Genomic DNA, 72,089 nt, shown 5'->3' with positions numbered 1-72,089 from the left:
CTCTAACCTGTTGAGATTTATAGTTTGACATTGTCATGAATTATATTATTCACCTTCCACCTTAACATTTTTTGTTATCTACAAACTTGATAAGCATGCTCTCTTTGCTTTTAACCAAACCATTGATAAAAATGCTAACAGCACAAGACCAAGTACAGATTCCTGAGTACTTCACTAGAGACTTCCTTCCAGGTTAACATCAACCAATTAATGAGTACCGTTTGTGTCTAGTCATTCAATCATCTTCATTTATCTAACTGTACTGTTATGTCATTTTAATAATATATTCTAAGATTTTCCCAGGAAACGAAGCCAAAGTTACATGTTTACATTCTGTCAATTCCACTTAGTTTCAAAAACTAGGATAATATTTACTTTTCTCCAGTCCTGGAGAAGTCCTTATCCTATTATCCATGCTTACTAAAAGAGTCCTCACAATAGTTCAACAGTCACATCTGCCAGCTCTTTCAGTATCCATGGGGATTAGGGAAGTCACAAAGGAAATCAGATATATCGCGTGTGTTGCAGACTTCAAAATGGTATATAAGTGTCAATGAAAATCATCTAATTTGTCTTGGCCAAGGAACTTGAAGTCTTCAAGGGCAGCTAAATGTTCCCTTCTCTATCCTTATATATCTTGTGTTTTAACTCCACATTTGCTATTTTTTTCTATCCTCTCTAGTCTAAAGCAAAGTAAAGCCTTCTCTATCATTCAATTATCGCAACAACTCCAGCTTTGTTTCTATGCCTCTTTTGATCCTTCTTTATATATATTTGTAAGACATAGAAAGCATTATATATGTAGATATATCTACCTATAGACATGTATATAAATATGTATAGAGACCATAAACTACCCATAGAAAGTATCTATATGTGTATATGTATAAATCCACATTACATATTAATATCCAAAACCATTTCCTCAAGATAAATAGATTCTTGTGGTACTAGAAATATAACAGGGTAAAACTATGCTAATTCTTTGGTTATATCATATACATGATTAAGTACCCGACTCCTCTTACTTATTGCCAGATTTGAGTCTGGTTGGCTACCCTCAACTTGGTTTAGTCAGTCTGCCAAGATGGCTTCATGTGGCAGTAGCTGCTGAGTATGCTACAACTTTAAGCTCTCTGAAAAGTAGTTGAAGATAAGATAATTAGAGGTCATCAAAGAAGTTGGGGTCTGCAGGATAGGTGGGTTTAAGAACCATAAATGTAGAGATGATCATTCAGTTCATGGAAGCTGATGATATCACCATGTAAAGAATGTTAAGAGAAGAAAAATCTAGATTTCAATGGCTTAGGAAAAGAGAAAGAGGCTGATGCCTTTATGCAACTCGGCCTCACTAAAATCCAATTCATATGCAAGTCAAGACATCACTTAAAATGTCACTGGTCCCCTTTAAAAACAAAGGATGAACAAGATGATTCAGTACCAGGAACCAACATGGTTTTCTGTTCTATCCCAAGCAGCTAAATGTCTCAACAATCTACCCTGTAACACTAAATACTTACTTCTCTTCTAATGTTAATAGTCATCATGGTTTCCAGGAGATACAACTAAGTATTAGATTTTACTTGCACAACATGACAAATACAGAAATATGTTTATAAGGATTGCACATATTTAACGTACATCATGCTTGCCAGCTTGAAGAAGGGGGACATAGGAAGAAAAATTTGGAACAAAATCTTACAAAAATAAATGTTGAAAACTATCTTTGCATATATTTGGATAAATGAAATACTATTGAGAAAAAAGAAAAAAAATTAACTATCAGATATTATATATCACTTGTCTTGTGATCACATAGGGAACCAACATTTCCTTAATTGGGGGAAAGACTTGGAAACAGAGGAATTGTTGCCCCACTCTTTGTTCCTATATATGAGGACTCATTTTTATACACTAACAGAATCAATCAACAAGTATTTATTAAGCATTTATTATGCACGAAGTTTTGGATACAAAGAAAGGTGAAAACAGTCCCTGCATCAAAGTAGGAACATTCTAAAAAAGAGAGTATTTATATAAATTAGTATATTTAAGACACATATGGGAGCAGCTAGGTGGCACAGTAGATAGAGTGCTGGCTCTGGAGTCAGGAGGGCCTGAACTCAAATTTGACACTTAGACTTTTGATACTTACTATCTGTGCAACTCTGGGCAAGTGACTTAATCCCAATTGTCTTCCTCCCTACATCCCCCCATCTCCCCCAAAAATTAAGTAATAATATTGGCAGAAAATTCTAAGATATTCAATGCAACAAAGGGGACTTTCTGATGAAGGAAAAATTGAGTTTGGGATTATTGAAGGGATAAATGAACTCAATCTAGTATATCCAGGAAAGAAAATCCCAAATCACTCTAAATACCTATCTACTTACCCATAAATACATACATGGGAGAGAGGAGGTGAGAAGGATAAAGAATGTGAGATGGTGAGATAAAGGGAGAGAGTGGGGTAAAAGATTCCATTCTCTTGATACAGTGGAACCTTCTGTTCCAAAAAAAGCTGCGGCTGTGGGGAGGCTCATTGGCCAAGCCAGAATGAAAATCTTAGAAAACTCAATTTAGGATTGAGCAATTTCTTTTTATAATGCTTTTAATTACCTTACCCAAACATATTATTTTTGAATTTAGTATATGCTTTTTGCCTTCCCTTGTAAATAAAATAGTAAATGTAATGTCTAGAAAATTTGGAGATAGAGATAAGATGAAAAAAGAAGTGCTAGATGCTACATTCAGGCACACAGGTAAGAGGACCATAGAAGACCAAGGTGGTAAAGATCATTAGGGACTGGATACAACAGACCCTTGAGCCCTAGGAGGCAAGCAGGTTGAAGGAACAAGGAAGCCTTGAAGCTCAGTGCCTCTAATTGCAGGTCAACAATCAGGAGAGATTTAGAAAGTAGTAAGAATTAATGAGTCAAAGGAAAAGCTAAAGTTCAAAAGAACTAATGTCTCTGAGATACTAACAAAAGTTAGCAAAAGTCTAAGGCTCAAAACCCTGTCTATCTTTCACAACAGGGAAGTGAGGCAACCAGTTTTCTTGATAATAACTTCCTTGCTAGAAAGCCCATCTTAGACAATTTGTGAGACCTTGGATATCATGAAATGACAGGTTATCTACTTGAGATCAAGGGAAGTGAGTACTCCTGTGATGAGGGGATATTTGTGAATATTATAACAGTGGAATAAATTGGCATAGAGATTTTACATGGGGGCAGCTAGGTGGTTCAATGGATAAAGGGTCAGACCAGGAAGATTCATCTTCTGAGTTCAAATCTGGCCTCAGACATTTACTAGTTGTCTGACTCTGGGAGACTCATTTAATTCTGTTCCCAATTTCCTCATATGTAAAATGAACTTCAAAATGAAATGGCAAACCACTCCAGTCTCTTTGCCACAAAAATGCCAAATAGGGCTTTTCACAAAGAATGGACACAACAGAAAAAAATAATTCAACAACAGAATTTATAATTATCTGTCCCTAAGATTGAAAGCAGTTGAGATGTTTATGAGGAAGAGGTTTGTAAAGGTTGTTTTAGCTATTTATTGTGTTTACATAGCTGCCATTTATATTTGAAGATTTGCAAGATGCTTTATATAAATTATCTTATTTGATCTTATCAACATATCCTATAACATAGGAACTACTGATAATATTAGCCTAGTTTAACAGATTAGGAAACTGAGTTGAGTAACTTATCTATGGCTCTTGTCAACAATGAATTTGGTTCAGACCAGTTCCTACAGTCTTATGATGAAGAAAGCCATCTATACCCAGAGAGAGGAAAAGTGGGAACTGAATGTGGACCACAACCTAGTATTTTCACTCTTTTTGTTGTTGTTTGCTTGCATTTTGTTTTCTTTCTCATTTTTTCCTTTTAGATCTGATTTTTCTTGTGTAGCATATTTGTGGAAATATCTAGAGAAAAACTGCACATGTTTAACACATATTGGATTACTTGCCATCTAGGAGAGGTGATAGGGAAAGGGAGGGGAAAAAATTAGAAGACAAGTTTTCATATGGTGAATGTTGAAAATTATCCATGTATATATTTTGAAAATAAAAAGCTTTAGTAAAAAAAAGTGATTTGTCTACAGTGGCATAGCTAATGTCCATCAGGATTCAAACCCAAATGTTTTCAAAACCAAGTGCTGAAGTCTTTTTCCTCTATGCCTTTCAGTTTTAGACAGCAAAGCAAAGTCATAATTAGGACAGAAAAATCAGGGCTTTGCCTAAAGGTGCTGACATTCAGAGGCATATTTCCTAGCCAGAGCAATCTCTGATAGTTCCAGGATCGCCATTCCCAGGTTCCCATTGACATGGAAATCTTACACCCAAGCATGGAGTCTGCTTATTTCCTTCTCTAAGTTTTCCCATGCTTTAGGGGTCTATGAAAGTATGGCCCTGACTACTTGAGGTTCAAGATACCTCATTTCCTAGAATATCTGAACCAGACCAGGATTCTATGTCTCCAACTGAACCTTGGGCCTTATACCTTTCACAAAGGATAGTTGGGATCATTAGTAATGATGCTGGAGCACGTAGATGGGATAGGATGGGCTAGCTCTGACCTACTAGCTGTGATGTCCGAGTGTCTTCATAGGATAGCCATCTTGTAGCCTCCCTACCAGCCCTATGTTGACTACCTTGAATATTGGGTTATTACATCATGTGGCAATCAGTGTGGAAATAAAAGTGCTTCAGATGTGAAAAGGGAAAACAAGGCCTCTCACAGGAAGACCCAATCCTGGATTCTTTAAGAACAGTGTCAGTTTCTGGAGAAGTCAAATTGACCGTAAACTTCTATTCCCAGAGCCCTGGAGAAACAGTAGTAAATGCTCTCAACAATTTTGGAACTTGGCCTTCTTTAGTTGCTTTTTCCACTACAGTAAAAACCTCAGGTGGGGTTGCTTGTCTGAATACAGCTGGGATGGTACTAGTAGAATTATCAAATAATGTCAGTATACATCATCATGGTATTTAATTCTTTTCAAGTCAAAAAATGAGTCACTAAACATGTATAAAGCACCTACTATATGCCAGGCACTGTACTAAGTGTTGGGAAAAGGCAGTCCTTGTCCTCAATTACAATTTAATGGGGGAGTCAATAAACAGAGACATATGTACAAATAAGCTAATCAGGATAAATAGGAAATAATTAAGTGAGGGAAGACACGAAATAAGAACTGGGAAGTTTCCTATAGAATAGTGGTATCAAATTCAAATAGAAGTGGGCCATTAAACTGTACATAAGATTGCATTTTAATCTGATTCTGTTACATTGGGGAACATTCTGTTTGAATGTAGAAGATGAGATTTTAGGTGGGACTTAAAGGAAACTAGGAAAGGAGGCCAAGATGAATAGGGAGAATATTCTAGTCATAGGAGACAGTCAGAGAAGATACTCAAGAGCTGACAATTGGAGTATCTTGTCTGTGGAACAAGGAGGCCACTGTCACTGCATCAAAATATATGTGTTGAACAGCAAGATATACGGAGACTGGAAAGGGAGGTGAGGGTTAAATGATAAAGTGCTTTGAACACCAGAGGATTTTGTTTGATCCTGAAGACAATAAGAAGCCACTGGAGTTTACTGAGTTGATCGCTGACAACGGTCAGTTCTGTGCTTTCAGAAAATCCCTTTGGTGCTGACATGGAGGATGGACTGGAATGAGAAGTGATTTGAGGCAGCAGACCCACCGGTGGATTATTTTTTGCAATAGTTCTAGTGTGAGGTGATGGGGCAAAGAGATAAAGTGATGATATGTTAGAGAAGAGAAGGGAGTATATTGGAGAGAGTAAGTGAAGTGGAATCTATAGACTTTGGCAATATCTTAGATATGGGAAGTGAGAGATAGTGAGGACACCTAAGTTGCTTGGAGGGACTTGGAGTGTTAGAATTCTTGCAAGGTGTTAAGTCAGTGGAATTGAAGAGACAATGGTTAAATCTAATTTAGCATTGATTTAATCCTATAAAAAATAATGGTTTCCTAGTGATGTAATGATTGGAGTATACTCAGTATGCAGCATATAAGCAAGAAGCTCTCAGGGCCAAAGAGCACTCTGGGAGATTGAGAAGCCAGGATTCAGTTGGGCAGTACGAAGGAAGCCAGAGAAGTGGTGGCAGATCTGGAAGGCCTAAAGGATTTGGACTTTAACAGCTGGCTGCATTTGGGACTATTACGCAGAACTGAAAGGAAGGCTGCTTCCAGAAGCTCCCCAAGAAACTTGCTCCACAGAGAACAATACAATTTAGAGAAGAGAACATTGCATTGGAGGATTGTGTTGCTTGTTAAAGTAGTAAGGAAATTAGGAGTAAGGGGCAGTTTAAGGGGATAGTGTTTTTGGACCTGCTGAATTTAAAATGCCATTCATTTTAAGCTCTCTGAAAAGTAGTTAAAGATAACATAATTAGAGGTCATCAAAGCAGTTGGGGTCTGCAGGATAGGTGGGTTTAAGAACATAAATATAGAGATGATCATTCAGTTCACGGAAGCTGATGATATCACCATGTAAAGAATGTTAAGAGAAGAAAAAAAGGGTCTAGAACAGAATTCAGAGACATCTATGGTTAAAGAACATAATCTGGCATAGGATCCAGAAAAGGAAAGTGAGAAAAATAGTGAGATAGGAGAAGAACCAAGAGCAAACGGCATCCCAAAATCTAGAAAGAAGGGAGTATTAAGGAAAGTGATTAATAGTCTCAAAATTACAGCATGAGAAGAAAAAAATTGAAAAAAGTTCCTTTCGCAGACATAGATGTTTAAATTGTAGCAGAGTTTGGTAAACACTATATAAATATGAATGAGGACTACTTCACTTGAACCTTATGATATCCATATTGAACAGGGATTAGGCCAGTTATAATGTGACAGCTAAAAATGCTAATTCAATTATTTTAGGCAACAATCTCTCTGTTAGGATCATCTTATTCACCTCTGCCCTGAACAGACAGACCAAATCTCAAGGATTGTGTCTAGTGTTTTAGAAAGGATACAGATAAACCAAAGAGTTTCCAGAGGAAGATAACTAGTGTGGTGGAGGGCCCATAAGTATATTATACATGAAAGTTGGTTGAAGGGACTGGAGAAGCAGGTACTTAAGGGAAGACATGTTTTAAGCATTTGAAGGAATTTTGTGAGGAAAATTAATTAGGTTATATTTTTTGCATGACTTCGCTTATATAATCTATATCTTATTGTTTGCCTTCTCAACAGACAAGGGAAGGCTGGGAGGGAGTTGATTTGAAACTCAAATTAAAAAAAAATTAAAGTTAAAAAATTTTAAATATACTTGGGAAATGTTTAATGAAATAAATAATTTTAAGTTAATAAAAAAAAAGAAAATTAATTAGATTTATTTGGCTTGACTCCCAAAGGAAGAACCTGAAGCAATTGGTGAAAACTGAGAAAAGGCAGATTTTTAGACCTCACAATAAGAGGATATGTTCTATAATCCAAATTCCACAAAACTGAAAATGGTGAGATAAGTTGTTTCTCCCTCACTAGAGGCCTTAAATCCAAGGGTACATTTCAACAGTTAAGAGCAATAACTATAGGAACCAAATCCTTTGCTTCTATCACTTTTTTAAAAAAATGAAAACAAATAGGTTTGAACTTACAAACCTTTTCTACCAGTTAGAAGAAAAATTGGCTGGTAGCAGGAGGGTGATAAATACTGTCTGCAAATAACAAAACACCCACCTAAACGTCATGTCTTTGGAGGCGCCAATTTGACTTTCTTTTGTTTGGGTTCAGTCCTAGCCTTTTTGAGTTTCAGAATAAATTTCTAAAAGGGGCCTTGTTGTCTATCTTATAATCTCCAATACTATTTCTCATTCAAAATAATTTACTTTCTTCTTACATATCTTATGTTTCAATTCCCTGCTCAGACTCATGGTGGCTTGCTTCACAAGAAGGTAAATATCTATTGTTTCTTGAAAAGGTCAGATTATAGGAGCATTTGGCCACTTGGGAGAGTATAAAGAACTCCGGTACTGAGTTATGCATATGACATAACTAAGGCCTTGGGATATATGTTCCTACCTGGAGTGATCTAATTGCTTGAAAACTAGATTTGAGTGTTTTAAAAACATTTTTTAAAAAAAGAAAAAAGTAATGTTACAGAAACAAGCTCAAAGGAGGGAGCCCTGAAAAGGATAGATAAAATGATAATGGACAATTGAGGACAATTTTTATTTGACTTTTTCTTTTTAGAGGGATGATCTTTGGACCGGAAAGGACAAAAGAAAACTACAATTTGAATCATTCTTATATGGGGAAAGTGAACCTAAGGAATTGAAGATGCTGAACCAGTTAATGGTTGAGATGTATTGAAGGAAATGAGAGTCAAGAGTGCTGAGCTGATATAATGATCATAGTGGCTTCTCAGAACAAAGAGAAACAGGTTTTGTTAAGATATGCTAGGTCACAAGAGTATGGATTCAGTGAATAATACATCGGCCAGCTTTGTTTAAAGGCTGCCTTACCTCTCCAGTATTGAACAATGGGCAATTTGTCAATCGGGCATAATCAATTCCCATATTGGCTTCTGAAATCCAATGGATGAGACAAAACATGGTATGTATCATTCAGGCCCTAAACCTATTTTAAAAGGAAAGTTATTCTTTAAATGATTTAGTTAAAAGTAAGAAAAGCAAAATAGGCAGATTTCTCTCTATACCCTCTGAGTAAAAAAATTATCAAAAGGATAGTTTTGTTACTTTACAGAATTGGGAGAAAAAAAGATCAAAGAAGTGACAGGACCTGTGCTTGAAGTGGATTGGGCAATCAACAACAAAAAAATGAGCTCTTCAATTCTCAGTTTTCTCTGCAAAGGACAATGACTTTTACATTGGAAATGATAAGAGAAAAAATGACTAATAGGGGTTGATAGTCAAATTAAGGAGCTAGTAGAAAGCACCTAGGTACAATGATTTCAAATCATATGGCTCACATGAACTATATTTCTGGGTCCTGGAAGGAAATGACAGATATTGAAATCAGATTTCACTATTATCAGTTATATCTAAAAGGTCATGGAAAATAGAAGAGGCACTGCAAGACTGGAGGACAGCAAATAACATCCCAATTTATTTAAGACAAAAAAAAAAAAAAAAAAAAGGAAAAATTAACAGTCTGCAAATTGTAAAATAGTGAGCTTGACTTAGGTTTCTCATTAAAAATTGGAAGAGATCATTAAAGAGATGATTGGCCAACTATATAGATTTGGTTCTTTTTAACAATGAGATGATCCAAGGCAATCAAAAGAGCCATCCACATCCAGAGAAAGAAGTATGGAGACTGAATGTGGATCAAAGCATAGGATTTTCACCTTTTTGTTATTATTTGCTTTTTTTCCTTCTTATGTTTTTTTTTTCCTTTTGATCTGATTTTCTTCTTTTCTTTTTTTGCACAGCATGATGAATACATTCCAGAAGTATGTTTAAAAGAATTGTATGTGCTTAACCTATATCGGATTGCTTGCTGTTTAAGGGAAGAGGAAGGGGGAGGAAAAAAAGGAGAAAAATTTGGAACACAAAGTCTGCAAAGATGAATATTGAAAACTATCTTTTGTACACAGCAACAGCAAGATTATATAATGATCAATTCTGATAGAGGTGATTCAGGTCAGCTCCAATGGTCTTGTGATGGAAAGAGCCATGTGTACCGAGAGAGCTGTGGGGACTGAGTGTGGATCACAACATAATATTTTTACTCTTTTTTGTTGTTTGCTTGCATTTTGTTTTCTTTCTCATTTTTTTCTTTTTGATTTGATTTGTTTGTACAGCATAACTGTGGAAATATGTATAGAAGAATTGCACATATTTTAACATATATTGGATTACTTGACATTTAGGGGAGGGGTTATGGGTAGATTCTTGTTTGAAAGAAATCTGTGAGTTTTAATTGACTGCAAGCTCAGTGTGAGCCAGCAATGTGACAAAGCAGTCAAAAAATGCTAAAAGACTATAATCTTGGGCTGCATTAAGAGGGACATAGCTTCTAAGAAAAGGGAGAAGATAGCCCTCTTGCACTCCGTCTTCTTCTGAAGCTATATATTCCATTCTAGGTATCATGCAGCAAGATGCTAACAAATTGGAGAGTATCTAAAGGAATACAATCAGGATGGTCAAAGGCTGTGAATTTGTATATATGAGAATAAGCTGAAAAACTTGGACATATTTAGCCTGAAGAAAAAAATGGGTCTTGAGCATGGTAGCTGTCTTTGTATTTGGAGGACTTCTGTGGCAAAGAGATTAGACCTTTTCATTTAGGCCTCAGAGAGCAGAATTAGGAGTAATGTATATAAATTATAAAAGCATATTTTGGGCTTGATGCGAGGAAAAATCTCCTAACAATTCAAGGTGTCCAAAAAGTGGAATAGGTTGCCTCAAGAAGTGGTGGCTCTCCTTGTAAATCTTCCAATCAGGGACTGAAGAATGTCTTGTTGTATATATTTTAGTAAGGAGTCTTTTTTTTTTTTTTTGAATAGATGGTTGTTAAGTACCACCCAACTCTCAAATTCTTTGAATTGAATCTAAGAGTATGGTACATAAGTAGAGAAACAGTACAAATTTGAATATACAGCGACAAAAGAACAGAAGGAAAAAAAAAAAATGGGGACATGCCTCAGGCCCTTAACTACAGAACAATAAAGAGAAGTTATCCTAATATTTACAATTTTTAACTTACCTTTTCCTCAAAGAACCTTAAGAATAAATCTATTGTTTCTGAATGAGGCTATTTCTTTTGAATAGATTAGATTTGATAATGCGTCATCACAGAGTAGTATCCTTGGCATAAGCCCCAAATCCACCCTAAAGCTTTAGCACACAACTGTGATAGACCACTGAGCCCATCTCAGTTTCAAAGAATAATTGAGCTCATCTGACCAGTTTGGCAAGTAGGAAACAGCATAGAAGTGTGAGCAGAAGCCATGACAACAGATGAATCCTCTAAAGGAGACAGCCTTAGAGAGAAAGAGAGAAAAAATCAAGTCTCAAGACCAAGCTTCTCTATTTTTCAAATAAAATAGTCCTGATTCCCTTAGACCTAGGATTTGTAAAAAATTTTTGTGTCCCAATACCATTTGGAAGATCCTTTTGGAATAGCATAAAATTTGAAAATACATAAAATACACATGACAAAGGAAACCTAGCATACTGAAACAACAATTATATTTAAAAAGTTAAAAAATAAAGTTCACAGATCTCAGATCCCTGCTAAACTTTGGCTTCAGACATTTTTTTGGTTTGTTTCCAGTTTTTAGTTCTTTAATTATCTTTAAAGTTCTATCCTAGACCAATGGTGGAAAATTCAAATAGAAATGGTCCTGATCCAACATAAGACCTACTGCAGTGCGTTTGGACTTTGGTTTAAAACATAATGTTATCTATGTTTTATTGTATTCTTATTTATTTTGTTAAATATTTCTCAATTATATTTTAATCTGGTTCAGGCTGCACTTAGGAATATTTGGGCAGTAGCTGGCAGGCTGCATGTCTGACATCTCTGTTCTAGACAAACTCATAGTTTTCTCATTCTTAGCAAAGTAGAGGAACTGGAACACAGTGTTCCCAAGAGAAAGTATATAGTTCCAAGACAATGAAAGCCTTTTGGTTCCTACATGACCTATTTAAAAATGATATAAAATACAATGACTACAGCAATGGAAATGAAAAGACCATTAAAGGGAAGCCAAGCTCTGAGCAAGTGTAAACCAACGATATTGTAGGAGAGCAAATGAAGAAATAAAATCGTCTTCGTGCTCTGAAGTGGGAGTCTATGAAAGCAGAACATTTGATACATTGTCCGTCGTAGTCATTGTTCTTGCCATTGTTTTTGCTTACCATGTCTTCTTTGTTAAAATTAAGGCTTCAACTGATTTAGGGAGGAAGGAAGGACACAATACACAAAAATGACTGCTGTAAAACAAAAGGTATTAATGACACTTATTTTTAATTATGTGGAAATGTTATGGATATTATATAAGAAAGCTAGCATGTACTGGGGGGCAAAAGCTCAAAAAAAATGCTTGGGCTGAACCAACTACTGAAATAAATAAAAAATGTTTTATTACATTTTCCTTGTCAAATACTTGGGGCAAACCCAAAATGTGCTAGTATTTAATTTAGCTGAAAATGTCAAACTTCTAAAAAAGCAAATAAAGAAAAATCTTAAATTATATGAAAACCAAACATTCTTTCCAAGGCACAATACTGGCATTTTCAGATTGACAACAATATGAATGTTTCCTGGAAACAAAATCTTGAGTCCAAAGTCTGCCTTTGAAAAAGTTCCAAGCTTCCCCTCAGAAATTTCCCCAGACCTAGGGAACTATGCTTGTGGCCTTTCTCAGGGCCAGGTAGCCAGTAACTACATCTGAAGGGAGCATCCGAATGTAAGCAAATTCTTCAATTGTGCTGAATCTTAACTTGCTCTGTGGGTCTGTATAGTTTGCCTGGAAGAGAAACATTAATGATGAATATAAATCAAAGAAATATCTATGCAAAAAAATTTAAAGTGCAAATTATCTTTAAATTATAAATTATTTTAAAAGTTGAATGTATATACATAAATGTTTTATGTTGCCACTGAGAAAGAACTAAATTGTTCACTTAAGTAGAGATTCATTAATCTACCCAAGTCTACTTAATCATTTAGAGCTCTGCAACAGGCTTCCAGCAGTGTTTCTCATTAGCAGAATAGGAAGCCGTTATGACCAAGATCTTTATTCCCCATCCATATACATCATGTTCCTCCTCTCTTTCTGTTTTTGCTTCACTATGCAAGACTGAGATAATGCCCACTTCCTACATAGCTCAAAGGAAGCTAGCTGCTCCTAATGATTTCAAGAAAAAGCGTGTCATCCAGAACTCAGTTTAGAAAATTATAAAAAAGTGTTAATATTTAATTTGTTAACTTCCCATGCATAGAATATCTGCTCCAACATAGATTATCTGTGTGTGAACAAAGGATAAGAATGATTTAGCTGAAAAAAGGAATAACTGAGGTGAAACCAAAAAAGATTTGTGGTCTCCAATCAATGAAAAGTCTATTTTTTTCCCCTGAGAATTTTTCTCAAATTGCTTGAATTACTTGACTTCTCTGTATCACCATATCTTATCTAGAAAATGTAGTAGTAGTATAAAAAAAAAAAAAAAAAAAACTTAGCATTTCTTTTTTTTACCAAAAATAAATTGTTCTATAAATACTTTATATGAAAAAATATGGGTTTAAGATTTTGTTGGGTCCAGGTTTCTTTTTTCATCATAATCTAATATCCTTTAATGGAACTGATATTAAGTAGAGGTTAACTGAAGAAATATTAACTATTAATAAGTTTCACTAGCTTATTAGAATTTATTTTCCCCAAAATGTTAGGATCCAAGATGTGGACACAGACTTTTGTATCTGATAATTATTATTTTACATGCATGTATTTCTAATTCTTGACTCCAGACATACTGCTATTTCCCTTGTGATATTATATCAGTTTGGACAGCTATATGATCATGTAATAATTAAGACAAAAACTATTGATAAGAGTTGAATTAGCAACACCCTACACATTGAAATACTGGAAAACTACATCTGCCCAATTTCTGTCCATATGTCAAGTACAGTTTAACTGTCACTTCTATTGTTTTCTAAATCCCCTGACTTTTTTTGAACAAAGCATTTCATCTATTTCATAATGCATTTACAATTCAATACATAATGTATTGAAATGATAAGCATATATAATATCTCCCCTACCAAACTATAAGCTTCATGAGGATAGGACTTGTGTCTTTTTCCTTCTAATTCTCAACGTGTTTAGTAATATACATTTGTTGAAATCAACATAAATCCTTAGCTTAAATGTTAATAACAAAGATTTCAACTACCATTTCCTTAGGATAACCTAGGAGTCATTATTTGAGACTCCCTTTTGAATCTGCTCTACCCAGAATGTAAAACTCTGATGCAAAAGCCCAAACTTCATAACTTGTCACTTTTTAAATACTTAAGACATTTTTGTAAAGCATTCTGCTTTCTAGAGACAACTATAAGAATAATAGCTATAAAAAGTAAGTGGTTCTAAAGTTTTAATAAACATTTTTATAAGCAAAATTAGTGCCACAAATATAGTATCACATATGAAGCTTTTATCTATATGTTGGTCAGTTTCTATGAACAGGACTCCTATACTTTGATGGGAGACATAAAATTTAAAACTTATAAATAATTTTTATCCATACAACAAATTGGATGATTTTATTTTCTTTAATAATAGCAAAGTTGAAAAAGTCAAATTTCAAAAAGATTTGGAAAGAAGCCTTACAAATAGTCTATTCTCTTCCTTTTATAGATGAGGGCATCAAGGACCAGAAAAATTATGAGGCTTGCTTGAGATAACAGAGGTAATTAGTGGCAGAGACAGGATTAAAATCTGGGTCTCCTATCTCCAAGAGGCAATGTTCTTATTACAATATTACATGCCCTCTCCATTAGGGAACTTAACTATCTAATCACAAACACTCAAAAGATAAGGGCTTTTTAAAAATTTCAACAGTAACATGTATGCATTTCAAAAGCAAATGGTCCAAATCTTTCTTCTACGTTTCATCTTTTGCATAACTGAAATATTGATTTAATACTCAATACAAGCCAGATAATATCCTCAATAAGCAATGCCAATGCAATAATGCACTTGTTTTCCTAATAAGAAAAAAAATCACTAAATGTGCAGCAATGACCAAGATAATAGTTTTATAAAAGCCAGGTAAAAAACAAAAGGTGACACTATTACTAAATTACTAAAATTAAAGCATAATTCCTTTTTGTTTATAAACAGTAATCTACCAAAGTAGAAGATGAAGGAAACTGGCCAGCAGTTTGTGATTTTTCCTAAGGTTCCTAGTCCCCCACAACTACAAGTGTCTTTTCCTATGTGTATCTCATATATATTTATGTATCCTCTTTCCCATTAAAATGGAAGCTCCCTAAGGACATACTTTTTTTTGTTTTATTTTTAAATTTTCCTTTGTAATCCTACTACTTAGTACTCAGTGCTTGGTGCATAGCAAGTACTTAGTAAATGCTTATTGAGTGGGGAAGGGGGAAAGTTCTAATTAATATTTTCAAACAATTATTTTTAGGTAATACAATTTGTGGGATATTTTCATATTAGCTGAGATATATCTCCTTTGTCAAAATAAAATATATCAATAAATCAAAAGGCAAATTATCTTGAATGTAATGCACAGGGAAGTTGAATGATCTTTTGGTGTAGCTGCCCTCTTTACAAATAATCATAAATTTAAAATTAAAAAGCACCTTAAAAGATAATCTGATTCAAGTCTGTTTTATGTGACTAAGGTATTCTTATTCCCATTTTATAGTTGAAGTAATAAAAACCCAAAAGTGTTCACAGATTTGTCCACAATCACACAGAGATCAGTGAAAGGGCTGGGATAAATCCTCAGATCTCATAGGAAAACAGACTTAAAGCCAAGTCATTTAGTTAATTCTCCTCATTTTACAGAAGAGGAAACTGAGGCTCGAAAATGTTTAGGTATCCTTCCTCAAGTCCCCGACTACCAAGTATCAGGAGCAGGATTTGAACCTGTGAGCCAGGCCCTCCGCCACCCTGTCCCAAGTCACTGCACTGACTGGTCCAGGGATTCACAGTGGGTCAGGAAGTGAAGAGGATACTAGCAACAGGTTTCCCATCTCTCAGAGCAATGCTCTTTGCATCTGATTGGACTGCCTTTCCTAGTCAAAACAATCTTATAAACAAGTAGTTTGTGAACAACAACAACAAAAAAAAGCTTTCAGGAGAAATGGTTCAGTTTTCCATCCGTCTTTAATATTTCAAGGATCTGTTATTTCAGTTATGTGACTATATCCCTCCAAAGATGCAAAAAACAATGCCGCCTGTGCCTGAGTAGGCTGTTTCATGAATTGCTGTGGCTGAAAAAAAATTCATCACCTAGTTAGTGGTCAGTCTTGTTGGTGTCTGAGCTCTCTAAATTTAGCTTAGCTGGTCCTCCTCACAAAGGCTGGACTCAAATCCTTTCCAGACTCTGCTTCTAGGGGACAATCTTCAAAAGCTGATCCTTACCTCTACTTCATGGCAAGGCACTACAGCAGAACATCACCACCAGAAAAACTACTCAAAGGAAATATCCTTTGGCAAAGTCAACAATATCATTTTCACACATGAAGGATGGATTGTCCAAGCAAATACTTATTAGGGAGTTTGCCAATTTTAGATATAGACATCAAGTAATACTCACAACAAGTCCTGAAATATCAGAATACTTCCTGGCTGGTTTAAAGGAAGGAGGAGCATCTATATTGAAGTCTAAAAGGGGGGGAAAAAAGACGTAAGTGCTTTTCAAAAAATTAACAAGACTCATAAAATTTAGTTCAATTATTACATACTTACAGAATTCTCTAGGGACTAAGAAAAATGTGAAGGAAGCACACCAGCCATGAAATTTTCTCCGTTATTATCCACTGATTCACTAAAAGCCAATTCAAAGCTGGTTTGCTCTTCTACATTGCATTCCTATATCCCTATAAAACTACTATATTCAGGAGATGAGGAAAGATTTGCTACTCTATCTCTTTTCCCATTCTCTTCAGCTAAACTAGCCCAAAGAAAGATTTTTTTTTTAATGAAAGATTCTATCCATCTTTAAAATGCTTTAAAAAAGAAGAATGCTCAACAGCACTAGAAATCAACATTCAATGACTGACTGTTTTCATTTTTATTCGGATATCTGGTGTCATAGGCTGCTTCATTTTCATTTTTAAAGATACTTTAAATAGTATTTTATTTTCATGTAATGATAGTTTACAACATTCACTTCTGTAATACTTTATTTCAAACTTTTCTCCCTCCCTTATTTTTCCTCTACCCAAGTAATCTGATATGGGTTAAATATGTCCAATTCTTTTAAATATATTTCCATATTTGTCATGTTATGCAAGAAAAATCAGACCAAAAGGGGAAAATCCATGGGAAAGAAAAATAAATAAACAAAAATTTAAAACACGAGGCTTTGATCTATATTCAGTCTTCATATTCACTCTCCCTGATGCAGATGGCATTTTCCATCCCAAATCTATTGGAACTGCCTTGAATCATTGCATAGAGTTTGTTGGAAGAAATGCCCTATCAGCTAGAGACAGAGTGAAACATAATATAAGCTTATTGTCTATACTATATTTCCAAAAGTTGTGGAAGAAGGGCCTCATAATACATCTTATTACTTAGACTTGATATATACACAATTTATATATTAATATAATTTAAATCATATCTCTAGGACAAACCCACTAGATACAGCCTCTGCCTGACACAACATGGTTTGTTATTTTATAAGGTGGTCAATCAGTGCTCTAAAATATCCATTAATGTTGAGCTCCATTCCATTTTGGGGCAAAATAGAAGAGCAAAATATATTTTTAAAATAAACTCATGTAAAATAGAGCTACATTATGTCAGCACATGTTAGTCTAGGATGTAATGAAATGTTAAGTCTGACAAAAACCAAAAAAACCAGAACTACAAAGTCAGAAGAGAGCTTGGATTTTATCTACCAGAGCATAGAATGAGCCATCTCTCAAACATATAAAGCTTTCTAGTAAAAAAGAACTTTCTAGTCACTATAGAAAGGCAGGTAATCTCTGTGATCAGCTTTTTGGGGACCAAACTATGTACAAATGTAAGTACATGCTTAGGTGACACAAATTTAGTATTTTTATGTTTTTTACCATACACTTTACATACATTCCATGTGAATATATGCACTCTCTATAGATTACTACTATAAAATACTAAAGAGATCTATTTGCCAGTTGCACTGTTTTAAAACTGAAATGTGTTTATCAATGATGGTACAGATACACAAAAATAATTTGGTTTTGTTTTAAAGCAGTTAACTTATGGGCATATTATTTATAAACACATGTAAAGTATCTAAACCACATACAGCTAGGATCGTTGAGTTGCCATGGCAATGCCCTTTCAGAAGCAAGAATCTGTTTTAGGTTCTTCCAGGTCCTGTTCTTCTTGCCTGCTACTGCTCCCCCAATGCCTGAGTGCTGGAATGACAAATGGGGTGTTAGAAGTATCACATTCTCAAAGTGCCATCTTCATTGATTTTTTTTCAAACTTCCAAATACTGGAAGACATTCTTCATGCTGCCAACCAATAGTTGTTACCCAGGTTAACTTAAGAAATAATATATTGTATGCTTTAATCTTAGTTGCAAAAACCATACTGTGGTGATGCCAAAACTATTTTGCTGGAAATTCTGAGGAAATAAAAGTGCACAGAAAGACAAGAAGACAATGCTTAGTCCAATACTGCTAAATTCCATACCACAGGAATTTCCATCACTTTAAAATTATTTACCACAGAGCTAGAGCTAAAAGAGCAAGCAAAGTTTTTGAGTGTAAGTATCTCACTTACAAATTATTACAAATTCTGAAAATATACATGAGCCTACAAAATGTCACTGATGGCACTTTTCTTTTGTGAATTACAATAAAAACTGGAAAAGAGTAATTGGACACAATACTGGCACACACAAAAAAAAATTGTTTTGCATTTTCAAAGCTTTCCAGTGTTGAAATCTAGTACCAACGATAAAACTAACATGAATGATCAAACATGATTGTTATGGATTCATTTATTACATCGCTCAAGAATCACAGAAAGAAAAACATTTCTATTTAATGAGCCATATTCTCAATAGCCTGGCAATCCTTATTAGTGGACCTTTAGTCAAATAAATACCAAAAGTAAAAGGAGCCAGGGGTTCCAAGAAACATCATTCATTGTTAGCAATTATTTCATGCCACTTGTCAAAACGCATATAAAAATGACACAAGCTGGAACAAAATATGTGCCTAATGATTAGTTAAGGCAATTATTTTATTCTACTCTTAACAATTGTCTATCCCAACTACCACAACAACTGGTTCCAAACTTCTCTTCTTTCCTTAAACTTCCCACAGCTCATAACTCAGGCCTTTCAGCTAAGGACCCCACCTCATATATTTCGAAGGAAATGGAGTATTCTCCAAGAGCTGCTTCTTCCCTCCCACTCATAGCACTATTCTTTGCATTCATACTATTTCTTCCTTTATGCCCATCACCAGTTGAAGACATAGTCCTTTCCAGCAAGGCCAATTCCTCTTCATTCAGGAAGGATCTCAACCCTTCCAGTTTTCTCCTGCTCTCCTTACTGCACCACTACTTGTCCTCCACATTTGGAATGCTTTCTCCTTCCCTTTTCCTCTCAGAATCCCTGGCTTTCTTTACAACTTGGCTCCAAGTGCCATCTACTGTGGCAAGCTTTTCCTCGTTCCCCAGCTGCTAGTATCTTCATCTCCTAGTTTGCCTTATATGTGAGTTGTATGTCTTGTAAATACTTATATGGACGTGCACTGTCTCTTTCCTGAAAGCCAGGCTTGTTTCACTTTTGTTGTTGGATCCCCCATGCCCAACATTTAGTAGGTACTCAATAAATGCCTCCAATTGATTGAGAAATGGCTCAACAAACTAAAGCACTGTCATCTAATATAATGTTAATCTATAGGGTTTTAAAATTTATAAAGCAGACTGTATGCAGTATCTCATATGATTTTGCAGCAACCCTGTTTAAGACAACAACAATATTGCAAGGCAACCTTGTTAAAAACAACAACAAAAAAGCCTCCGAGTTTAGGAGCGGGATTGAGAGTTTAAGTGATTTTACCATTATCATACATCTAATAAGTGTCACAGGCAGGATCTGAATTCAGATCTTCCTGACTTCAAGTATATCACTATCTACCACTCCACATTGCCTCAACTATTAATGTTAAAGCACAGATTTTTTTCTTTTAACAATCCATAAACTGCAAAAGTAAAAAGTGACAAGAACCATCAAACATGCACAACAGCACTTATTAAGCAATTTTGCAGAACTGTTTCCAGGGGATTTGTTTTGGCATTCAGTGGGAAACATCTGTAGGGTCATTAAAAAATATAAGCAATAATTTCTTTTTAAAATTTATGCAAAAAATTATCTTGCTAACTAACTATTTCAAGGAGGGCAAGGCAGTGATAATAAATTAGGATCTCCATACAAAATCCTCCACTAACTTGTTATCTCACATATTGGAGAAACAAATAATGGGTCACTTAAAATTCTGATTAACAGAAACTTGTTGATTTGTCCCAAGGGTCATTATTTAATTTGCATTTCATGCAATCCTATATGATAATTTCTATTATGACAAGGCCCTCTTCTACTTAAAAGGTCAGCATAGAGAAAAAGCTTATGGGTCACAGCATCTTTTGACTTTGTTCTAGTTCACTTGTTCCAAGTGCTGCTCTGAAGCTTAGTTTTTTTTATTGTTTCTTTTCCTTGTCTGCTTTTCCTCCAAATTTCCTCTCTTGATCCTCTGCTGCAGTGATTGGCTTTTCCTGGGCCCCCTGTTGCCCTCCACTTCAATCTTCCTCTCCCTATTCTGGAGAGGAGTAACATCTCTTGGTTGCCTGAATGATGATTCCTCCTGGGGAGGATGTCCAAGATACCATTCTCTTCAGCCTTTCCCTTTATCAACTGGCCAGATAACAGGACTTTTACTATATTATTATTGCAGATAAAGATATACCTAAGCAGTAGACTTTTTTTCTCTTTTTTTAACATGGACTGTCTAAACTATAAAATAAATTAAACACCAGCATGGGTAATATTCTTCCTAATTTAGGAATGACTAAGAGGCATAGCTTTTTGACACACATTTTTCACTGCACATATTTCCTTTCTTCAACCCCAGCCCTCACAAAGATTTGTAAAAGATCGTCCATTTTCTCTATCTGCCCCTATCCTAAATCTTCTACTTTTTTGGGCACAGAAAAGAGAAGTTTTTGTTTGACTTCAAAAATTTACTAGCTTAGCCATACAAAGCAAAACCCTTTTCTTAGAAAGGGATAAATAATAAATCTGACGTGGATATTCTTGAGACCTTAGAGTCCTATAAGCTAAAATAAGTTATATACTCACAACAAAAAGTTAAAGCAAACAACAATGACCACATTGTAAGAAAAAGTTTTGAAAAATTCTCTGTCATGGTTTCTGCATATCTAGAACAAAAGCATGAGAGATAGAGCAAACCAAAGGAGGCCAAAACAAGATAGATTAAAGCATGGCAGCATCGATGGCAAAGCATGCAAGTAAGAGGGGCCAAGTCAAGATAGAAGCTGGTAAAAAAGAGGGCACCCAGATACCAAGAATCCAAAAGCTCAAGCTGAGGTCAAATAGGCTAGATACACAGGTTAAATAGATAGGTCAGTTAGCATTCAGAACTCCTGACTACATAGTATGGCACAAGAAGAAGCAGAATTTGTCTATATAGGCAGGGGTCAGAATACAGGGTTCAAGGTGAGCATAAAATAGGTAGAAACCAAATATGTAGGTTGAGAAATTGAGACAGTTAAATGGGGTCTAGTAGAGGCCAATAAGAGCCAAATCAATTTGTAATTAATGACCCTAAAATAGAGGCTGTCTACTCAGTCTTTGACTTTAGAAGTTCTTGTCATTGTAGACACAGGTGCTAACAGGTCTGTGTTGCTGCCAGAACAAAGTGCATGTTGTTGGGAGCTGAAGCATCGATAAAAGATTTAAGTCATCTGGAGAGTCTTCCTGTGCCTATCATAATGCTTTGCACATAACAGATGCTTAACGATTTGTTGTTGTTGCTGCCATCTTCCTAGTGTGATTGGTTTTACCAAAATTCTCACTTACTAGTGGGCCTCTGTTCACACACAAGCATACAGCACCTGACCTAATCAATGCAATGTGTAGATATTTAAAGTTGTTTTTCCACTAGTGGGAATGAATTTATACTGATCCTAATTAACAGTCTTTTGCCTGGTCCCTGTTTTGACCAAAAGCACAGATTCCTGATTGCAGCTGTAGTTTCAGGCAATGAAACAGAGCCAAGCCAACTGCCACATATGGGAAATGAACATCAGTTGTCACCAGCCCCATGAACTAACCAACTGAGCTAAGGCAGAACTTCCATCTTCAAGGCTGACAAAGTGATTGCTGTATACATGATTTCCAGCTATGGGTAAAATCCTATTTCAAGGAATATCATTGTAACCTTCAGTGCTATAAAAATGAGTCCGCTTCCAAGCCCCAGCCCATGCTGCTTTACTGATGAGGATATATGGAATTCTATTAAATGGAAAACCCTGTATAATACATTCTCAAGTTTCTGTCAATATATTTAATAAAATTGTTCTACTTTCCCCTCATATTATCCAGTTTATTACATGTGGGTGGACAGATAGTACATTCAGCTAGTTCAACAGTACACATATATCTTGGCCAAACATGTCATATGGACAATAAGCTGAGCCTAGATATGAAAAGGAGATTGAATCTAGGAACCTGCAAAACCCTTTCAATGATCCCAAGTGCTTCCCTGTTGCAAAAGCCTTTACTTTTAAACACCGACAATCTCTTCACAATGCTATAAGATCACAAAGCATAGAATCAATTTAACAACTAATATTTATTAAGCATCAGTAGGCACTGTGCCTAGCACTAGAGACATAAAAACAAAACTGAAACTGTTTCTATTCACATAGAGCTTATATTCTACTGGGAAATCAAAGTCACAGAAGAACTGAAGTTGTTGGTGACTATTCCAGTAACAGAGGCATTAAAAACAGCTAAGTTCTTCTGAGTTCAAGTACACTGCTCTTTTACCTAAATCTTTCTACCTTTTTGATCCCAACAATATTTAGGAAAAGTTGTTAGAGGGATATAAACATTAAATTGGTGAGCAATAAACATAGAGAGATAAGTGAAGGAAAGATGGAAATAAGACTTCCAGATGGAAGTTACAGAAAGTTTGTCATGGAGACCAGGTCCATCAGCCAGACTGAGGATGTAAGATGACAGGATAACACTCTGAAGCAGAGGCAAAGACTGCAGTAATTGGGAGGAAAAATAATCATAATTATAATGTGGAATTTACATGGAGTATATTCCCTTAGTATCAGTCTAAAGTGCTCAAAAAAAGCAGGATTTGAAAAATAACATTGTTCCAACCTAGTTGAGACTCAATAGACACCAAGCACTTCTCTATTTCCAACATCTTTCCATCAGGATAACTTTCCAAACCTGACACCTCTGTTTTTTCTACACTGAACTATCAAAGATCTCTCACCTAAGATACCCAAGAGCTTACTTGATTAAAGTCTGTTTCCTGCCTTCACTAGTCAATTTCACCATGATGATTGCCTAAGACTCTGCTCCGCTCACTTTATCCTGCTCCATCCTATCCTGGGATCTGACTCAGAAAAGACTTTTGATGTCCTCAAACCTCCAAAAGCTCAACATATTTTCAAAACCTTTCAATTGTTATTAAGCACATATTATATTATACACAAGGATAGTAACAAGAGAAGGGACAAATATAAGCATAAATACAAAGCATAGTTGCTCAGGCACTATCAAAAACTCTTGCCCTACCCAATCAAATTACTACTGTTACTGGCAAATTTGTTATATGCTAAATATTTAATGACAAAAGACATTCTTTTTAACAAGACTTCCTATACAAATCAGCAGAGTGTTTCTTTGTTTCTAAGCTTGAATAAATAGTTCACTAAATCTGAGGCATTATTAAGATAATGAAAAATCATAAAATTTGAGATGTATTTTTCCTTTGATATCTGTGGAAAATCCTCTATTTTAACAGAAAAAAGAAAAATACTATAAGCAGCTAATGCCTATGTATACCTTAGAACGTAAGCTCCTTAAAGGCAAGGGATGTTTTCTTTTTCTCCTGGCACTAAATGCTTATTGACATTTGACACATGACTGATAGGCTGAGGATTCTCATATTATTAAAAACCAAAACTGTAAAACTGTGGACACCATTAGATGTGATACACCTTTCTATTTCACTTCTTTAAAGAGATACACAAATGAGCTATGTTGCATATATTTTTAGATTTTTTTTTCTGTATTGATCAGTTTTTCTGATTTTTTTTTCCCACCTTAAAATTTACTAGTTATATAAGATGACTCTCTGGGTGGAGAGCAGAGGTCTACTGGAAGGATTCTGGTGATGTAAAAAACAAAACAAAAAAAAAAAATTTAAGACTTTTAACGAACTATGATTTCAGATTCAACTTAATTGGAATCCTTAAAACTATCCTCCAGTGAGTATTAATTTTTGGCAAGGGTTTCTATGATAATTTCCCATAAGATATTCACAAACTTCTTGTCAAATTAACATTTATTTTCCAATGAAGTAACTTTGGATCATTATAAAATAGAAAACACTTTTTCCTTATCTACAACTAAAATATGCAACATATGTTTATTATAAAAACCTTCAAGGAAATCACAGTTCTACTTAAATATCCATTTCAATGAATCTCTAAAATATCTTAAAAATTAAACAACTGACACTTACCACAAAGTTGGGATCCTTAAATGGTAAAGGCTTGGGAGTGGCTTCCACAGGTCCTGTGCTAAAGTCAGGGGTCACTACCTTATTCTCACTCACAGTCTCCATGCTGACACCCTGGAAACAGAATAATAACAATTACACTTTATAGTAAGTGTCTTTTGGATAAGGCCCCCAAACTTAACCCACAAATACAGAAAAGGGAAAGGGAGAAAATCCTGGTGGTATTGGGCAGAGTAGTCCATAGGCAGAAGGAATTACAGGTTTGGAGTTAGAAGGGACCTTAAAAACCATCTAGACCAACCCCCTCATTTCATAAGTGAGTAAAAAGAGATTAAATGACTTCCATTGGTACCCAACATAAGTGGGAAGACCTGAACCCAGCTCCTCGGACTCCAGATTCAATAACCTTCTGACAGCACCATGCTGCTTCCACAGTGGAAGCTGTCTGCCAGTGAGCAAACTGGAAAAACCAATGCTTGATGATTCCAAATGCTTACTAAGTTTAAAAAAGAAAAAAAGATGAACCTCTCCCAAAGTCGTCAGCATGTGAAGTTGGGCTAGGGTCAGAGAGGTGAAGAGGAGGTTGGGAAATGCAAATGAAACCTTGCAGAGGCAGAAGGGAAAGAGGCAGTTGAGGAAATAGCCTGGAGCAGCAGCTGGTTGCTGTGGCAACTGAGCAGTGTCACCCGAGCATATTAGGAACAGCTAGTAAACAAGCTACCCTGGGTGATCAGGCATCTTTCAGTCTGCACCTGTGCTGAGTATGCAGGCAAAAACACTCCCAGGGTAGCACTCCCAAACTTGGGAGCACTGAGGAAGTCGCTGTCCTGTTGACATGTTCAGTGGTGAAGGCGAGATGACGCGATTCTGCTCCTAACTGGAGACCCTCTGCTCTGCAGATGGCCCCCAATGCTTAGACATTACCAGGTAGTTCACAGATAGCTTTTAACAGTGACATGGAAAATGCATACCAGACATAGATCATCCAAACATGGATTTAACAAAAATATTTTGTCTTCTCCCTAGGGGATGGGCGAGGATGGAGGAACTCATCTCTTGTTCTTCAAAGTGGCCACCTCCTAAGCCCTGGAGTAAATTATACACTCAATCATGAAGGGCAGGATTAATTAGGCTGGTAATAGAACCCTGAATACCTCAATTATTCCTCACCATTCTATAACCAGTCAGGTCCCAGAACTACACTGACCTTTGCCTTGGCCACCAGGCAAGACCAGAAAATAACTACCTGAGCTCAGCACAGTGTTTGGTATAGTAAGTCTTTAATAAATACTTGCTTATTGAATAATTACATACTCCACTCCCTTCTACTGCTTGCTCAGAGATTAAAAATTAAATCCACATTATAAATGCGGAGGCAGACTTGTCCCTTCCTGGATATCATTTCCTCATATCCCTCTCTGGCAGACCTATTTTTCCATGTTTCTATTACATTTTACTCTCTATCATATTTGAAACCATTTTTTTAGCTTTTTATTTTCAAAATATATGCATAGTTTTCAACATTCACCCTTGCAAAACCTCATGTTCCAAGTTTTTTATCCCTCCCTTCCCCCTTCCCTTAGAAATGACCATGAACCACTACATAGAATTCCCAATGCCTCTATTTTTGTCCGCCTGCACTTTTAATTTTCTTCACAGGCTAATTGTACACTATTTCAAAGTCCAATTCTTTTTGTACAGCAAAATAACTGTTTGGACATGTATACATATATTATATTTAACTTATACTTCAACATATTTAACATGTATTGGTCAACCTGCTATTTGGGGGAAGGGGTGAGGGGAAGGCAGGGGAAAGTTGGAACAAAAGGTCTTGCAATTGTCAATGCTGAAAAACTACCCATGTAGGTCTTGTAAATAAAAAAGCTATAATGAAAAAAAAATAAACTGCCCATAATATTAGACATGTGCCTTCTACCCCACCCCCACTCCCATCTCCTGGAAATTACTTTATCTATGTGATAGTTATTTAATTTTGTACATATGTGTTTTATCACCAAATATAAACCTTTCAAAAGCAGCGCTTTCATTTTTGTCTTTGTATCTTAGTACCTGGCAATTATAATATTTATTAAATGATTGTTGAATAGAAGGTCATATCACCAGAATCTATGCTCAGATTCATTCTAAGCTGAAAAGGTTTCCAATATAGAACCAGTAATGTACCCTATGATAACATCTGTCTAACAAAGTTCTGAGAGATTCACAATCAGTTTGACCTCAGGAAAATGACTTTTTTTAATCCACAAAAGTTATATGAGATCTACTAAGTGGTAGAAGAATGGCTATAGATTGAATAACTGAATTAACAGAAAAGCATTTATTAAGTACTCTGCTAAACTGGATATTTAAAAAGATAAAAAAAAAAAAAACAACAAAAATTAGAACTTGATCTCAAGGAACTCAAAATGTAATTAGGGTAGATGGATGGAAAGGCTCAAAAGGCTTAAGGTTATAGGAGCAGGATAGAGGGAAAGGCCTGGGGATCCCTAAAACATTCCAGCAAGTGAGATTAGTATCAGAAGTCTGGAAGGCAGAGCAGCAACACAGATGATAAGACCCAGAGGACTTCAGGATGCTGTAGCAGGATGTAGAGATTAAAAGTTAGTGGTCCTCTATCTCACCAGAAAGACTGTAGTTGATGATGACCCAAAAGTCCCAAAGTCGATGGATGGAGTTGGGATTGCCCAAGAGTCTTCAGGGAAAGCAAGAGAGAAGGCTAGCTTTCCCACTTCATTCCCCTGACAGTGCTTCCTACCCAGCTAGCCTGGACAGGGCTATCTCAGGAGACAGAGTACCAGAGAATCCACAGCAATAGAATCACATTATTAAAATAAACATTCTGTCATTTAGATATTTTTTCTCTTAGAATAAAAGACATGATAAAAGATCTAACAAACTGTGATATTCTTTTTAAAATCTGCTGTTTTAAATGTATTATCTTAATCTAAAGGTGGAATGCTTATTCAAAAGCTGTTTTTAAAAATCATCAGAAACCCAAATAACAAAACTGCATCCCCAGTACAGATTTACAGAACTTTGAAAAGCAATAATCAAAATTATACGTAATTAGGTATTTTACAGAAATCAAATTCATACCATCTTTAGAGGAATATAAACTTTGTGATGGCTGAGACTTTTCTATCTGTGGTACTATACTTGATACATAATCTAGATGCTTGGCAAACCTTAAATCACTGTATAAATGCTAGCCTGAAGACTGCCTATTTCTAAGGCCTAGCCGATAGAAATTATTCCATGTTTGATCCCTCATTAACTTGTCTATGTACCATGAAGTTCCCACACACTCTATACCAGAGGGCTTCCTCAGCTTCATTTAGACAAAAAATTCAATGTTTTTCTTACCATAATTGACTTAGCAAACTATCTAATCCATGTACACAATGTTATTAAATTATCCTAATCACAATGTTCTTCTGATTGAAGGAAGGGGTATGAGATTGCAGTCTGGGCTACCTTCTGACTACCCCTAAGGTCTCCCTCCCACTTAATTCTTAAGCCCAACCAGAATAAGCAGCTATGAGGGCAGAACATCAGCGTTCTGTGCTCTCAGCTGGAATGTGCATCACCATTCTATACCCACATCACTACCAGTCCTTGTCTGTGGAAGGGATGGGGAGCCATATTCTTTCACGCCTGTGTGTAATATACTGACTTGTGGTCCTTTGAGTATTTATGTTCCTTCTTGGTACCTCACTCACAAACTCCACACAGCTGTCCCTGCTGTTGGTGTGGTTGTAATAATAGTATTATTACTGTTGATTGACTGAATCCATATAAGAATAAGTAAAGAAAGGAGCTGTTAAATATGCCAGAATGCAAAGTGAAAACACACCAGCCAAAGGACAAAGAAAGAGAAGCAGCTACAATCACAGAGGTGCTGAGTTTTAGAGTGAATGCTTCCCCTTCTTTTAAAGGCAGTACTCTAAGAATCAGCAGGCTAGGTAGTTACTGAATGAAAATATTACTGTTCTCCATAGCTGGAATAAACAAAGAATAGCATGAACCACAACTCTGGGTCATTATGCTTCATTATCCAGTTGTTCGAATTGGTATATGTCCTCACAATTCACCTATTCAGGGCCTTGTGTTACTAGAATGAAGAAATGGACTCATTGTTCTGTGGGCAGTATGTGATTAAGTCAGTCAAATTATAATGGGCAACCATTGGAGATAGATCTAAATGCCAAGACTAGGCCAGACTGATTTCTGACTGAGAAGTACCATGTCTGTATATGTAAAAGGCAGCACAGTGAACTTGATGAGGGCTAGATTTGGAATTAGAAACACCCGAATTCAAATACCATTTCAGACAAATTTGATTTGTGTGAACCTGAGCAAGTCACTTAACTTCTCTTAGCCTCAGTTTCATCATCTGTAAAATGGGATTAATAATAGCATCCACCAGAGCTGTTGTAAAAATCACATGAAAACATTTAAAGTTCTTTTTAAACTTGAAGGTACTCAATAAATATGAGATATTATTATGATGTACAATACTGCTAAGGACAGACAGTACTTTCACAAGATGCTATCATCACTGGTTCTTTATATCTTTCATGTTCATTATGTTTTAACATAAGTTTGTTTTTTTTTTTTTTTAATCACCATCTCCCTTGTAAAATGTAAGGTCTAAGGAGGGCATAAAAAGTTCTTTGTTCTTAGAAACTTTCATAAAAACCCGAATTATTTTCGAGGTGCTACCATCTAACAGATTCTTCCAGAAAGGAGGTTAGGCTGTGCATTCTTAGGGTGCCACACCAACAAGTAATAAAGAGCTCATGAGGAAGTTTTCCTGATTAAAGGGTAGGTGAAGTTGGGGTCCAATGCACAAAAGCATCACGAAGAAAGGAAAAGAAACACAATAAAACTGCATACACCAGGCACAAATGCTTCTTTGCTTGGCCTGACCTTTTGGTCAGGGTGCTTTTGGCAGCAGGGGGAACATTGGAAATAATACTAAAGTAGGAAGCATAAGACCACAGTTGTAGTGTTCCTTCTGAAACTTATTCTCCATAATCTCTCAGAAGCCACTTCACTTCTCAAAATTCACTTTCTTCATCAGTGAAGTGAGGATAGTAATTACTTACTAACTTTGGCGTTATTACTTCACAGGGGTGAGGATTAAATGATACATAATGTATGTACACTTGGAAACTGTAAAATCAAATTCACATGTAAGGTATTCTGACTACTTTCATAATTTTTGTGATCACTGCTATTACTAACACAATAATGGGAAGCTCTGGAAATTATGAGAAAAGGAGTCTCCTCCTTGGAGCTCATGAATGCAGCTACTGAGATGGCCATGCAGGCTAACCAGACTTTACTGGTAGGTGGTGGTGGTACCACTCCTGTGCTGTGAGCCAGCCAAGTGACTATGCATTCACTCCAAGCCACTCCTCTAGGCAATCATGCCGGAGTGGCAGCTGGATGGGCGGTCACTGTCTGGTATCCTGGGAGGAAAATATCTCTGCCTGTGAGTCAAGGGCCTCACCAATGATTACAGGAAACTTTTGGCAAATTCAGGAGAGTCTGCAACCTTACTGTCATAGGCAAGGAGGAATTCATTTGGAAACTGGAGAAATTACCAAAGAAAGATAAGTGAAACACTGTGAAAGTTTCCTGATATTAATATTCAATCTATTTTTTTTTGAGCATCTTACATATACCCAAGATGGTGCTAGATCCTTCAATGGATTTTGTCTTCCTGAAGTTATAATCTTGTTAAAGAGATAAGACTAAGAAGTATGAAAGAGGTAAATGACAAGGAGCTAATAATCATAATTAAATCATAAAATGGGACCAAAAGTGTAACAGGAGTTGAAAAGAAGAACTGACCATCTCTCAAACTGTAGAATATAAGCTACTTTCATTTGGTTCATCCAATAAATATTTATTAAGTCTGTACTATGTGCTATGTGGCAGGCACTGTGCCAAGCACTGAGGATACAAGGAAGCAAAAGATGGTCTCTTGCCTTCAAGGAGTTTACAATCAATCTAATGTTTGTGAGGAAAGGGGTGACTTTGCTTTTGTCTTTGTAATCTGGGCATCTAACATGGTACCTGGTATATACTAACCTCTTAACAAATGCTTGTTAGATAAAAATGTTACAGATAAAGAAAAGAAAATGCAGGGAGTTAAATGACTTGCCTGAGATAACCTGAATATTAGAAGACAAAGTGGGAATTTGAATCCAGGTCTTCTACCTTCAAATACAGTGTTATTTTCACTAACCTGTGCCATGGGAGCTAAAGAAGCAGGGCAAGCCCAAATTGGCAGGGTTTCTAGCCAAGAAGGAGCAGAAGTCCTCAAGCAACTGTCAGCGCAGCTGCACATCAAGGATGGAACTTTCTTGGATGTTATACAAAAGACTACCAAATCACTGCAAATTTCCCTTCTGCTCCTGACTACTCTGGGAATTGCCTTGGATTATTCAAATTACATACCTATGCCTTTGTCTCACCACCTGGTTTCATCATGAGTGACACAGATTGCCTGAATGTGATTGCTTCAGCCCTCAGGACTCAAAACTGCAGAGCCTAAGATTGACTAATATTTCCAGATGATCACTCTAGACAGAAAAAAAAAAAAAAAGAAGCTAAGCATTGAGAAAAGGCTGAATGGACAGCATGAAGTTAGATTGTGGAGTCTTGGATGTCAACCCGAGGAATCTGGACTTTGTGCTGTTGGCAGAAGGGAACTAGAGATTTCTGAGCAAAGGAAAGACATAAGCTGGTTTTCTAAAATTAGTCTGACAATTACATTTGGGCTCTACTGAAGGGAAAGAATAGTGTCAGGGAAATTAGCAGGCTGTTGCAAAACTCTAGATGTGAAGTAATGAGGGCCAGGATTAGGATGATGGCAGTGGAAATGAAAAAAGGGATAATTATTTAGAAGGAATTTAGAAGGAATAATTGTCAGCACTTGTTGGCTAAATGGCTCTAAAGCTGGGGTTCTTAAATTGAGGTCCACAGATTTTAGGAGGAATCCATGAAACTAGATAAGAAAAATACATCTTTATTTTCATTAACCTCTAACTGAAATTTTGTATTTCCTTCAATTATTTAAAAAGTTTATTACCCTGCTAAAGAGGTCCATGACACACAAAAGAAGGCTAAGACATCCTGACTTAGTGGATTAACAGAAAGAAGAGTTAAAGATCGTTATAGTTCTGAACCTACTCTCTATAAGAATGGTGGTACAGTGCTGGAAAGAGCAAATTTGGGAGAAGTCATCTCTGGAAGTAGCCAGAAGCACAAAAATGTGAATTTAAGGTGATGGAAGAGGCCATATAAGCAACTAGGAGATATGATACTGGGACTTTAGTGAAATACCAGTGCTAAAGATAATTACCTGATTTGAAAATCATTAGAATAGAGATGATAATTATGTGGTAAAACTGGCTTAGCTCACAATAGGGGAGAATACTGAGAAAATTACAGGATCTGAATTTTTGAGAAACTCCACAGCAAGGATACAGAAGGAAAGGAATGGACAAAGGTAAGAGAAACAGTGACTTCAGAAGGAAGAGAAGCAAAAAATGTCAGGAAAAAGCAAGGAAGGAGAATTTGAAAAAGGAAAAGGCACCCTACAGAGTCGAAAGCTGCTAATAAATCAAGTAAAAAGAAGCCTTAGAAAGACCTTTGTCTTTGGCCAAAAGGGTTCCATCAGTACAGAGAATCTTAATTTGGGATCTGTGAACTTGTTTTTAAAAATGTTTAAAATAGCAAAAATCTGGAAATTGAGAGGATAGCCATTAATTGGGGAATGGTTGAAAAAGCTCTGGTATCTGAACATAAAAGAATACTACTGTGCAATAAGAAACGATGAACAGAACAGGAAAGACTTATAGGAACTGATGCAAAGTGAAATGAACAGAATAAGGAAAGCATTATACACAATATCAGCAACACTGATGTGATGATCAACTATGACTGATTCAGCTTTTCTCTGCAACACGATGATCCATCACAAATACAAAGGATTTATGGAACAAAATGCTATACATAACCAGATAAAGAACAGATCGAAGCATGTTTTTTCCCACTTACTTTATTCCTTCTCATTTTTTTGTTTCCTTTTGATCTGTTTCTTCTTTCATAACTATGATTAACACTAAAGTGTATATTACTTACTCTCTGATAGCACATGTATAAATGAAATCCAACTGTCCACCATCTTCTGAAGAAAGGAGGGAAAAAACTTTTGAACTCAGAATCTTATAAAATTGCGCACTAAAAATTTTTCTTATCAGGTATTTGGGGAAAAAATACTATTATATTAAAATAAATGAATGAATAAATTTTGCAGACTGTATTTCTTCTCTCACTCTTTTACAATTACATGTAAAACCAATTTTTTTTATCATTTGGGTTTTTTTTTTTTTTTTTTTTTGAGTTCTAAAATCTATCCCTTTCTCTCCATCACTCTTGCCTAGGATAGTAAGCAATCTAATTTAGGTTATACACAGGCCACCATGTAAAACATATTTCCATATTAGTCATTTTGTGGAAGAAAATTCAAACTAAAAAGAAAAGTGAAAAATAGTATGCTTGAACTGTAGGTGGATAGCATTTTTATCACTAGTCCTTTGGAACTGTTTTGGATCACCGTGTGGCCGAGAATAGCCAAGTCATTCACAGTTGTTCACTGTACAATACTGCTGTTGTTCTGTATAATATTCTCCCAGTTCTGCTCACTTCTTTCTATATCAATTTATGTGAGTACTTTCAGGTTTTTCTGAAATCATCCTGCCCATTATTTCTTATAGCACAATAATATTCCATTGCAATCTTTTACTACAACTTATTCAGTCTTCCCCCAGTTGATGGACACCCCTCCCATTTCCAATTCTTAGTCATCATGAAAAAAAAAAAAGGTATACTAATAGGTCCTTTTCCTCTTCTTCTTTTTTAATCTCTTTAGGATACTGACCTAGTAATGGTATTGCTGGGTATGCATAATTTTATGGCCCTTTGGGCAGTTTCAAATTGCTGTCTCTCCAGAATGCTTGTATCAGTGTATTAGTGCCTTAGTTTTCCATATCCCCTCCAACATTCATCATTTTCCTTTTCTATCACATTAGCCAATCTGACAAGTATGAGGTGGTATCTCAGAATTATTTTAATTGGCATTCCTCCAATTAACATTTTTTCATGGTTATGGATTTCTTTGTCCAAAAAGTACCTGTTCATATCCTTTGTTCATTTATCAACTGGGGATTAATTTGTATTCTTATAAATTTGACTCAGTTCTCTTATGTATTTGAGAAATGAGGCCTTTTTCAAAGATAGCTATTGTAAAAGAAACTTTTTTCCCTATTTCTCTGCTTTCCTTTCTAATTTTGTTTGCATAAGTTTTGTTTGTGCAAAATCTTTTAAATTTAATATAATCAAAATTATGCATTTTATACTTCACAGTTTGGTTCTAAATTCTTCCCTTATAAATATGTATGTATACATACATATGTGTGTATGTATGTATATATGTGTATACACACACACACACACACACACACACACACACACACACACACGAGATTCCATTCTTTCCCTAATTTTTTTATGGTATCAGCCTGTATGTATAAATCATGTATCCATTTTGACGTTACTTGGTATACAGTATGAGATGTTGATCTATAGCTAATTTGTACCATATCATTAGCAAAGAATTAGAAAAGGAGTGAGATGCCCATCAATTGGGGAATGGCTTGACAACTAATAATAATGATAATTTCTGCCATACCACTTTACAGTTTTTCCAACAGTTTTTGAAAAATAAGTTTTTGTCCCAAAAGCTTAGATCTTTGGGTTTATTAAACACTACATTACTATGGTCATTTAGTACAATATACTGTGTATCTGATCTATTCCATTGATCTACCACTCTATTTTGATAAATATTTCAATATAATTGGTTTCTTTTGTAATTGTGTTTTATATTATGCATTTCAAAATAGTCTGAGAAATGGTCCATTAAGTTTCATCAAATTGATTATGATTGTAACACAAAAGAAGTTTAGAACTTTTGTATTAATGAGATCTCTAAGACTGGTTTCAAGAGAAGAGTCCAAAACTACTAACAGGGGATTAAGAAGGAAAACAGAGACAATGGGCAGAGAATAAATAAATGTTCATGAAATCCATCTAGCAGTGAGAGCAAAAACAGGAGAGCTATTATATCAAAGAGAAGATTTTTCAAAATGAGGGAGACTTGAATATATATGAAAACAAAGGAGAAGGAGACAATAAATTGAAGATACTAGTAAAGTAACATGAAATAAATATAGAAGCAAATAATTGATAAGGTATGGAATCTACAGTATAAGTGGAGAGGAAGGACAAATTATTTCTGAGATGAAAAAGAAAAATAAAATTGTTGTAGAAATAGAAATCTGTTGAAGTGAAGAAGAGATATGTTATTTTATACCAGATGGATTCATTAGTAAAGTCAGAAAATAAGCGATAAAGTGTAGCTAAAGATCAGCTTTCCCTTTGGTAGAAGTGACCTGTTTTTCTGTGTTGATGAATACTTAATAATACACTACAGTTAAAAATGTAATAAAGGAGCTTTTGAAAGAATTATAATATAAACTACACAGGCAAGCCAAAAAAAAAGGAATGAAGGAGAGTCAATTCTACAGAAGAAAGTAATCAATTTATGAAGTGTCAAGTAGGCTTAGCAGACCAGAAGAGGAACTGGGAAGGAAGTTTTAGATTTAGAGAGTCATCTCCATCAGCTGATAGCAAGAAGAAACAAGTCTGGGTGGAGTACTTCATGGATCAAAGCACTACTTTTGCTCACAATCATCCTGCTAGACAACTTACTTGGCCTTTCTTGGCTTCAGCTTTTTCACTTTTTGATGAGATGACCAGATCTGAATAATTTTTCTATGACTAGAATGTATTATTCCAAGGAGATATAGAAGCTCAAAACAAAACAAAACCCAAATCCAAGATAAAATCAAATAGGGTTCAAGTAGGACAAGACTCATGAATGAGTTTTCTATTCATGAATTTTCTATTCAATTAGGGTGCTGGCTTCAGACTGGGTTGATGGAAAGCTTAAGAAATCAGGATCAAACATATTTCATAACAGAGATTAGATTTGGAGACTAAAAAAAAATCTAAATTTTCAAATTAATATTTTTATTAAGAGCAGATAAAGACCAATAGAACAAGCTATATCCACCTGCTTCCCTACTTTTACAAATATGTCTATCTCTATCCCATCTTTAAAAAAATCTGATTAGCTTCAGGCACCTTTGCTAATTATCTATCATTCTTCTCTGGCTAAATTCCTAAAGAAGTCTGCACTTTTTTTTTTTTTTTTTACAACTGATGCCTCCATTTTTCTTAATAATCTTTGGTCTAGCTTCTAACTTCATCATTTGCCTGAAATAGCTCTCTCCAAAGTTACCAATGATCATTTAATCATCAAAACCTAATGGCCTTTTCTCAATCTTCACCTTTCTTGACCCCTTTGCAGCCTCTGACACTGCCAATCTTCTGAATACTTTCCTCTCTCTCCAGGGTTTTCTTCTGGTTCTCCTCCTACCTGTCAGACTGCTCCTTCTAAGTGAACTTTGTCAGATCTTCATCCAGCTCAAACTTTATTACTGTAAATTACCCCTGAGGTTCTGTCTTCCCAACTTTGTCTCCTGGATTTCTTCAAATCTTAAATTTCTTAAAATGCTATCTTCTGTAACAAGCCTTTCCCAGTCTGCTTAATGCTAATGTCTTCCAGTAAATTATCTCTAATTTATGTTCCCTATATCTTGTTTGTGTATACATAGAGGTTTGAATGTTATCTCCTCCATTCAACTGTAATTTTGAAAAGAGGAACTCTTTTACTGGTCTTTTAATTCCAATCACTTAGCATAGTGCCTGATACAGAGTAAGCACTTTAAAAATACTTCCTGACAGAGTTTCTTTGCTCCTGTGTATATATGCATCTTGCCCCCAAAAAGAAAGTTTCTTGAGAGCTATTCTCACTTTTATCTTTGTATCCCTATTGCCGGCACACAGTAGATAATTAATAAATGATTGCTGAATTGAACAAAATCCTTAAAGGCCTCCCAGAATATCCCCACAATAAGCATTAAAAATAATCTTGAAAATAGTCATTCCTAAATTAAGAATAGCAACATGACATCAGTAATTTCTTTTCAGACTTTCCTCTGATATTACTGAAATGCTACAGTACTACATTTGAGCTTTTCCTCTTTCTCTTCTTTATTAACCAGCACTCCCAGCACCCTAGTTATCTGGTCTGTTACAATAGTCTTGTCATCTGTGTCTCTAGTTCTGGTCTCTCTCCTTACCATTTCATACTTTAGACAATTTCTAAATATTCCAAGTCTACAAATATTACTACATGATATAGCCATAGACTGAGAATGGAAGGGACTTTCGAAGTCACCTTTCTAACTAAATTATATAAAGATAAGGAAACCAAGGCTCAGAGAGGCATGCTAGTAGTCAAAGGACTAAGATATGGACCATTCTGAACCCTTCCTATGAAACCAGGCTACCATCCATTAGCCTTCTCAAAAAGCAATTCATGATGGCCTACTATCTCTCTCAGGAGAAAAATGGGCACAAGATATTTTTAAGCTTAATCTGAATCATTAATATTTTCTTAAATCTAGACAACCAAACAATAAATCAAGCTGATTTGTGGCATTTGCCAGTTTCAGAGGCATAAATGCTCACCTTGAAAATTTAACAACTATCTCTCCAGAGTTTGCAATAATAAGTTCAATACCACTTCTTTCTAGCTTATTTCATTCTACTCCCCTTCACCCTCTCTACTTTCTCAAAGAAATTCCTCCAATCCTGTCTCATCTCCAGAATTCTTTAGAGCTCCATGACATGAACACCTCTTCTTTTAAAGCTCAGCTAAGATCCCAGCTCTTTCAATAAGTCTTCCCTGATCTACCTAGTTAAAATAATCTCCCCTTCCTCAAATTTCCCTGGAGTACACATTATCACATTTTTATCTGTGTAAATGTCATATTACCATCTCCACTTTGATTTGAGACCAGAAGTTACATTTCTAAGTTTTGCTATCCTTTTGCTTAACAAAACACTTCAATATTTCCAATCCAGTAAGCATTTATTAAACATCTACTATGTACAAAGCATCAAGCTACATGGTAGGACTAGAATGATAAAATTAAAAAACAAAGCCTACTCACATGGAATTTACATTCAGGAACCCCTAAATTCTATTCATAGACTCCTCGGAGATCTAAAGATCCTTGTTTAATAACCCTTTTTTAAACAGAAAATATTGTAAACATGTAAAAAGATTATATATATATATATATATGTGTGTGTGTGTGTGTGTGTGTGTGTGTATATATATATATGTATATGTATGTATGAGAAGTAGTAGGACAGAACACTAACAACTTAAGGAGATGAGGAAATTATTCCCAAAGGCACAAGAGGTGAGTCAAAAGCCAGGGTAGAAAGGGAGAACATTCAGACATGAGAAACAGCCTTTGAAAACTGGAGAGGGAGTGACAAGTTTGGGGAATAGTAGTTAGATCCTTTGGGTTTAGAATGAAGAATGTGTATAGGGAACTAATATCAAATGGGTCTAGAAAATAGGTTGGGGCATAAATATGAAGAACTTCTATTTTATATCAGAACAACAGGGAAATTGCTAACAGCTATAGAATAGGGGAATGATAAGTTTAGACATGCTTGAAGAGGAGGGATAGGGCATCTTTCTGAAGGACAGATTAGAGAATGATGCAGGAATCCCATCAAGATTTGTACCAACAGTCTATGTCATTCACTGAGAGGGATTCTAAAGAATAGGTGTCTCAGGTGATAAAACTGGAACCTGGGCAGGTCAAGGAAGCAGCAGCCAAGAAAACAACATAGAGCATTTAAATAGTTTTTCATAAATCCACACATTCTTACCTCCTCTAAAATCCTAGACCAATGCCTTATAATGTGGAAGTGATTTTTGGTTTTCAAAGGCCACATCAACTAAGGGCATGCATCCATACAACTAAGTGTATGATAATGTTTATTGAAAATATTAAAATGTGAATATTTCATGTTTTCTATGACTTTATATATATATAGTCATTATTATATTGCTTGCTTTTTTCAAGGAGTGGAGAAGAGATAAGTGGGAGGAAAAGAATTTGAAACTCAGTATTTTAAAAGGTGAATGTCAAAATATATTTTAAAATATATTTGGGAAATATTTAATGAAGTAAATAAAAATGTTTTTTGAAGTTAAATATTTCAGTTAAAAAGATATATTTGTATATTGTGGAGACAGCTGGCAGAATCACACTCTAGGATCACTGCAAAATTGAGGGGGGAGGAAGGAGGAGAAGATGTCCCCTAGTAGAAGTATCAGGTGTTTTTGTAGAGGTAGATCTCGCCTGCTAAAAGAGATTTGTGATAACAGCAAATCAAATCTGGCTCCAAAAGGAAACTCTTGTCAGGAGTGAGGAGGAAGAGGGTCAAATGGAGGGCCTGAGATAATTGGCAAAAATCATAGTGCAGAGTGGGCTGCTAAGTCATCAAGGGAGGGAAAAGATTGCTGGGAAGCATCCAAGGTTCAGTTTCTTCCTCCCTCCTTCACTGTTTATCTCAATCTCATAGAAAGCTGTGGAGAATTCAGTTCTCAAACCCACAGAGCTAATATTTACCTTGCCCATCCCCCACTCCTCCCTCGCATCCACACCCAGCATCCCACAGCCCTAACTGCTAAAGGTCAAACCGATGACTGTTCTTTAGAACAGTTGTTCTTTCACTCACCTTCTTTCCCATCTACTGCCAAAAAAAAAAAAAAGAAGAAGAAGAAGAAGAAGAAAGGAAGAAAAAAGAAAAAAAGAAAAAGCAATGGTTTTTGCTATACTTTCCAAACACCACCATCCTGACTGAGAGCCAGCAGGAGAAAGCCTCGAATTTTGTTGTTTTTTTCTCCCCCACCCCCTCTCACCACACGCTCAGCGTTTCCCTTCCTTCTTGCTGAGGTCCCAGTGGAGATGACCACATTTATTAATTACTCAGCAAGAGGAACTCCCCTTTGGCCACTGGACTCTCAAATGTTCAAGACATAGATGCAATAAAAAGGATTTATGGCTTTCATTTTCTTATTTTTACACAATCGCTAATGCTACCGAGATGCCCAAGAGGCACTGACTTGCAACTGGACCCAGAAGGAGGGGAAGGATTGCCTAATATTACACTTCTCTTGGTTAAAGATATTTTGGCTCAGGCTAAGTCTCATGGTGAGACAGGAAAGAGAGAAAGGGACAGGATTATATCATGCAGGAAAATAAAGACAAAAAATATGTTTTCCTTTGAGATAAAACCAGACACTGAGAGGGATCTGAAGAATAGGTGTCTCAGGTGATAAGGCTAGGACCTGGTAGGTCAGGGAAGCAGCAGCCAAGAAAACAATATGGGGAATCTTAATAGTTTTTCATAAATCCACACACTCTTACCTCCCCTAAAGTTCCATTATTCCAATGACTTATAATGTGAAAGTGACTTTTGGTTTTCAAAGGTCATGTCAGTCAAGCTCCAATTCTCAGAGGTCCTATGAAGCTGGAGGCTTCAAGAAGGGCTCCATTGTGAGCCTGTCCACTGGAGCTGTCAATAACTGGTATCTACTGTCCAAAGACCAGCCTCCATAAGTTCAAAGATAAGGACCATCATTATATGATTGGGTACCAAGGGGTGATTCTCTCCTCCTCCCCCCTTCCTCCCCTCCCAGCCCCCAGCAATTCCTGCAAAATATCAGGGAGGAGTTATGAACTGTTTCAGGGGATGGAATCCTCAAATTTCTGAAATTAAAGACCCTAAAAGTATTTAAATACATATTTTTAATTTTGATTTTATTTTTGGTTTATGGAATAAAACAAGCATTTCCATAACAGTAGTTTATGATTACACATGAAACTAAAATTTTATTTTGTACAAAACTGCTCTTCCTTTTAAATTTAAAATAGCTAATTATGTAATTTTTTCTTTTTTTTTCTTTCTTCCCCTCTAACCCCATAAAAGAAAATATTTTGTCAATACAGAAGCAACATAGTAGAGTGGAAAGAGGACTTTCTGAAATTGGAAAACCTGATGCCTATCATCTTGAGCTGTTCATTTAAACTTCTCAGGGCTTCAGTTTCCTGACCTTTAAAATGAGGCAGTTAATGAGATAGCTCTATGAGATCTTTTAATTCTCAGAGTATAATCATATATCAGTATTGATTTTTCCAAGTCAAGTTACATATCTTATAATGAAGGCCCCAAATTTTCAGTGAGCAACAAAATACAGAGGACGTGATTTTTAAATGCAAGGAGGAGTAATTTCCCAAATCGGACCTAGAATAAATAAATACCATGTACTAATTCTCCTGGAAGAAGCTAAAGTCAAACAGAAAGCCATGACTCCTGAAGAATATCTAGACCTCTTGCTGGTTATTAAGGAAGAGAAGCTGCCCAGCTGAGAATGCCAAGTCAGAAGCAGGCAAGGGACCTGTCATAGGATTGAGGACCTCAATCAAGGAACAGCCAGCTACAACCCTAATTACTCACATGTCAGAGGCTGGACCTCTTCTTTTTACCAATGCAAGTAGGTACCTTCTCTGTAGTCTTAAGAGTTGATTCAACTAGGACACTGAGGTAATCACTTGCCTCAGGTAACATAGTATCTATAGAGGCAGGTCTTCCCAAGTCCAATGACAGTTCTTTATCCGCCATGCCATCTCTAATTAGAGAGTATCCTGGACTGGAAGTAAAGATACCTTTATTTAAGTCTTGATCATACTGGTGACCATACCTCAGCTTCCCCAATTGTAAAATAAGGATGTTCTCTAATACTACTACTAGCTCCAGCACATTCTTTTATCAGGCTGATCTTTAGCAACATCCTTACTTACAATGAACCTTGTTGATGGACCTAATAGGAAACTCTTTTTCCCTTAAATCCTATTTTATTTTAGATGAAAACAACTTTACTCTAAAAATCCTCCTAAAGAAATGTGAGCTCTCAGCTGCACTCCCTACCCATTAGCTTGAACAAGTCACTGTACCTCCCTAGGCCTTAGTTTTTATCTCTGATAGATGGCTGCTAAGGTGTCTTTTAACTCTAGATCTAAGGATTCTGTGAGATCCAGTGGCACTGGAAAGGATCTGTTTTCCAGTTCCAACACACCACTAGGTGTGACTGTGGACATGTCAGCAAATCTTGCTGGGTTTTCATTTCTTCATCTATAAAATGAAGGGATTTGACTCTGAGATCTCCTCCAACCCTACCATTCTGCAAATCTAAATAAAGTTGTTACAGCATTTTCCAGCTGCCTCCTATTACTGTAATGTCTTGCTGCCGTCATCTGTCCTCCTAATTATCCTTTTAAAGAAGCATCTGTTGGCTTTCTTTTTACTCAGTTGTTTTGTTGATTACTTACAACCCATCTTAAATTAGTTTAATAAGGTAATTATTAGTCTATAAAAATTAATATAACCTAGGTGCCAAAAGCAGTGAAAAGTCAAAACCACATAAGGAGCGGAAAGCAGCGATATTAGAATATTCTAGCAAATGATCTTTGAGCTTGCTATTTTGATCTGGCTTCTGTATCTAGTGATACATTCTAGTACCAATTATTTATGGAAAAGACCTGAAAGGGAAATCAGGCTCAAAACCCCTGGTCTAAGAGCTGCAGGCTGTGTAAACGGCTCCCTTACAAAGGAATACTGCTTAATCCGACTCAGGCAGAGTCCCCACCTATAAACCCTTTGAGTTGTTGAAGTAGCCAGTGAGATGCCCTCCTCATTTGTCTCCTAGCTTCAGATTCAGCAAAAATGCCAGCAGAATTCTGCAGGTCATTCTCGCCCTCCCTCTGAGATGACCTTGCATTTACACTGCATATATCTGATATAGGACATGGATCATGCAGATATGGACTTTTTCACATTGTCCTTCCCATCAGAATGTGAGCCCTTGATAGCAGGAACTGTTTTTTTTTTTTATTTACTTTGTATCCCTAGAGCCCAGCACAGATTAAATGATAAATAAATATTTGTTGAGTCACTGACCCCACCTAGCCTGGGTTTCTTCATGGGCTTCAAATATAAACAGCTTCCTGGTGTAGCTGGAACCTACAATATTGGAAAAAGCCAAGTCTTTGCCAAGCCAAGACATCTAAAGAACTTGCTGTGATAGCTGGCTGGATAGGGGATTGTGATCTTCTTCTTCTAAAATAAATAGAATAGTTCTCTCTGGGGGAGAGGGTGCAGGTCTCTTGGGGAGATTTTCTTAGAGGCAGCCTTAGTATCAGTTCAGATCAATAATTACCCCAAAATGCAGCCAGGTGATAAAAGTTCAGATCTTTTATTGTCTCTAATATAGCCCGGTTAGCTTAGAGTCCTAGAGGCTATTTCTCTGCTTGGTTCTAAGAGCTCCCTCCGAATGTTGCCAAATCCAAAGGTTTTGTCCTTCAGCCTCTGCCTCTGCTTTCTTCAGCCTCCAGCCAGCTCCACTCTTCATGTCATTCCAGTGAAATCTGTCCAAGAGCCTCTGTCTGTTTCTTTTATACAAGAGAGAGGAATTGTGGGATACGAGAGAGAGGGATTATGGGTTTTCTCCCATAGTGCTCTCTGGCCCCAAGAGCTTCAAGGGAGGAGTTACACAGTTAACTTTGTGAACTCCAATGAGTAAAGGTGCAAACACAAGCATTATATCAATTAGTTCTACTTAGTACCTTGTTTCAGGTTCTGGCCCAAAACATCTTCTTGTAAGATCAGATCAATAATCTATCAACTCTAATGAGTTAGCAGTTTGTAAAGATTCCAACAGGGGATAGTCAAAAAAGATTTTTGACTGTATCTGGGGAGAAAAATCTCTCCATGTTGAGTTCCCCCCAAACCTCTTTTGCTTCCTTCCTTTTCTCTCAATAATTCACAAACACTAAGGCACTGGACAGATAGTCAACACACTACACAGGCTCAGTTTAAGACGGGATGATCCCCACCTCCAAATTCCATGACATAACAGTAGGGAGATTATCAAAGACACTGAGACAGGCAAACGTGTAGGAACAGGATGGAAGAAAAACAGCAGTTTGTAATCACAGAACTGAGATGCTTATCTCAGCTTGCAACCCCTCCCCCTGTGAATCAGAAGCAGGTACAACTGACGCTGGTTGTGGTCCAGCTGCTTGCCTCTCTGATAGGGCAGGTCATGACTGCACAAAAACTTGTAAGATCATGCAAAATAGGGCCCTCGTCACCTGCAGTGTTAGGGTAGTGCACTGTATAAATTAGTTTCTATCCCTTATTTATCTATTCAGGACCAGCTTTGAGGAGCCATTTGGAGTGCTGTTGATCTGTGTCTCTCTGTGAACAGGACAAAACTAGCAGAGGGGTGGGGACCAACAGAACTACAAGCCACATCTCTGACTGATGGAACTTGACTTCAAGAGGACAAGGCCAATTCTCTTTTGAGAATATGTACAAGGCACTCTCTACTTCTAGTCCTGACATACCTAGCATGCCCTCAATTGTGACCCAGCTCATTCTTCCATCAGCAGGGCCGAGTACTTCACTTGCTGGCATCCACTCTTGATTTCTCACTGTAATGACCTCTCTTCTTCAGCCTGGCTCAACCTGTGAGAGAGAACACAGCCTTTTCCTATTTGTATTTCTAAAAAAAAAAAAAAAAAAAAAAAAAAATCCAGAAAACAAAAACAAACAACATACAACCCTTCACATAGGTATTTTTTAGGATTTTCATTACTCAGAACTAAAATTAAAATTCAGTTTACTTACTATTCTCATCACTCTCTGAATTCTATCTTTTCCTCCTCCTTCTCCTCCTCCTCCTCCTGGATAACCCCACCTTTCCACCCAGGAAAAACCTCATTTCCTGGAAAATCTCTCCCTATTCCCTGAGTGATGAATGTCTACCCAGACTAATATTTTGGGAGGGTCCCCAGACATGGTTTATTTCTCTCATGGTTCAACCCACTCTCCAGACTTTTTCTCCAATAAGCCACAGGCCACATAGTAATTGCCTAATAAATACTTTATTTACTTACCTAAAACTGAACATAGAGAATTAAACTAAAATTAAGGAAAATATAAATTTACAGAAATCTCAGGAATTGATCCTTTTCCTTGGTAAAAGAGAGTAAATATGCAGAGAAGTAGGCTTTAAATTAAATCTTTTTAGATCTGCCTCCCCCATCCTGTATTTCCCCACCTCTCTACCCCACCTGTCTAAACTGAATGTTGTCTAGCTTTATGCTTCTAGCCAAGTGATCTGTTTTAGCAAAGCTGTTAGGTATGTTAGCCTTTCTAAAATGTTTTATCTAATTCATAATCCATGAGGGAATAGCTTTAGCCTGCAGCTGACATCTTTCTCGATTTCCTATCCCCTTCTCTTCCAAGGTAGGGTAAGTCTTGTATTTACCCAGACTGTCTGAGGATCTCCTAAGGTAAAGGTTAGTCCTGCCTTTGGGAAGTTGTCTCCTCTACTTGCTGCCTTTGACTGTCAATTAAGTCCCCCTTCTTTCTGGAAGCCTTGTGGCCAGACCATCATGGTGTTATCCTCGTTCTGTAAACTTCGCATCCTCATGCTGTCTTTTTCCAGTTTTTATGACCCTTTGGCCCATGCATGGCTTTTCCTGGCTTCAAGCTCATCAACAAAACAAAGTTGATACCAACACCTTATGGTAAATGAACACTAGATATCTGTAGTACCAGCATTTAGCCATACCTGAAGTCTCTTTTCTTCTACTGAGAGTGATTTACTAGACTTCAAGTTCAGTTACAGAAATTCCTTAAAGATACAGTATATAATGACAGAGAATTCCCAACATAAATATCAGTAAGATCTGGCATCACAATCGTAACACTGGTGTATTTAAAAATCATCTACATAAATGCTGAGTGAAGAAAACAGAACTATCCAAAGGGCTATCAAACTATACATCCCCTTTGATCCAGCAGTGTTTCTATTGGGCTTATATCCCAAAAAAGATCTTAAAAGAGGGAAAAGGACCCAAATGTGCAAAAATTGTGGCAGCCCTTTTCATAGTGGCTAGAAACTAAAAACTGAATGGATGTCCATCAATTGGAGAATGGCTGAATAAGTTATGGTATATGAATGTTATGGAATATTATTGTTCTATAAGAAATGATCAGGAGGATATCTTCAGAGAGGCCTGGAGAGACTTGCATGAACTGATGCTAAGTGAAGTGAGCAGAACCAGGAGATCATTGTACACAGCAACATCAATATTATATGAAGATCAATTCTGTTGGACATAGTTCTTTTCAACAGTAAGATGATTGAGGCCAGTTCCAATGATCTTGTGGTGAAGAGAGCCATCTTACATCCAGAGAGAGGACTATGGGAACCAAGAGTGGATCACAACATGGCATTTTCATTCTTATTGTTATTGTTGGCTTGCATTTTGTTTTCTTTCTCATTTTTCCTTTTTGATCTGATTTTTCTTGTGCAGCAAGATAATTATATAACTATGTATCCATATACTGGATTTAACATATATTTTTAATATGTTTAACATATATTGGATTGCTTACCATCTAGGGGAGAAGCTGGGAGAAGACGGATAAAATTTGGAAAACAAGGTTTTGCAAGGATCACTGTTGAAAAATTATTCATGCATGTTTTGAAAATAAAAAGCTTTAATTAAAAAAAAGGAAACAGAATTAAAGCACTGTTTCTCTTGTCTAGTGTAATAATAACCCTTCTGGCAACATTAGGATGGATTAATAAAATATTTTCAAAAATGTTGTCAGTTGTGTTGTCTGTGCTGAAAAAAAATACCACGTGGTATAACCTTCTGGTGATGAGTCTTTCTTTAGAAAAAAGTTTTATTCCTTGGAAAATGGTTCCAATTTCCTCTGGCTCTCAAGAGTCTCTACATGAAGAGCCCAAATCTCCTTTAATTACTTAAAGAGAGTGTTTGGGATGCAGGAAAGGGGTTGGGGAGAGGAGAAACTGTTTTAATCAAGTTATACTTTCACAAAGATTCTATTTTGTAGCCATCCAAATGTAAACAGGCTAACCAAAATATTAGTGATATTAAAGTATACTAATGTACACTGCTTAATTTTAAAGAGGGGAAAAGAAGAAATTATTATTTTTTTATTCTTCTTAAAATTTTATTTATTCATTAGTTTTTTTTTAATTTTATTATAACTTTTTATTTACAAGTTATATGCATAGGTAATTTTACAGCATTGACAACTGCCAAATCTTTTGTTCCAATTTCTCCTCTCCTTCCTCTCATCCCCTCCCCAGAGGGCAGGTTGACCAATACATGTTAAGTATGTTAAAGCATATATGTCCTAACAGTTATTTTGCTGTACAAAAAGAATTGGACTTTGAAATAGTGTACAATTAGCCTGTGAAGGAAATCAAAAATGCAGGCAGACAAAAAAAGAGGGATTGGGAATTCTATGTAATGGTGCATAGTCACCTCCCAGAGTTCTTTCACTGGGTGTAGCTGGTTCAGTTCATTACTGCTCTATTGGAACTGATTTGGTTCATCTCATTACTGATGATGGCCAAGTCCATCAGAATTGATCATCATATAGTATATTGTTGTAAAAGTATATAATGATCTCCTGGTCCTGCTCATTTCACTCAACATCAGTTCATGTAAGTCTCTCCAGGCCTTTCTGAAATCCTCCTGCTGGTCATTTCTTACTGAACAATAATATTCCATAATATTCACATACCACAATTTATTCAGCCATTCTCTAATTGACGGACATCCACTCAATTTCCAGTTTCTGGCCACTACAAAGAGGGCTGCCACAAACATTCTTGCACATCCAAGTCCCTTTCCCTTCTTTAAGATCTCTTTGGGATATAAGCTCAGTAGTAACACTGCTGGATCAAAGGATATGCACAGTTTGATAACTTTTTGAGCATAGTTCCAAATGCTGAATGTATTCTCCAGAATAGCTGGATATATTCACAATTCCACCAATAATGTATTAGTGTCCCTGTTTTCCCACATCCCCTCCAATATTCTGCATTTCTTTCCCCATTCTAGCCAGTCTGACAAGATGTATAGTGGTATATCAGAGTTGTCTTAATTTGCATTTCTCTGATTAATAATGATTTGGAGCATCTTTTCATATGGCTAGAAATAGTTTCAGTTTCTTCGTCTGAGAATTGTCTGTTCATATCTTTTGACCATTTATCAATTGGAGAATGGCTTGATTTCTTATAAATTAGAGTCAATTCTCTATATATTTTGAAAATGAGGCCTTTATCAGAACCTTTGACTGTAAAAATGCTTTCCCAGTTTATTGATTCCCTTCTAATCTTATCTGCATTAGTTTTGTTTGTACAAAAACTTTTCAATTTGATATAATCAAAATTTTCGATTTTGTGATCAATAATGATCTCTAGTTCTTCTTTGGTCATAAATTCCTTCTCTTCCACAGGTCTGAGAGGTAAACTCTCCTATGCTCTTCCAATTTATTTATAATCTCATTAAAAGAAGAAATTATTGAAATAGCAAAAATCAACAACTGGTTAACAACCTTCATTTGGATAAAATACAACCCCTTTAAAAATACTAACTTCTTTCTAATTAAATCTAAGATAGTGGAATATACTCCACACATCCTGGTCTCCCTCCTTATATTCCATTCACCTCTTCTCACCTGTCCAATTCCTTCTTCTACTGCCTAGTTACCATACAGGGGAACATAGTTTCCCAGAATCTTAGACTCCTTCCTATCTATAATCCTCTAATAATCTAATTTTAAGCTATTGCTAAGGCTTATCAATTTCCCCTTTACATCTTACCCTCTTCTCTCCTCTGACACAGTCACCACTCTAATCTAGGCCCTCCCACTGATCACCTCACATTTCTCCACTCCAATCCATCCTCCATTTAGCCACCAAAGGGATTTCCCTAACATCTTGGTCCAACTATATCATCCCCCTATTCAATAAACTGCACCAGGAGCAATAACATACTGCTCTATTTGGTTTTCAATTGTCTTCATAACCCAGCCCTCTCTTATTTTTTTTAGTTTTCTCACTGCTCACCACATTCTCTTCAATCCAATGAGTCTCAACTTCTTACTATATCACAAAAAAAAAAAACACTTCATTTCTCAGCTCTGGACATGTTCTCTAACTGTCCCTCTTCCATCTCATTATTACCTACTGGCTTCTAGGCCATTTCTAGCCCCTCTTAATTCTATGGTTTCCCTCTCTTAATTTTTTTCTGATTATCCTATATGTAGCTTCTTTGCATATATGTGTGATGTTTTTCCCACTAGATTGTGAGCTCTTTGAGGGCAAGGACTGCCTTTTGCACTTAGTATGGTGCTTAATAAATGTTTGACTGACTGCTTGTACTCCTAATTTCCTCTTAAAACAATACAAGAAGGCTTTCCTAAAACTCCCTTCTCCAAAGTTGTTTCTGCCCTCCCATCTCCCTAATTACTTTGCATATATTTTGCATATTTTTTATCTGTATACAGATAAACACTCAAAAGATTTTAAATTTGAAATTAGGGAAAGTCATTTCATACAGTCTCTGTTTCCCTTGTACCTAATATAATGCCTGGTATACAAAAAAATGCTTTAAAATTCTTGTTTAATGTACTTTGCTTCTCAAGACTCCTATATCACCTTATCTCTACTTCTTAACAGAGATGCTTGCTTCTACCTTAACTGAGAAAATAGGCAGAATGTTCTTAATTCCCTTTTTTTCTTAGACTACACATCAAGATCTATCATCCCCGATTCTCTCCTCCTTTGGTCCAATTTTTGCCTAAGAGAAAGTCCTTCTCTGCCCAGGTCAAACATCCAAGTTGTGCCTTTGGGACCATCAGCTCTTGAAGACTAACCTTTCTTTTTCTTTCAGAAAGCAGGTATAATGGACAGAGTCCTGGCTCAGGAGGCAAAGAATCTGGGTTTAAATTGTACCTGTGACAACTAGTCATATAACTTTACACAGGTCACTTAACCTTAACACCTGGACTGCTTCTGAAATTCTTTCCAACTCTAGATCTATAATTCTAAGATCTAATCTTTAACTGTTCCCTTCTCTGATGACTGCACATTTGGATTGATGTTCAAATCTTTCTATCCTTAAAAAATCTTCCCCTTTGCTTATAACCAAAAAATTTAGGCAAACTAAAATACTCACCTCTGCCCTCTCCCCACCTCCTTTTTTCCATTTTTCTCTCCTCCCACCCTCCTCCTTTTTTCTCTTAGCTTTACACACACACACACACACACACACACACACATACACACACACTTCTATTTTTTCCATTTTCATTGTACTGTTTTTTTTCATAGACCATAATCATGAAGTGACACATTTTGCAAATTACATACTGTAGTCACTGAGTAAAGTATCATGTTCCCATTTCTGAATTTGAAAAGTTGGTGAGCTTATATTTTTCTCTAAAGAAAAACTGAAATAAGTTGTTTTTTATTTGGATGTGCATTTATGGATCTTATTCTCTTGTTCTTGAAAAAAAGATTCTTCACTCTGGTTATTACTGGGAAAACAGAAAAAGAAGGAATGAGGAAATGTGGTCAACACATAGTAGGGCTTATTTGTTTCTAGAGTAGAGGAGGCCAGTACAAAGGTTTACTGGAGACGTTAATACTAAATCACACATTACAAATAAATAATTTTCTTTCATAGGGTTTGGTTAAGGTGAACAGCTTTCATTACCCCCAGGAAGAGGCAGGTTTATGAAAACACAATTTGTTTTCCAGTGGTCCAAAAAGCCCCCCAACAATAGCAACTGCCAAGACCGTGAAGGCCTTTAAATGCTAAACAGAGAATTAGTACTTTTTCAGAGGGCAATAAAGCCCCCAAAACTTCTTGAGCTGGGGAAAGACAAGGCCATATTTGCAGAGTCAAAGACAGATTAGAGAGATGTGAGGGCAGAGAGACTTAAGAGATTACTGCAGTAGTCTATTGAGATCAATGGTGACAAAACTCAAATAGAAATGGGACCTATTGAATTGTAAATAAATTATCTATGCTTTACTGTATTTTTATTTATTTTGTTAAATATTTCCTGGTTCTTTTTTTACATTTTAATCTGGTTGAGGCTGCAGCAGAATTGGCCCAGTGCTTGACATTTCTGATTTGGGTGAAAGATGGTGAGGGCCTGAACTAGAACGGTGGCCGTGAGAGTGCCCATTTCTAATCAATACTTCTCAAAAACCCTCTGAACAAATCATTTTAATTTACGTCTCAGACACTCAGCACAGAGCCTCCAGGCTTTGTGTGCTTCTGCCCTGTGTGAAGACTGGAGGATCCCAGTTTAATATAAGTGCTGAATTCACGTCATGTAGATTTCTGGGCAGCAGATGTGGGGACTAAGCCCAGAACAGGGGTAAGAAATGTTGAGAAGGTAGAGATGGCAAGACTTGTCAACTGACTAGTTCTGTGGAGTGAGAGAGAAGAGTCAAGAATGCCACAGAGGCTGCAAATCTAGGTGACTAAAACAACTATAGCACTCTAAAAATAAAAAGGTAAGTGAGAAGGGACAGGCTCTAGGAGAAAGTCTGACTGCCCAGCATCTCTTCCCACATTCTTTACACTGCAGCCACCCTGGTCTCTGGGCTGCTTTCCAGATACAAGTTCTAAGCTGTCTCTGATGTCTGCAATGCCCTCCTTCCTCAACCCACCTCTCAGAACCCTTAACTCTCTTTATGGGTCAGTTCAAATGCCATCTCCTTCAAAAGGACAGAGAAAGAAAATGATTATATTTTAGGCATTTACTATGTCGCCAGGCATGCTACTAAGCATTCAGCAAACATCTCATTTGATTCTCACAACCACTTTGGGAGGTTTTGGGCATTATTTCCATTTTTACATTTGAGGAAGTGAGGCAGAGATTAAAAGACTTATCCAGGGACAGCATAATTAGTCAGAGACTGAGATCAAATTTGAATTCAGGTCTTCCTGATTCTAAGCCCAGTGCTCTATCCACAGCACTATCAGTCATTTCCAACTCTTTCTGACCCTGTAGATCACACTGTTCATGGGAGTTTCTTGGCAAAAATATTGGAGTGATTTGCCATTTTCTTCTCCAGTGGATTAAGCAAACAGGGTTGAGTGACTTGCCCAGGGTCATATAAGTAGTATCTGAGTCTGGATTTGTCTTTCTGAGTCCAGGCTAAGCATTCTATCCCCTGAGCTATGCAGCTACTTCTAACTGTACAACCTAGCTGCCCTTAAAGGATTTTCAAAAGGAATTTCTGAATTTCACAAATTATTAGTGTCCCAAACTGAAAAATAATTTTGGATTTATTTGTATATATTCTATGTAAAAAGTGAATGTTATCCCAACCACCAGAAGACCATAAGTTCTTAGAGGGCAGGGATTATCTAGACCACTTTTTTATAGTTACTATCATGGCACAGAGCTCAGCATATAAATGTTTAAAAAGTGTTTTTTTGATTAACTATTCTGTAATTTTTTTTAACGCCAAATGCTCCATCTGCTTACACTTACAGCTGTCTACTCTGGCTTTGGTTTATTTGGTCCCTTGCTTCTCACACCCCAGGATACATTCTATTCTATCTCAAAGTAAACTCTGAGAACACATCTTCAAGAAAAAGGTAGAGTGTGGGGGAAGAGACAGAGAAAATTAGAGAGAAAAGAAGTTGGCAGCTCAAATAAAAATGCAAGAGAAAAAAACTGGAAAAAAAAAACAAAAACACCCAAAATCCACTATGGTCTTACTTACCATACTGGCTTCCCCTTTAGGAGTCATACATATTAAAAAATAATCCACATTTATTCATAGACAGTCATTGCTGTTTTGCCTAAGCTATGAAGTGTTAGTCACTTCAAAACATTCTATTACACAACCATATCTGTAGTAAGGAATCTTTTTACAGAACATGCCAGGGCCTTCTGACTTCCAGAAGTAAATAAATATCAAAGGCTGGATATTTGGAGGAGTTATGAGGCAGGATACTGGGGGTTCATTTTCTGCAGAGGCAGCTTTTTTTCCCCTCCCCTCACTGAAGTGTTAAAGAGCTGCTCTCCCCCCATCTGCTCAAGAAGCTGCTGCCCATTTCTAATCAAGACTCTTTCAAGGCTTCCAAATTCTAAAACCTTCTAAACAAACTATTTAGATGTTTACATATCAGACTTGGCCTAGAGCCCTCAGGCCTCATGTGCCTCTGCCTTTGTGCAACCTGAAAACTGAAGGCACTTTTAATGTGGGTTCTATCATGTGGGTCATAGGGTAGCAGATGTAGTTCTTGAGACCTGGACTCTGAGTTTGTTCAATTTTAACCATTTAGCAAACATCTAAAGGACTTGTCTCAACAACTTTTAAGATTCTCCATGAAACAAAATGGTAACTTCATTTTGCTCATAATCAACATGGCTTATTCGTACACAAAACTGTAAATCTAGGCCAAATCTATCCCTTGGCAAATTATCCTCCTCTGTTCACTATCATGCTTAGGCAATTTCTTGCCCATATTTGATTAAAAGGGGGAGAAAATGATGTCATGGAGGATAGCAGGAAGGGGACTGAGTACAAGTAGCTGAAGTGAAGATCTCTCATAACTCGAAAGTAGATCAAGCCTATAGGCCTAAGTTTCAGTTTCTTGAATATCATGTGGTAGGGGGAAAAGAAAGATTTATAACCTGTCAACCAGTTCTTAATCAGGGAACACAACCTATATAGCCAATCAGAATGTATATGAAGGGTACTGGGGGTAGGTTTGGATTTTTTCTGGGTACTTTGTATAAAAGTTGTGAGTGGGCACTGGGGGGTGGCTCTCTCCTGGCTCTGGACACATCCCTTTTGCTCAGAGTCTGGATGACCACCCAGCCCTCGCGAGGTTCTAATAAAGCTTTTGTTCTATACCTTGAGACACCTCTGAGAGTTTAATTTTGGATAAAATTGTCCCATACAGGGCTTAGTTATGCCCTTGGATCAATACTCATGGTCCTTCAGGCCTCTTCAAACTCTGAAGTAGATGAAGCCTAACTTGATTTTTACAACTGTCTTGAAAGATCTCACCTCATCTTCAATCCCCTTTTTCATTTGTTCACTGAGATCTCTTCAAATTTTTGTAACATAACTTTACATTCCCTATCTAATTCCTCATCCCCTTCTGGCTCCTCTTGGTCTTCCCTATCTCAGTTGAGACCAAGATAGTCCTCCCAATTCATTCCCAAATGCCACCTTCCACCTGTAACAGCTTCTTCTCAGTATTCTGTGGCATATTCCTTTCAGATGGTGGTGTTTGATGATCTATGCAGACAGTCATATCTGAATTCAAAACCCCATATAAATATTAGCTGCAGTCCCAAAAAATTATATCTCCTACAGCAATTATCATTAATCAAAGCTTCAGATGAATCTAGTTCTCCAGAATCACAGGAAGATTCATCCTAGAAAGTTCACAGCTTAGACATATTATCTTTCATATCTAAGTAGATGGTTTGAAGTTTAACACTACACAGATCATTTTGCTTTTAAAATACTCAATACAAAGAAAATTCTAAATCGTATGTTGTCCATCCTGTTTCCACATAAAAGAAACTTTCAGATCTTTCAGATTTAACATTAATAATCTTCAGTCTAAAAAAAATTAAATTTTTGGAAATAACTCTATCAAATTATCAGATCAGATTAAAATCCTGTTCTAGGTTTTTTTAAAATCATATTCCTTAAACAAGAAGACTATCATGCCTGTAAATAAACATTAAATAATTTGCTTTAGATAAATGGGATATCTTAGTAGAAATAAATTGCTTTCAGAAAACTTACATTTCCAACAAATTTCATAGAGCAGCTATAGACTTGAAAAATAAAAATAAAACATTCAGTTATTAATACCATATAAATGTAGGCTGTTCCTTTAAACTAGTGGTTCTCAAACTTTTGTTTTCAGTATCTTTATTCTATTAAAAATTATTGAGGATCTCTCCAAAGCGTTTTTATTTATCTGGATTATATTTATAGACATTTACCATATTGGAAATAAAAACTATTTTTGAATTTGTACATCCTCTAAAAGGGTTTCAGAGATCCCCAGGATTCTCTAGACCATACTTTGAGAACCACTGCTTTAAACAGTAGAAGCAATTAAAATTCCAACCAGCAAGAAGCTGCAGTTGTTTAAAAAAAAAAATTTGTTTAAGCCCCCATACTTAATGGGAGGAGAGGGATTAGATCACCTGACAAGGTCCCTTTCCACTTGGCCACTCTTCCCCCATTCCACCATGCTTCCTGACCCCAACTTATCACAGCTAACCTTTTTAGGGTGCCATTTCCCCCAGGATCCAATCTGCCAGTTCAAGACAGGCCCTAACCTCCTTTCCCAAGGCAAATGGCAAAGTCACTAGGGAATTGTGCCTTTTTCTTCCCCATTTCTGGAAAGCCATTTTCCTCTCCTTTCTTCTCTCATACCATCTCTTTCTCCTCCCAAAGCTTACTTGCTCAAAGCTTCTCTGACATACGTTAAACACTCCCAAACCAATACTAGATGCTCCATTTAAACTATTGATTGCATTTGCAAATCAATCTTTCTTGTTCCTTGTCTCTAAGTCAAAAAAATTTTTTTTTAATTTTAAACTTCAAGGTTCGCAAATAACTGAACCAAATTTCATAAAACATATACATGCCAATGGGGCTGAAAAATTTTTAAGGCATAATTCATGGTTTACAAATTACCCAATACCTCTAGAAAGCAACATAACATCTAAGTAGGGAGATACAACCACAACTTCCCCTAAGGTAAGCTACCGGCATTTTGTTTTAATAACCTATATTTAACTTAAAATCCCATCAAAAACAGTTCTAAATTCCCAATAATATAAAACTACTTTTGCCATCATATTTAAAATAATGAATTTCACTAAATAATAGTTTCTTTCCCCCTAGCCCCACGTGGCCCTGATGCAGTCAGGACACGTGGGAAGGAAAAGAAAAAAGCTACCATTTTCACTCTCTTGATCCCACATACTTCCTCGATGTACAGGGTAATTGTGATCCCAATTGGGATCTACTAAAGGGTATTTCTGGTCAGCTGAGATTATCCTTGCAGCTGGAGGATGTCTCTTGTCCCACACCTTCATAGCTACACCTCTAATTAGTCCCCTCTCCTCTTGTGAGAAGAGAGAATTCAAAATAGACATAAGTTCTCCCCAAGTAAAAAGATTAGGGCTCAGGAATTTATCGAATTGTTCTGTTAGCCTGGTGGGCCTTCTATTAAGGGCCTCATTTCCTTTTGAAAGGTCCTGACTTCTGTGGTGCTTAGGGGAGCATTCACATATCCTATGCCTCCCTGAGCCAAGGGGACTTCTCTTAAGGGATATAATTTAGGACTTGAGGTTTTGGTTTCTGGAAGAGGATAATTTTGGATATCCCTTTGAATCTGCTTCAATTCCTTTCTGAGAGAAGTAAATGACCCTATGACACTTTGCGCAGGGTTGGGGGTGGGTCTGGGTAGGGTTAATTGAATTAAATCCTCCCTGCCCCTGAGGGCCCCTGGAGGGGCTGATGGAATTAAATTCTCTCCTTCCCTTTCAGGTACAAGTTTAGTTTTTGGCACATCCAGGGATGCCATATTTCTGCCAAATAGTGCCTCCACCAATATCTTTGTCACGCCAGACAAAACAACAATACCTTATCATCTTTTTCTTGCTTTTTCCTTATATTTTAGCAGTTTGTTCCAATTACTTAATTTATCTCCCAAAGGACTATCTTACCTGTATTTTCTGATCGTTTTTCTCATTTCTCTAATTTTGTAGCCATCTTTGTTATAAGAGTCATGCTCCATTTCTAAGGAATCTATATAGCCATCCCATTCTTTATGACTTATTAAGAGGAAAAAGGAGGAAAAACTATTACATAGTAAGAGATGAATATTTCTCTTATATTAATAACCAATTATTGAATTAGGATTACCGTGTTTTTCCCCTTCCTAATTTTTTACTCACTATTAGGTCAAATCAGGCTCAGATTAATAGGGCTGATAATGAGATTGGATTTGACATTCTCCTCAATCTAGTTCAGACCCTACCCAACTGGGGAAGTCCTGTAGTGTTCTATTCAGACTCTGCCAGTAGTGAGGAAGGTGGAGGGAAGTGAAAGGAAGAGAGTGTAATTGTCCCAGGCTGGAGGTGGGCTGGGTAGACATAAGAAAGAATGACATAATCAAAGTCACATTCCCCAATCCCCTCTTTAGAATAAGGTCCACCAATCATTACAATATTCATTCTTCTCATTAATTGTTAACTAATCAAAGTTGATTGCATTGTTTGAGAACACTCATTCTTCCAAGGGCACATAAAGGTCAATGGGCTGCCATGATGGGTCTTTGCCCTTTAAGAGACAAGGGGAGGTCAAGATTAGGTCAAAATGTATTCATGATCTAGGCATAAACAATGAGATTATAAATAAATTGGAAGAGGATAGGATAGTTTACCTATCAGACCTGTGGAGAAGGAAGGAATTTGTGACCAAAGAAGAACTAGAAATCATTACTGATCACAAAATCAAAAATGTTGATTATATCAAGTTAAAAAGTTTTTGTACACAAACAAAACTAATACAGACAAGATTAGAAGGGAAGCAATAAAGTGGGAAAACATTTTTATAGTCAAAGGTTCTGATAAAGGCCTCATTTCCAAAATATATGGAGAATTAACTCTAATTTAAAGAAATCAAGCCACTCTCCAATTGATAAATGGTCAAAGGATATGAACAGACAATTCTCAGATGAAGAAACTGAAACTATTTCTAGACATATGAAAATATGCTCCAAGTCATTATTAATCAGAGAAATGCAAATTAAGACAACTCTGAGATACCACTACACACCTGTCAGATTGGCTAGAATGACAGGGAAAGGTAATACGGAATGTTGGAGGGGATGTGGGAAAATAGGGACACTGATACATTGTTGGTGGAATTGGGAATGAATCCAGCCATTCTGGAGAGCAATTTGGAACTATGCTCAAAAAATCCGGCAGTGTTACTACTGGGCTTATATCCCAAAGAGATCTTAAAGAAGGGAAAGAGACTTGTATGTGGAAGAATGTTTGTGGCAACCCTCTTTGTAGTGGCCAGAAACTGGAAACTGAGTGGATGTCCATCAATTGGAGAATGGCTGAATAAATTGTGGTATATGAATATTATGTAATATTATTATTCGGTAAGAAATGAGCAACAGGATGATTTCAGAAAGGCCTGGAGAGACTTACAGGAACTGATGCTGAATGAAATTAGCAGGACCAGGAGATCATTATATACTTCAACAATAATACTATATGATGATCAATTCTGATGGACCAGGCAATGAGATGAACCAAATCAGTTCCAATGGAGCAGTAATGAACTGAACCAGCTACACCCAGCAAAAGAACTCTGGGAGATGACTAAGAACCATTATACTGAATTCCCAATCCCTATATTTTTGTCCTCCTGCATTTTTGATTTCCTTCACAGGCTAATTGTACATTATTTCAGAGTCCGATTCTTTTTTGTACAGCAAAATAACAGTTTGGACATGTATACTTATTTTGTATTTAATTTATACTATAATATAGTTAACATGTATTGGTCATCCTGCCATCTAGGAAATGGGGTAGGAGGAAAGAGGGGAAAAATTGGAACAAAAGATATGGCAATTGTCAATGCTGTAAAATTACCCATGCATATAACTGTAAATGAAAAGCTATTAAAAATGTTTTTAAAAATTTTAAAAAGTTTTTGTACAAACAAAACTAATGCAGACAAGATCAGAAGGGAAACAATAAACTGGGAAGACATTTTTACAGTCAAAGGTTCTGATAAAGGCCTCATTTCCAAAATGTATAGAGAATTGACTCTATAAGAAATCTAGCCATTCTCCAATTGATAAATGGTCAAAGGATATGAACAGACAATTTTCAGATGAAGAAATTTAAACTATTTCTGGTCATATAAAAAGGTGTTCCAAATCATCATTGATCAGAGACATGCAAATTAAGACAACTCTGAGATTCCACTAGACCAGATTGGCTAAGGTGACAGGAGAAGGTAACGACAAATGTTGGAGGGGATGTGGGAAAACTGGGACACTGATACACAGTGAACTGTGAATGAATCCAGGCATTCTGGAGAGCAATTTGGAACTATGCTCAAAAAGTTATCAAACTGTGCATACCCTTTAATCTAGCAGTGTTTCTACTGGGCTTATATCCCAAAGAGATCTTAAAGAAGGGAAGGGAACCCATATGTGCAAAAATGTTTGTGGCAGCCCTTTTTATAATGCTAGAAATTGGAAAATGAATGGATGCGCATCAATTGGAGAATGGCTGAATAAATTGTGGTGTATTAATATTATGGAATATATTATTGTTCTGTAAGAAACGACCAGCAGAATGATTTCAGAGAGGCCTGGAGAGATTTACATGAACTGATACTAAGTGAAATGAGCAGAACCAGGAGATCATTATATACTTCAACACCAATACTATATGATGATCACGTGGCTCTCTTCAACAATGAGATGATCCAAATCAGTCCCAATTGTTCAGTAATGAAGAGAACCAGCTACACCCAGCAAAAAAAACTATGGGAAATGAGTGTGGACCACAACATAACATTTCCACTCTTACTGTTATTGTCTGCTTGTATTTTTGTTTTCCTTCTCAGGTTATTTTTACTTTCTTTCTAAATCCGATTTTTCTTGTGCAGGAAGATAACTGTATAAGTATGTATACATATATTGTATTTAACATATACTTTAAAATATTTAACATGTATTGGTCAACCTGCCATCAAGGGGAGGGGATGGGGGAAAGAGGGGAAAAGTTGGAACAGAAGGTTTTGCAAGAGTCAATGTTGAAAAATTACCCATGCATATGTTTTGTAAATAAAAAGCTATAATAAAAAAAAAAGAAAGAAAAAAGAGACAAATGAGCATCCTTTTATTTGCTAATCATAATTAATAAAATGATTAATTACCCAGAAATTATATCTCTTGAACTTTTTATCCATCACACATAGTAAATCTAATTTCTAAACTTTATTACTAGAAATGGAGATACATTGAAAGTCTATTGGAGTTGTTCAAAATTGGGACAGATTGTTCTAGGAGACTGAGAGTTATCTTCTCATAGTACACAACAGAATAAAAGCTGAATAAATATTTGTAACGGATATCACAGCAAAGATTCTTCTCCAGGCAATAATCTCTTAACATCTCTTCTAGCTCTAAGAATCTGGGATCTTATGAAACACATTACAGTAAAATCTTAGTGGTTTAAAACTCTTAAGGAATGAATTTCCCAGATAGCTGAAGGTTAGTATCAGGTGTTAGATCTTTATTATTTTAAAAATTTCAGTGAAATTCTTTCTAAAATGTATTACATGTTTTTCCTATCTTCTCAAGTAAAATATTCCAAACATAACTGATCATTTAAAAATTCCTAATCTTTAGAGTAACTAAAAATTGAAGCTGCTTCATAAATATAAATACAAGAAATATTTCTCAAATAAATGTGAGAAAGGGAATTCCCTATCATTGAAAATGTTGTTCATAAAGACTGAATAATCATTAAATCATGGATATTACAAGTAGATTTCTAGCTAATCTTCCAATTATAAGATTCTATTATTTTAGGGCTAAAAGACTTACTTTTTTTTGTAAGTGAAACTTTTAAGTAAATTTTCTGAATGTGTTGTACAGTGGAAAGATATCAGGATTTGGAACTTGAAGACCTGGATTCAAATTCTGACTCTGCCACTTATTATCTGTATAATCTTGGGCAAATTACATTTCAGGGAATTCAACTTCCTCAGCAGAAAAATGAGAAAGTTAGGCCAGATGACCTCCAAAGTCCTTTTCGGCTCTAAAGGTGTAATTCTATGATTCCCTCTCTAACTACAAGTGTTCATAGACTCCTATTTGTACCTCAATACTTCCCTCCTCAAAATACAGTTTTGCCTCTATCATAAGAACTCAGAATTTATTGATGGAAGGGACTTGAGATGTACTCTAGAAATTCAAACCAAGGTCATCAGGAAACCAAGGTTCAGTGGAGTAACTTAAATGACAAGCCAAAATATCATACAAGCAGTAGATAGCATTGTTATCACAAGGTAACAGATTTAGATTTAGCAGGGACCTTAGAGGTCACATGGTCCAACTCCTGCCCTCAATTTGACATAGGAAGAAATAGAGGCACAAAGAGATTAAATAGCTTGCCCAAAGTCAACTAGAAAGCTTCCATAGCAGAATATTAACCTACGTTCTCTGATTCCAAACCAAATACTCTTTCCACTGCACCACACTAATTACAGCTGCTCCGCTTCTGTTTTTTAACTCACTACCATCCTTTAACTTCACTATGAATATAATCTCCTGTACTACTCCCTTTTAGTCTCTAATTTACCCTTATTTTCCTTTTCTTCCTGGACGCTCACTTTCTGGTGAGTCATAATTCTACTAAAGACAAATATTTATTACTCAATATATTTATCAACTTTTCCTAATATCTATTTGCTTTAGTGGAAACCTGAATTTTCCCAGAGGGCATCCTATCCATCCTGTCATAGAAACTTTTAGTATCCCACTGCCACTTCTGAACCAATTCACCAAATAACAAACATTATTAAGGGTCCACAAAGTACAAAGCAATGTGATGGGAAACCAAGTATATAAAAACTAAAAATGGCATGGTCCCTTCCCTCAAAGAATTTGCAATCTACTAGGGAAATAAAACCCAGAAGTAACCAAATAATGAAAAAACATGATTAAGTAGATGGGAGGGTGGCTAAATGCACAAAATTTCTCATATCTACTCTTTCCAATAGAGACCCCCAAAGAAGTTAAAAGACTCCCAAAGCTCCAACATTTGCCAACTATGAGACCAATTATTGGCTAGAAGGCTGTCAATGTTTTTTTTCTAAAGGTCTGATCATCAAGCCAGCCTCCCTTTCCCAACAACCTAGAGGGCTCCCTGTTGCCTAAAGAATCGAGTAGAAAATCTCTCAATCTGATATTTAGATCTTCTCACAACTTGTTTTCTTCCTTTCTTTCTCTCTAGTCTTCTCTCTGATTCCCCTCCTCATATGCTGCACTTCAGCTATACCAGCCTACATACACACACCCAGCAACCTGCCTCCTGCCTTTGCACTGGCCCTCACCTTAGAACACACACAGGTCCTCTTCATGTCTGCTTCTGAGAATCCCTGATTTCCTTAGATGATGCTCTGTTCAAGTGTCACCACTCCTCCCAAAGCCTTTCCTACTCCTCAGAAGCTAGTGCCCTCCTTCTCCAAATTACAGTGGATTAACTTAGTGTATGTGTGTATGTATATGTGTGCGTGTGCCAAGGCTGTCTCATCCAATAGAATATAAATAAGTTCCTCAAGGGCAAGGACTTTACCTTGTCTTTGTATCTCTAACAACTAGGACATTATTGTGTGTCTGGCACACAACAGTGATTTAATAAATGCTTACTGGTTGATTTATTGAAAGACAAATCCTTTAGCTTACCTGAGCCTTAAACTCATCTGTAAAGTCTAATTAATAATAAGCTACTTCATTTACAAGGTCACTGTGGGGGAAAAAATACACTTTGAAGTCTCCAAAGCACTACTTAAATGTGAGTGATTAGTCTTGTTAGTCTATAGCCAATGCCCTGACCCAGGTTCTCACTACAACCTCCCCAACAGTCTCCTAACAGTTTTCTCCACCTTTGTTTCAAAACTCATGTTTGATCACCATCCCAATACCCAGGCTTCTCAACTCCTTTTATATTTATCTCCTCCTTATTACATGACCAACTCCACAAAGAGTCATATCTTAGACTTCATCAGCTATAGAAACAGTTCAGCCTATAAAATGTAAACTTAGAAACCTCTTCTCTAAACACAATTTCCTGTAGCTCTACCTTTCTAGATTCTAATAACTTCTGAATAATAATAAATGCAAATACATCAGAGAGAGGGAAGAATAACAACAGGGAAGTGGGGATGATGGCATTTGAGTTAGGCTTGAGAGGATGGATGAAAAGTTCATAGAGGATCATGGGATGATGGCAAAACAAATACTGAAGTCAACTAGGGATGAAGACAGGAAACAGGAAAGACAGGAAGACAATCAATCAAGTGATGAAGTCCTTACAAAAGGTTAAAAAGTGTTCTACAGCTGTTAGTGCTTCTGATTTTTTGAGGTCTCTATAATAAAAAAAAAATTTACTGGATTCCAAATGATAGTATTAGTATCCAATAACTGAAACAAAACAAAACAAAAACATCTTGTAGCAGGAATATGCAAGTGGCTACACAATTCTTTGATGTTTCTTAAACTCCTTTTTGTCACTTGGGGTTCATCATGTAACTCATATTAGTGACAGTCTTAATCTGCTGTGGAATTTTACCAGTTAGCTTGCGTAAAATACCCAGATCTAGGCCTCTTGTGACCATGTAGTCTAATAAGCTGTCATTCCACATATCCTGTTTTTGGGCATAAGGCCATCACTGGCAAGATGGTCTGAAGTTGGAACATTATGTGATCCTTAATCTACTCTACATTTAGATGTAGATGCTCAGATGCTTGGAAGGAAATGCCCTCTCCTCAGTCAGAAATGAGAGAGTAATGCCTTACTTCTGTTCAGATGATCAGGAGACTATCATTAAAAAATCCCAATAAAAGCTCTACTCAAATCCCCACTTCTGTCCCACTCCAGGCCAATGCTTAGATGTCTATTCCCACATCCCACAGAGATCACTTAACTCCTTGGTACTTGCACTGTCCTCGGTTCTGTTCCCCTCCCCTTCTCTGTTTAGGTACCACTGGGCCACTGACCTTTGGATCCACCCAATCACTGACAATCCTAAGGTCAACACTGGCAACAAAGCGTCCTATAAGAATCCTAAAGTTGTCCCTTCTTAACAGAATCCAAATGAACAAGCTGGATGGGTAGCAAGTCATGCTGAACCACAGGGAACTTCCTTTACTTCATGAGCTGCTGACTAAAGTTGAGATTAGGTGTCCTAGCAGCCAGAAGGCCCAGGCACTGAACATTATGCTTCATTATTAGGAGAGGGAATCCCTCAATCCTAACCTTCTCATTGTCTAAAACTGGGATAACTTAGCCACTTGGACACACAGATATCCTGAGAAGCAACCAACAGACATCCTGATAAGCATGACCTGTGAGTGGAGGGAATTGATATTTCAATAGAAAGCTCTCTTCTCTCCCACTATATATATGTATATATAAAAGCTGATACCCTGATAAGCATGGTTCAGTGATTCAAGATTCTAATTCAAGGGCAAAGGCTCTTTGTACTGTCCCTCAGTGACAAAGAACTCATTCCTTCTTTTTAGATCCATGAATATTGACCAATGCTGTGATTAGAGCCCTTACCAGGGCCTGGGCCATGAGCCTAAGCAACTGGCAGCTCTCCTCTTTTAACTCCTTAGATTCATAAGCCACTGAGCAAGTGGCAGGCTTTCAAGTCAGCTGTGCTCCAGTAGTAGAGAACTCCTGACCAAATGTGGTCAAGGAAAGGTTAGAGAAATATCTCTTAACAAAAACTACAATGAATTCATGAACACTTTTAAGTGGATTTGTCCAAGATTGATGAGTAAACAAGTTTGACATCATATGAAATCCAACAATAAACAAGTCAGATGACCTATTCCAGAAGGAGCAGCACTAAAGGTCATGTTTCATTCTGAAAGACAGAAAAAAAATTTTGCTATGCTAAAGAACAAAACTTGGTAAACATAGAGACCACTTCAAATAACTGTTCTCTTGAAAGGTCCACAGCACAAAGGTTGGAAACCACTGTATTAAGAGGTCTGTAGATGACAGACCCAAAGATTAAAAATAGGTTTTATATGAAAATAGCTTCAACTTAAAAGAAAAAGAACCCTCTTTTCTCTCCTCTTTATTTAAAATCTACATTGTCTATTTATACCACCATCCATAATGAATTTTACTGTCTATTATCCCCTCTGTACTTTTTTTTTTTTTTAAAGAAAGCATGGTTAAAAACATTGTTCCTTGAAATCATATAACAAGCTCTAATTTTGCTTAGTAATCTCAGCAGCTCCCATAGATTCATTGATCATTTCCAGACCAATGATTGTCAGATATTTTTGTTCAGCCCAAACATCTTTCCTGATTGCCATCTGTAACTGTCTAGAGAACATCTTAAACCAAAACTGAACTCATTATCTTTCCCTCCTAACCCTCCCATCTTCCTAACTCTCTTATTACTGTCAAGGTAAGACCATACTATCTGTCTCTTAGGCCCACAAACAACCTAGGTGTCATCCTTAATGCTTCAAGCTTTCCCACCTCCCAGATCCAATCATTCATCAAGTCCTATAACTTCTATCTTTATAATAAAAACTCTTGCATATGTCACATTTATTTTCTCTGACTTATACCATCCTGATTAGGGCCCTCATCACCTCAGTTCTAAACATCTACACAAACTTTCTGGTTGGTCTCTCTTCCCTCTATATATCCTCTTCTCAGCTGTCAAAATGAGCTTCCTACAGTATAGGGCTGACCATGTCACTGGCTGATTCAATAAATGCCAGTAACTCTTTCTTACCACCAAGATCAAATATAAAATCCTCTGTTTTGCTCCGAACGACCTGGTAACTGAACTATTTTCTAATTTCCCAGGCTGCTTATGCCTTATTTCTCTCAATGTGCTCTGTGACCCAGGGACACTGCCCTCCTTGCTATCCCGCTGGGCATCTTCCCAGGCTATCCCCTATGCATCTTCTCTCCTCAGCCCTTCCTCCTGGTTTCAAGTATCAACTGAAATCCCACCTTCTTCAAAACAACTTTCCTAGGCCATCTTTACTTTCAAGATTATCTCAGAGTTCTCCTGTATATATCTTGTTTGCAAACTGTCTCTCTCATGTAGGGTGTGAGCTCCTTGAACATGGAGGCAGGTTTTTCCTGTCTAGCACAGAGTAGGTACTTAATAAATGCTAGTTGACTTGATCTGACTTGGTATGAGCAAGTCATTTAACCTCTCAAAATCTGTTTCATCATCTGCAAAACGGGGATAATAATACTTCCACTCCATACAAAGCTCTTGTAAGAAAGAGTTTTGTAATTCTAATATGCACCATGTAAATGTGTTATTTATTTTTATCCTTAGCATAATGTTCATATTTCCTTTCTACCCTACAATACACTTCACTTTCCTGAATTTTACTACCTTCTGTTTCCACCAGACACTGAACATAAAACAAGACCACACCTGCAATTGCCTGAACCAGTTTCCAATCTTTTAATTTCCCAGATGGATTCTTCCTGTTTTCTGATTTCTTCTTTTCCCATACTTCCCTGTATTTTATCTTTTAAACAACAGGAGTACATGGACCTGATATGACTCTTCTGTATTCCCCCTAGTGCCTAATAACATGTTGGACTCAAAAGAGAACAATGAAGACTTTCTGATTCAACAGAACTTTAATAGAGTAATAACGAAAAGAAAGAAAGAAAGGCAGGAATGGGGAAAGTAAAAATGACTTTTTTACAAAAGGTCATTTCAAGGAACTTCTGAACTGTTTTCCAGGGCAACATGTGTCAGACACCTGCAGATATTCCAAAATAGAAGCTGTGGTAGACAACTACTTGGACCAGCTCAAAAATATTAACAAACTTTTCCTAAAATGAGAGTAAAGTTTCTCTTTCTCCCAGAGATACAAGACAGGAAATTCTACTACACCTCCTCCAAATCCTATCACAGCCCATTTTTCTTTTTATTTGTTCATTTCAGACAGGGAAAGAAGTTATAGATAAATATCCATTCATTTGATCAGTCTTTCTCCCTACAACATTTGCTTATCCTGAAAATTTCACTGCAGTTATTAAAGTTTATACAAAGTTCCACCTATGCCTGAATATAAGGTAGCTTTGTTCCTCAATAATCTTTCCAAGTTTCATAAAATTGTGATTTATGACAGTATTTATTACAAAAGTCCTTCAGTATAATAAAGAAATCTGTATATATGCTTCAGTTTCTTATGGTGGGATTTGATCTATGTTAACTAACTCAAAACTATCAGTTATTCATTCAACAAATATTCATGAAACATATGCTTATTTAGCATTCTGAAAGGCATATACTACCAAAAAAACTGTAACCATAGATAGCTTACACAATAAGCACCAGTTCAATTACAAACCAACAAAGGTGACTAGACAAACACAAATCCTTATAAAGTGTTTGTCTTTTATGCCCAATTGAGTTGTAATCCAAAGCAATAACCTAAGCATAGAAAGAGTAAAAAGAAAAGGGAAAGTTATTGAAATTGGGTCTAGTAAAATTACCAGAGTTAAGTGTGAAAAGATTTCATTTTTTGGACCTGCCAACTTTTTCAATCTTATGTCTAATCATTTTCCCATATAAATCCTTCCTTCTCACTATGAACTCATCTTCAGTTTCTGGTGACCTGGAAATCCTTTCTCCCAGAAACTCTACCCACTAGAATCACACCCACTTTTCAAAGCCTAATCCAAATCTACACCTCCTTATCTTCCCTCAGTTTCTTTCAAGTTTCAGCTGAAATCCCACTTTCTACAACAAAGCCTTTCTGGAGCCTCCCCTGATGTTTTCATGGCATCTTCCCGATTAGTCTGGGAGCTCCCTGGAATCAGGAATTATCTTTTATCTTTCTTTATATCCTTAGTCCTTAGTAATGTCTGGCATGTGCCCAAGTTGATACTTAATAAATGCTTGTTAACTCACAAAAATGCTTTCTGATTGACAAATCCAACATCTTCCAAAATCTTTACCAATCTCTCCAACCAGATATGTTATCTCCCACCTATAAATTCTTATGAAATTTACTTGCCTAGACCATTCATGTGGCATTTAATATATACTGTTCAATACTATAGTCACTCTCATTAATATCTTATCTCCTCCTCTATTACTTTGAGGGCTCATGGATGACAAAGATCATAGCTCATGGATTTTTATATGCCTTGTAGTAAACAAAATGGCAGCTTGCACAAGAGAGATGTTCAACAAAAATTTGTTGAATGAATGACTCAACATGTGATAAACCAATTTGTAAGGAAGCAGTATGTAATGAAAAGGATGTTGGAGTTGATGCAAAAAGAAAAAAACACCACTACAATCATCAGATTTAAATTTTTTTTTTCAAAAAGAGGGATAGTCATTTCATAACTCTCATTTTAAATGCAATATCCATTTTTTTAAAATCCCAAATAATGTTTTTATACTAAAATGTTCATGTTTGCTGATGACTACTAAGTTCAAAATAATGAATTTTAATTAAAAAAAAATTAGGCCTGGGATCTGGGGAAAACGGGATTTAGATCCTACCTGACAATAGCTATGTAACAATAAATAAGCCATTTAATCTCTCTAAGTCCCAGTTTGTTTCTTTTTAAAATGGGAATAATAGCAGTAGTACCTAAATCAGAGATTTTCTGTGAAGATTAAATTGGATAATTATGTAACATGTTTGCAGATCTTAAATGCATGGATAACTTAAATAAATGTATATATGCCAGTTATTATTAGTACATCTTAAAAAGGTAAGGAAGGCAGAAAAATCTGCATGGGGCCATATAAAGCTATGAGGAGATAATTTACAATCAAGTTGTATTATATATTAAAGTATCAGATGGTAGTTTTTTCAGATCAGTTTGTTGCAGTGAAAAAAGTGATGAATTTATAGTGAAAGGATCTGACATAATCTTCCTGGTCCTCAATTTCCTCATCTGTAAAATTCAAAATTTGTTCTAGATGGCTCTCTGCCAATTCCTTGTAGCCTTAAATCTTTACTGAACTTTGGATAAATTCTTTAAACTCTTTGATCCAGATATCAAAGATAGTATTGGAGTAATGACTTCTAAGATAACTTCCAACTTTAAAGCTATGATCATATATAATTTAATAAATTCCAGTGGACCAATTCAACAGGAATCTGTCTTCTAAATTCCCCATAGGAGAACCAATGAAGTAAAAAAAAATTAGGAATGACAAACTGCTAGCTACATTCATAGCATTGTATTAGACATTGGAAAAACAGACATAGGGAAGTTTAAATCAGTCTCAGACTTTTAGGAGATGTCACTTTACTAATTAAGATGGCTAATACAACAAGGAAAAGTTAAAGGAGTAAGTGAGTTAATAATAATGTTAAGTTGATAAAAACCTAGATTTGTGAGATGAAAAGAAATGGAAAAGGAGGGTCATGCATGAATCTTTTTTTAAAAAATGAACAGAATTTGGTGGAGTGGATATAAAATCAATGAATCAAACATGATCCTAATTTCAATCAAGCGTGATTAAAACAAACAACAAAAAAAGACTGCTGGTACCATTAACAGAGGAGGGGAATCTTAGGAAGAGCTAGGTGGAGAGGAGGAAAGTGGGAAGAAGTCAGTTTTCTACTAAATGTGAGTTGCCTTCATGGCTTTTAAGTAGATTAAGCAGTGGATTCTGTGGCACTCAAAAGACATTTTTTCAACAAAGTATCCAGTGTAAGTTAGAGGTTGCCTACTTGGGAAACAATGGCACTGGCCTACTTAATTCATGCTAGAAACATTAGATTCATCTTTTTCTCATTATTTCATATTCAGTCTACCAAATTCTACTCAATTTTCTTTCAAAAGACCCTTTCTTTTCAATCCAGTGCTCTCTCAAAATTTAGGTTTTTGTTATCTTAACATTTTTAAATTATTAGATCGCATATCACCTTTTATTATTTAACCTGGATTTGTTTGAAAAAAAGGAAAAAGTAAGTAAAACAGCAATATTTAAATTGCTTATTTAATGTCACCTTCTACAACAAAGCTTCTTAATCTGTGGGTTTCAACCCCATATGGGGTAGAATAACTAAATGTGGGAGAGGGGGTTCGCAAAAAATTTGGCAACAGTAAAAGGTTTCTGATTGCAACAACCAAAAATTAATTCAAACTCTGGGTTGTTTTGGCAAGGCCTTCTGGCGTTTCATAGAGTAACTTCACTGTAGCCTTGGTTCCAACACATGCTTTGCACTGCACATTGCGTAAATGCTACCATAAATGTCTCAGATTACAGATGCAATTACATAAAAATTTCTTGATAGAACAGGGATAAGGAAGGAGTGGAAAAGTTTGAGTCCGGTTCTACAATAAATCATCCCTAACCACTTTCTCTATTTTAATTAATTTGCTTAATTATTTAATTCAATTAATTAATAACATAATACATATATGTATACACACACACATATATTTGTGTATATGTATGTATTTCCCTACAGCCTCCCTTAGATTGTAATTGCTTTGAGGTCAGGATCCATCTTTTGCCTCTTTTGTATTATCAGGCTTAGCATACCACATGGTAAGTGCTTAATAAATGTTTACTGAACTGAAAACCTCCTTCCTCACATTTAACCAAGGATTTACTCTCCAAGGGAGCTTCACTTCACAAGTGAGGAATCGAGCTACAAAAAAAAAGGCGTTTTCATTTGATGTCAGAAGATATGGATTTGTGTCCTTTACCACCTGTGGGAATTTAGCTTATCCCTTCAGCTTTCTCGGACTCAATTTCTTTATATCTGTAACTTAAGAGACGTGGCCTAATCTGCGACCCAGACACCTTCCAGCTCTACATCTAGGCCCCCGTCGAAGTTTAGAGGGATTGTGTAATTTGGCCGGGATTACATAGGTAAAAGAGCCAAATTCGGGATTCCCCAAATCAATTCTGCTAATTAGGGACCAAGAGAAATGTCTTCGGTCTCCCCAGTATCCCGCTGTCTACAGGACATCCGGGGCCAACGTAAAAGAGTTACGGAAGATCCTGGTTGGCTTAGGGTTTGGCTTGGTTTCTCGTGAGTGGGGGAGGGGAGGTAAAGGGACAACTTCCCCAGGTATACTAAGACCCAGCCCCCTTTAATACGCGATCCCACTTCGCGACCGCATGCGCAAAACGCCGCTCCAAGGAGGCGTTCCCTTCCCCCTCTTGCCCTCACTCGTACGCATGCGCGGAGCTCCGCGGAGCCGGTACCTGGGGAAAGCCGGCGGCCCCGACTTTCTTCTTCTTGCTGCTGCTGTAGCCGCTGCCGCCGCCGCTGCCGTTGTTCGCTGGGCTGGCTGGCCTTTTCTTGCTGTTTCTCACCGTCGCGGGAGTGGCGGCCGTAGCGGCCACTATAGGGAGTTGCGCGGCCATCACTCTCCTGTCCTCGACCCCTCCCCTCTCCTCTCCTCCCCTCCTTCTTTTCCCACTCGCCCCCTCCCCCGGGTCTCAAGCGTGCGAGGCCGCTTCCGCCAAGCCGGGTAAAACCCGGGCCGGATTGGAACGTGCTTGCGTAGTCCTTGTGGCCGCAGCCAAAACCCGGAAGGCCGGATGAGTCCGGGGTCGTGGACTGAGCAAGCCGAGGCTTGAGCGCTGACAGCAAAAGAGCCGAGATCGCGCTCTCCTCCTTCTTTTGGCGCTAGCGTAGTCCCTGGCTAACGTTTTGGTGGGCGCTTAATAAATGCTTCATTGCAAGCCATTGCCTTAATGTTTCCTAGGAAGAACGAGTGATTCTGCTTCCACTATTGGATTTTTTTTAAAAAACCAGGAGGAATTTGTTGGTTTAAAAAAAACTTATTTTAAAAAACAAAATCCTCCCCTCCCCCCTACAAAACGTATAAGACAATTTTCCCCTACATGCTACATTGGCTCATATTGGAGATGAATGTCTTTAAAAGTCCAGAGATATCTCTTTTATTATTAATCTTAGTTGGTATCGGAACACTTAATATTGGCTGGATGCTTAGCAGAGTTAAAAGTAGGGCCTGGATTGATTTCTTAAGTGTGTGTGTGTATATGTGTGATGATTGTCTTTTTCCCTTTTTTGACTACAACTATCCTCATGGTCTTAATAAATAGTTACTCTTTCCAGAAATTAATATAAAATGTTCATTGTAATTCCTGCAAATTAAACATTTCACACTTCAACATACCTTCCATAAACACTGCTTTCCACCCCCACTTTTTTTTTCCTATGGTGAAGATGAAAAAAGCTGGGCAAAGTCACAAGTAACATCACTAGCACCCTTATAGTCACTCTTCAAATTAATTGTCAGCCTCTATCCTAGTTTCCCCAGGCTAAAAAGTTCTCATTACCATTTCTTTACCATTGACAAAAATGGACTATGACACCTTGATAGCAGTCTACTGTTGTTTATAGGTTCAGCTTCTATTATTTCTTAAAAACCAGGGAAGGATACATTTTCTATTAAAGTCTTCTACTAGGAAAAATGAAAACAATTATGACTTAATTGCAGTGAGCATCTTAAAAAGCAAACTTGGTTTTTAGAAGTGTCCTTTGACTCAGAAATACCACTGCTTGGCATAAAACTCTCCAAGGACAATCAAGAAAAATGTTAAAAGATCCCCTATGCATCAAAATATTAATGACATTTTTTGTAATAGCAAAGAACTTATATTTCATGCCACTTTTCTTGAGATTTACTCTTGTTTGTCTCTAGTTCTGGAAGAATATCATGAC

General features: G+C 36.5%; 1 protein-coding gene across 1 annotated transcript; it reads right to left on the bottom strand.

The window, feature by feature from the left end:
- Window positions 1-11,960: 11,960 nt before the first annotated feature.
- Window positions 11,961-70,826, bottom strand: INO80C (INO80 complex subunit C). The gene is made up of 5 exons (XM_051969769.1): window positions 70,601-70,826; window positions 24,511-24,621; window positions 18,009-18,120; window positions 16,305-16,372; window positions 11,961-12,481 (listed from the first exon to the last, which is right to left on the bottom strand). Exons 1-5 carry the CDS (start codon window positions 70,760-70,762, stop codon window positions 12,350-12,352), a joined length of 585 nt encoding a protein of 194 aa, XP_051825729.1. The 5' UTR covers window positions 70,763-70,826; the 3' UTR covers window positions 11,961-12,349.
- Window positions 70,827-72,089: the final 1,263 nt, after the last annotated feature.

Source organism: Antechinus flavipes, chromosome 1, assembly GCF_016432865.1.
Source record: "Antechinus flavipes isolate AdamAnt ecotype Samford, QLD, Australia chromosome 1, AdamAnt_v2, whole genome shotgun sequence".
Classification (NCBI taxonomy): domain Eukaryota; kingdom Metazoa; phylum Chordata; class Mammalia; order Dasyuromorphia; family Dasyuridae; genus Antechinus; species Antechinus flavipes.
Note: the sequence above shows the minus strand (reverse complement) of the source record. Positions and strands in the feature narration are given on the sequence as shown.

What these genes read in the sequence shown, in the direction of transcription:
- INO80C (XM_051969769.1), bottom strand. Translation starts at nt 70,762, where the DNA reads ATGGCCGCGCAACTCCCTATAGTGGCCGCTACGGCCGCCACTCCCGCG. An exon ending in GGGCCGCCGGCTTTCCCCAG is followed by an intron (nt 24,622 to 70,600) that starts GTACCGGCTCCG and finishes TTCTGTTTCCAG; the next exon opens with GGTGTCAGCATGGAGACTGT. An exon ending in GCAACTCAACGATCCTAGCT is followed by an intron (nt 16,373 to 18,008) that starts GTATGTGGTTTA and finishes CCCCCCTTTTAG; the next exon opens with ACTTCAATATAGATGCTCCT.